A 72,089-nucleotide genomic window follows, 5' to 3' on the forward strand; every position below is an offset into this window, starting at 1 on the left:
AGACTTTCTATGGATAAGTATCCTAGATTGATTGTGTCTAAATGTGACATATAATTATCCCATGATGGGTCAAGTGAGTTGATGATAACACTTTTCATTGTTTGATCTGAAATCACCTCCCCCCTTAAATGCAGTTCAGCTCTTATTTTGTTTAAAGATATTAAGTGTTCACTTATGGAAACCCCTGGTTTTATCCTAGATGAAAAGAAATCTTTAGACATTCTTGTGGTAGTAGCTACACTGTCACTGTGAAATAAATTGAACATGCATTGAATAATTTCTGAAACAGTCAGATTTTGCTTAATGCTGTGATACATAGCAGGAGATACACTAGAAATTAATAAGAAAAATGCTCTATGGTGTAAACAGTCTAATTTTAGAGTCCAAGGTCTTTTTGGGGGACTAATGATAAAAAACAGTAAATTTTCTTTCATAAAGACAACCTGGAGCTGCTGATACCATTCTTGTAAATTAATGCCATCTATCCTCAGCTTTGGGAAGTCACTGGGCAAATTTCCGACATTATTGGGTCCATTACTTACAACCTGAGGTAGTCCGTGGTCTCGTAAATGCTGGAAATTACAAAATGGCGTGGGAATGCTCGCAACGAGCCTGCACGGTCTTCTCAGCAACTCATGTCTTCCTGGGCCGTCTGCGTAGTCTTGCGCATGCGCGTTGTCCATTTCGTCCCTGGAGTCGTCGTGAGAGGTTCTCCTCGTTGCGGCTCGCTCGTTCTGCTCCTCCTCAGACGAATCGGTCTCTGGCTCGATCTTGGGAGTCCTGACGATGGCGGCTGTTCTTTTTCTTCTTTTGAGAGCGTTGGTGCTTGCATCGGTCTGTGGCGTGGGGCGGTATCTGCAGGGCTCTCTGGGTTCAGGCGTCGGTGCTCTCGTTGTCAGGATGGGAGCGGGTAGATTTTGAGGCGTTGGCTTGCTCGCTTGCTTTCTAGTTGACTTTTTGGTAATTTTTAGTTTCGGCCCAAATGCAGCAAAAAGCGTTTTCATTGCTGATTTTATCTGAGTATCTGTTGAATCACCTTCACTTTCCGATTCTGATTCTTCTGAGGTGTTTGACTTTTCTTTTTCGTTTTCGTTGTCTAGTAATGTTTTTCGCGCCAGAAATTTTGAATCGAGTTTTCTGATTGGCTCTGCTTCGCTCACCCTGGAGGTCTGTTGAAACCAAGATGGCTGCCATTCAAAATTTTGCGCGGGATCACCGTTTTTCTTCTTCATAGTATTTTTTTCTGTAATCATATCACTCACTATTTTTGAATCTTTTGGTTTTTCAGTAGTGATGTGCTTCTCTCTCGCTGCTCCGCTGTTTTTCAGCATATCTTGGAGGTTCGCGATGAGGCTTTCATCATTCTTCTGGCTTTTTAATAGTTTTAATATCTCTGACCTGAGTTCGTTGTTTTCTATTTTGATTTCCTCTCGGTCATCATTTTCATTTATTATTTCTTCGTCTTCAGTGGTGTATTCTTCGGATTCTCTCGAAATCGCGTTTGTGGATTCATCGATTATTTCTTGATCCGTTTCCATTTCTTTGCTGTATGCCCTGGTGTTGGGCCTATCTCTCTTAGACATATTTAAATTTTTTATTGAGTCAATTAACCATCCTCTGCTACCAGCTTGTTGCAATATTTTCAGGATCAGACTCAATAAATCTAGTAAGAGTTAAAGGTTCAAATATATCTCCTTTTATTCACATTAGGCATTCTATATTCACTGAATATTCACAGATAGAAGCAAGGAATGGGTGCGTGCAGCTCCTTATATATACAATGGGTGGAGCTAGGTGTGGGAGTGGTAAAGTATGAATACATTAAGAAGTGAAGAATAAATTAACCCCTGATACCCCGTTCATATACTATTTACATATTAGAGAATAAGGCATTTACATGTGACACATCTTGTTCCAAATTCATGTTTTAAAGTAGATTAAACAGGACTGAATTTAGTTCATTTTTAGAGCTTCTAGTTTTACTTTCCTCTGCAACAGGGAGATACAAATAATTTTAAGTTCCATTTTATTTATGAATAGCAAAATCATTATCTATTCACTTCAACAAATGAGTTCTCATTTAGTCCTGTCTTTTTTTAGCTGTTCAACAGTAAAGGAACAAGCAGACAAGAAACATGGAAAAGATTAGCATGTGGTAGAGCAGTCATGAAGGCCTTGGAAAATATATATTTTACAAAGATCAGAACTGTAGAAGGCACAGTATTCTCTATGACATTCTATAGAAGCAAGGACTTTGAAGAAGTCTCTGTTCTGATGTAAACCACAGGTTAAGTTTAGTCCCCAGATGCTTATTAAAATTATCAAAACTTTGAAAACATCTCCCTGAAGAGGCAAGATGTTTAGAGCAAGATTAGAAATGTCCCTTGGAAAGTCAGCCAAGGCTCTCTTTAGACCTATCTTACCATCAACTGTTCAACTCGCCTCTAAGGATTATTAATCCCCATTGGATGGGACGGAAGGTGATAACCAAATACACAGATACTGTTGCAATATTTTCAGGATCAGACTCAATAAATTTAGTAAGAGTTAAAGGTTTAAATATATCTCCTTTTATTTACATTAGGCATTCTATATTCACTGAATATTCACAGATAGAAGCAAGGAAAAGGGTGCAAACAGCTCCTTATATATACAATGGGTGGAGCTAGATATGGGAGTGGTGAATTATGAATACATTAAGAAGTGAAGAATAAATTAACCCCTGATACCCCGTTCATATACTATTTACACATTAGAGAATAAGGCATTTACATCTGACAAATCCCCCTCTAAATGCCGATTCGTTATGCAACACCAATTACATTCAGATTCAGGACAATACAAAACATACAACTTAGAAGTTAAGTATTTATGCTACTTAGAAGGTAAAGGCTTTGTCAATATGTCAGCTAATTGTTCTGAAGTATCACAATGCACTGCTTTAATAAATCCATCCTGAGATAATTGTCTCACATGTTTAAATTTTATATCTATGTGTCTGGACCTTTGTCCAATGGCGTCAGATCTAGATATTTCAATAGCTGCTTTATTGTCTTCATGCATAAAAAAAGGCAAAGCAGGTTTTTTCCAAACATCTGAAATTAAATCATTAAACCATACAAGGTTATTTGCAGCTTTAGATAAACAAACGTATTCTGCTTCTGTCGTTGAAGTGGCCACTAGTTCTTGTTTACTAGTGTACCAGTAAACTGGACAGTCATTTAAGAGGAATATATAACCAGATGTACTTTTTCTACATGAGGTGTCTCCAGCCCAGTCCGCATCTGCGTAACATGTAAGCTTTGGTTCTTTATTATCGTTAGGTTCTAACATTAAACAAAAGTCTAGTGTATTTTTCAGATATCTTAATATTCTTTTAACAGCTTCCCAGTGGTACATTGTTGGCTTGCTGACATGTCTGGATAATAAATTGAGGGGTAAAGCGATATCTGGTCTTGTCCAATTAGATATATAAAGAAGTGAACCTATGACTGATCTATAAAATGTGTTATCTTTGAATTCAGGGGATGATTCATCAGCATTTCTTAGAAAGTCAGTCTGCATAGGAGTATCACAAGGTTTGGCATCACTTAGATTGCATTTGTTTAAGAGCTCTATGATCTTATCTCTCTGAGTAAGTTTGAATCCTCTTTTAGTCTTATTAATTTGAACACCAAGATATTTGTTTACTTTGCCTAAAGATTTCAATGAGAAATGTTCATTTAGCTTAGTTACAAAAGTTTCTCTTCTCTTTTTATGTTTTCCTATGTATAAAATGTCATCCACATAGATCAATACAAATTCTATGTAATCATCACCCTTTTTGACAAAGAAACAGTTATCAGCAGTGGTAGCATTGAAGTCCATGGTTTTAAGTACTTTTACTAAACAATCATACCATCGTTTACCAGATTGTTTTAACCCGTATAAACTCTTGTTTAACAACCAAGTCTCATTCTTGTTTGTGTATTGACTGTGAGGTGCTCTTACATATATTTCCTTATCTAGTTTTGCGTGTAGATACGCAGTCTGTATGTCATATTGGAATACATCGAGATTGAGTGCTGATGCTACCACTAGAGCTGTTTTGACACTCTCGGTTCTTACTGTGGGGGAATACGTGTCAGTATAGTCCTCCGGATATTTCTGTGCATAACCTTGTGCAACTAGTCTAGCTTTGTATAGGGTATTGCCTCCCTCTAAGTTCTTAATTTTATATATCCACCTGGTACCAATAATGGTTTTATCTTTTGGTGCAATTGCAGGTGTAAATACATTTAATCCTTGTAAGCTTTCCATCTCTTTTTTCATTGCTAATTCCCATTTTTCTTTTTCTTTACGAGGGAGTTTTAACACTTCCTCATATGTATTAGGTGTCGTTGACTCACCATCCATATGCATTATATAATCCTTGTATTTATTTGGCATCTGATTTCTGGTGTTTCTAATTGTTTTTTCAGGTTTACTATTGTTATCATGCAAATATCTTGCTTCCTTTTTTGTTAGTGTGTCTGTCTTTATTTTGTGTTGGCTATTTGTCCATGTTTTGGTTTTGTTTTTATATTTGTTGATATTTTGCTTTTCTATAGTCCCTTTCTCTTGAGATTTTGTATCTTTGTTGTTACTTGGAAATATTTCATTAAGATGTATTTTAGACCAGTTGGCCTGTTCATGGAACACAGCTGTTCTGGAGACTATAAATTTGTTATTATTATCAATGAATCTGTACCCTTTGGTGCCTGTCTCATATCCCATAAATCTGAGTCTTCTGGACACGTTTTCTCCCTTTCTTCTTAATTGCTTAGGTATGTGTACGTCTGCAGTGACTCCAAATATGTGCATGTGTGCCAATTTTGGTTTCCTATTATACATCACTTCATATGGTGTCTTATTTACAATGCTGGACCAGGTTCTATTCTGTGTGTAATTGGAATAATGTAAGGCTTCTGACCAGAATTGTTTGCTTAAGCCAGCATCTTCCAATGTGCATCTAATCATGGTTTGTAATGTTGAGTTCTTCCTCTCTGCAATTCCGTTCTGGAACGCAGAAAATGGACTAGATGTGTAATGTAACATTCCTTTGTCCTTTAACCATTGGGAGAATTCTTTAGACATGAATTCACATCCCCTATCTGTCATGATTTGTTTTATTTTGATATTGTGTTGTGTTTCTATGTGTTTATAAAATTCTTTAAATTTTTGAAAGGTTTCATCTTTGTGTTTTAATGTATAAACAAATCCATAGCGGCTATAATCGTCTACTATGGTCAAGAAGTAACGTTTTCTAAAAGTGATTGATGGAGTTAGTGGACCAACTAAGTCCATGTGTACTAAATCAAAAATTTTGTTGGTTGATCTAGTAGATTTTCTTGGCCTGGGGCTAGTTTTTAGTTTTGTAGATTTACATACTGAGCATTCCAAATAGTTTTCACAATTTTTTATTTTAACACCTTCTGCGTGTTCAGTCATTTTTTGTACTACAGGAAAACTGGCATGTCCTAACTTCCTATGTAAGATGTGAGCACACTCATCATGAATTGGCTTACCTATTTTTGGTTTTTTTTCATTGTGTGCATCTTTGTGATCATGAGATATTTTACATTCATCATTGTCACTGTTGCTAATGTTTCCATCATCTACTTCAATACGATCTTCCATATTTGAATCAATGTTGTGCAACCATTTTTCCTTTGTTATTAGATAAGGTAGGCCTCCTTTAATCATCACAGTGCCTATATCTATTTTATTTTTCTCCAAAGTCGCTTTTCCTTTAGAAAAAACAATGTTAATATCAGAATCTCTACTTAGTTTTATGGCACTTAGTATGTTATGAGGTATTTCAGGTATTAGCAATACCCCCTCTATTTTTCCTAGACCAGGCAAGGTTACATTCCCTCTACCTAATACTTGAACCTTTTCTTGGTTAGCTACCTTTATTACAAATTTATCTTCTACAAATGAAGACAATATATTTTTGTTATTAGTGGTGTGATTAGTTGCTCCAGAATCAATAAGCCAATTATTGTTCTCATTCTGCTGTATGTTAGTGTTGTCTTGTTTATTTAATCCATTCAGTGAACCAGATTTTCTATCCTTTGAATTATCTCTGCCCCCTCTATTCTCTTTGTAATTTGGTGGGCTTCTATATCTATGTCTATCCATGGAAGACTGTCTATAATTGTATTTGTTTCTATATTCTGACCTATGTCTTTCTTTTGAAATTTTGGGGCAATCTCTTCTATTGTGTTCCCTGGATCCACAGTTGTGACATTTAAATGTTTCATTATATTTTTCTTGGAAAGCTACTTTCCTATATGGTTTGTGTTCTATGTGATTGTTAGAACGATTCCTTCTTGAATTGTCTTCTGCTATTAATTTATTGGATAGACTTTCTATGGATAAATATCCTAGATTGATTGTGTCTAAATGTGACATATAATTGTCCCATGATGGATCAAGTGAGTTGATAATAACACTTTTCATTGTTTGGTCTGAAATCACCTCCCCCCTTAAATGCAGCTCAGCTCTTATTTTGTTTAAAGATATTAAGTGCTCACTTATGGAAACCCCTGGTTTTATCCTAGATGAAAAGAAATCTTTAGACATCCTTGTGGTGGTAGCTACACTGTCACTGTGAAACAAATTGAACATGCATTGAATAATTTCTGAAACAGTCAGATTTTGCTTAATGCTGTGATACATTGCAGGAGACACACTAGATATTAATAAGAAAAATGCTCTATGGTGTAAACAGTCTATTTTTAGAGTCCAAGGTCTTTTTGGGGGACTAGTGATAAAAAACAGTAAGTTTTCCTTCATAAAGACAACCTGGAGCTGCTGATACCATTCTTGCAAATTAATGCCATCTATCCTTAGCTTTGGGAAGTCACTGGGTAAATTTCCGACATTATTAGGTCCATTACTTACAACCTGAGGTAGTCCGTGGTCTCGTAAATGCAGAAAGTCACAAAACGGCGTGGGGATGCTCGCAACGAGCCTGCACGGTCTCCTCGTCAATTCATGTCTTCCCGGACCGTCTGCGTAGTCTTGCGCATGCGCGTTGTCCATTTCTTCCCTGGAGTCGTCGTGAGAGGTTCTCCTCGTTGCGGCTCGCTCGTTCTGCTCCTCCTCAGACGAATCGGTCTCTGGCTCGATTTTGGGAGTCCTAACGATGGCGACTGCTCTTCCTCTTCTTTTGAGGGCGTTGGTGCTTGCTTCGGTCTGTGGCGTGGGGCGGTATCGGCAGGGCTCTCTGGGTTCGGGCGTCGGCGCTCTCGTAGTCAGGATGGGAGCGGGCAGGTCTTGAGGCATTGGCTTGCTCGCTCGCTTCTTCGTTAGCTTTTTAGTAATTTTTAGTTTTGGCCCAAATGCAGCAAAAAGCGTTTTCATTGCTGATTTTATTTGATTGTTTGTTGAATCACCTTCACTTTCTGATTCTGATTCTTCTGAGGTGTTTGAATCTTCTTTTTCGTCTTCGTTGTCTGATAATGTTTTTCGCGCCAGAAATTTTGAATTGAGTTTTCTGATTGGCTCTGCTTCGCTCACCCTGGAGGTCTGTTGAAACCAAGATGGCTGCCATTCAAAATTTCGCGCGGGATCACCATTTTTCTTCTTCACAATAATTTTTTCTGCAGTCATATCACTCACTATTTTTGGGTCTTTTGATTTTTCATTAGTGATGCGCTTCTCTCTCGCTGCTCCGCTGTTCTTCAGCATATCTTGGAGGTTCGCGATGAGGCTTTCATCATTCTTCTGGCTCTTCAATAGTTTTAATATCTCTGACCTGAGTTCGTTATTCTCTATTTCGATTTCCTCCTGGTCATCATTTTCATCTATTATTTCTTCATCTTCAGTGGTGTATTCTTCGGATTCTTCTCTCTAGACATTTTTAAGTTTTTATTGAGTCAATTAACCATCCTCTGCTACCAGCTTGTTGCAATATTTTCAGGATCAGACTCAATAAATTTAGTAAGAGTTAAAGGTTTAAATATATCTCCTTTTATTTACATTAGGCATTCTATATTCACTGAATATTCACAGATAGAAGCAAGGAAAAGGGTGCAAACAGCTCCTTATATATACAATGGGTGGAGCTAGATATGGGAGTGGTGAATTATGAATACATTAAGAAGTGAAGAATAAATTAACCCCTGATACCCCGTTCATATACTATTTACACATTAGAGAATAAGGCATTTACATCTGACAGATACGTTCTTCATTAATATGCTCCTTTGGGTTCAGAATTGCTGAATATAGTTGAGTGAAATTAATATGGTTTCAATAGGTTGTCTCAGTAGCACATAACCCACAATAGATTATACACACACACACATACACACACACACACACACACACACACACACACACACACACAAACATGCCTTCATTATCATCATTAGTTATCATGACCTACATCATCATCTCTGATGAAATTTAATAAATCAACATAACAAATGACACGGTTAAATGAAAATTTCCAACAGATACAGGAGAGGGTACTAAATGAGATGGAGAAAATACTGTAAAGGCAGTACTGAAAACTGAGATTAAGAATTTTATAAAAAGCGATCAAAATAAGAGGAGTAATAAAATTAAAAGATAAGAAAATTTGAAAAAAAGATTGAAATCTCAAGGCTTGAAAAGTAAATAGAAGGAACAATAAATACTTTAAAATAGGCATACAAATAATGCAACCCGCCAAGCAGCTCTGTCCAGACCAATTGCATTTTTTGAAAACTCATACAATCCACTTTGCTAAATGCTAAATGCAGGTTGTCTGAGAAGCCATTTATTCCCAAAGGGACAAGCCCATCCCACTTGCACAAGTGGAAGATGCCTGCTAGAGAATAGAAACAGGCAGAGTCAAGGAGAAGAGCCTTTTCCGCTGTGGCCCCATCCCTGTGGCATATTCTACTACTGAAGGTAAAAACTGCCCCCTCCCTTTGGACCTTCCAGAAGGGTATCAAAACCTGGCTTTGTCAGCTGACCTGGGGCCCTGAGGGAGACGTTCACTGCTGAAGGTGACTGATGGGATAAGAAGGCCTCATCCCTATTCCAGTAGTGCTATTCAGATGGTTCTATCCGGTTCTGGCAAACCGGTAGCAGTGGCTGCGAGAGGCTCCGCCTATCTGCTCGGATGTCATCACATCCCATTTTTGACACTCTGCGCATGCACAGAGGTGGCGCGTGCACTCCTATTTGCGAACCGGTAGCAAAGGTAAGTGAATACCATCGCTGCCCTATTCCATTAATTAATGTTGCACTATCAGGAAGAAGCTGCCATCTAATTTTCCACAGCCACCTCCAAGCCTCACCAACACTGCCAGCTCCATCATTACTCCTAGCCACATAGGTAACTGTCAGCAGAGAAAACAAAGCAAGCATGGCATCATGTTTTGAACATTGAAAACTATTTCCTATCATGGAAAAATTTGCTTCTTGAAGATGACATTCATTCCTAGCTCAAGTAGATCAACCTTTTTGGGGAAGAAAAGCAGAAAGCTCTAAACTACATACATGTTCAAGGCTCCTATGTAAAAGTCCATCAGGACATTGAATTACCAATATTAAATAATATATTCCTGAATCATGTATTTTTTTATTCCACACATAATTTTGGGACACATGCCATGTAAGTTATAGAATATATTAATGTTCCCTATGAGAGATCCATTTGTGTTGATAGCTCACAACTGCTCACACACATGGTTTGAAAATATGAGGTTTGTCATCTTGCATTTAGTGTCTCAGTTGGAGATTGCAACTGTATACTTTTGTAATACAACAGAATTTTGGAATCTGAATGCACCTGATTCCTTTTCTTGACTTTCATTACCTGATTCAGAATCAAACTCATTGTTAGAGGAATATGCCTGTCAGATTGGTGATCTAGATACTGTATATTTGAATTTTAAGAAATTATCTTTAACAGAACCTTGCTTTACTGTTGGCAAGTTGCTTTGATCACAACACTTCAACATATGGGTCAAACCCCAATCAATGACCACAAGCAATCCCTGTTCCACTGCAATAATCTAAGAATATGCAGAATGAATGAACTGATATCCCAGAATTAGTATGTGCAAATTGCTAAAGCTGATGAAAACATCAAGATGTGGTGCAATCCAAACAGATTCTCCATCTTGAGTTTTATTGGCCAAATATGAACTCATATGTTGGATACTTTATCAAGAACTTAGCTGCTTGTGTGAAAGCTTACCCTTTACCCAATGATCAAACACTGTTGCCCTGTTCTACTATCATCTCATCCTTGGATCAAATTGAGAATTGTTTTTGTTAAACTGGAGAACCAATTTGCCCTAATGGCTAAGGAATTAGACTAGAATCTGGGAAACTGGGAATTCTAGTCCTACCTAGGCACAAAGCAATAGAAAGACTAGAGCTATACTTTATTATAGCTTTATTTTTTATGTGATTGAGAGTGTTTTAACAAACTGCATCACTGTTTGGTTTGGTGGCTGCAATGCTTCAGAGAGAAAGTCCATATAGAGAGTGGTAAGGACAACCAAGAAGATTATAGGAAGCTCGCTTCCTGTCATTCAGGATACTGCTTATAAGGAGCTGCGGTGGTGCAGTGGATACAGTGCAGTACTGCAAGCTACTTCTGCTGATCACCGGCTGCCAGCAGTTTGGCAGATCGAATCTCACCAGGCTCAAGGTTGACTCAGCCTTCCATCCTTTTGAGGTTGGTAAAATGAGGACCCAGATTGTTGAGGGCAATATGCTGACTCTGTAAACTGCTTAGAGAGGGCTGTAAAGCACTATGAAGCAGTATATAAGTCTAAGTGCTATTGCTATTGCTATAAGAGCTATGTGCTTCTAATACTGCTTATAAGAGCTAGACACCTAGCTCTTATATTATAATGGCCAGATTGTTAGAGACCCCACACACCCACTTCATGGTCTGTTTCTGTTGATCCCCTCTGGGAGGAGGTTTTGAAATATTTCTAGCAGGACTACCAGATTCTGTAACAGCTTTGTTCGCTATGCCATCCGTCTGGTAAACTCGTAAGATTTGTTTCTCTTACCATGTACATGTATACATCCAAACTAGACTGTGTTGTTTCTCTGTGTCATATAATATATGCGGGTATATGCATAATTTTGTATTTATTTATTTTGTTTATGTAGTGTATATTAGAGGTGGAGACCCTTTGAGAGCTGAATGCAATGAAATTTCATTTTAATGTATGCCAATTAGTGTACATTCAAAGTGACAGTAAAGTTATTCTAAGTCTAAGTCTAAGTTTATTGAGGTAGATAGGCTATAACAAAATTCTGCAAGACTGATTGTACTGCACCTTCCTTATTTATTTATTTATTTATTTATTTATTTATTTATTTATTTATTTATTTATTTATTTATTTATTTATTATATTTATATACCGCCCTTCTCCCGAAGGACTCAGGGCAGTGAACAGCCAGGATCAAATACATAAATATAAAAGTTAAAAACAATTTAAAACCAGATTAAATACTTTGGCCCACAATTAAAACATCCCATTAAAATCCAATTTAAAATTTAAAACCATTAAAATTAGGCTAGCCCGGCTTGCTGGAATAACAAAGTCTTCAGGGCACGGCGGAAGGTGCGCAAGTCCGGGATCCTCCGTACCTCCGGGGGCAGCTCATTCCAGAGGGCAGGAGTCCCCACTGAGAAGGCTCTCCCCCGGGGGGTTGCCAGTCGACATTGTCTGACTGACGGCACCCCGAGGAGCCCCGCCCTGTGGGAGCGTACTGGCCGGTGGGAGGCTGTCGGTTACAGAAGGTGGTCCCGTAAGTATCCAGGTCCTAAGCCATGGAGCGCTTTAAAGATGTTAATTAGCACCTTGAATCGCACCCAGAAGACCACTGGGAGCCAATGTAGCTCGCGCAGGAGAGGTGTTACATGGGAGCGCCCCGCTGCTCCCATAATCACCTGCGCGGCCGCATTTTGGACCAGCTGGAGCCTCCGGATACTCTTCAAGGGGAGCCCCATGTAGGGGTTCGTATATCCCAGTGAATCAAAATGTTTCTGAGCTGCTTCTGAATATTATCTTGTTTCCCAGGATTGAAAGAAAGTTTACCCCTCTTTGCCTAGGAAATTGTTCATGCATATTTCTGTCATGGTTCTCACTTACAACCCTGTCATGGTTACAACCTGGCTTTGATGGGTATCTGATGGGCTTGATGGTACCTTAGTCTGAATCCAAACCATGGTGGAAATTATTGCTATTATAGTAGTCTATTAAAATCACTATTGAAATTGCTATGAATTCAATGGGTTGCTATGATACAGGAATTGCAAGTGTCTCCTCTATATAATAAGGCAAAATAAAAGTTTGAATGATTTTGAGAAATAAACACACAACAATCTAGAAACTTTTCCCCCAGGGAAATATTTATTTAGCCATTCATTGCAGCATTATACCACACTTCTCCTTAGGCTGGAATACATAAAAATAATTTCATCTTATCAACATAACAAAACAGAAGGTGTTAGACTCACCCGAAAGCAATTTGTCCAAAGTTACTTGGTTAATTAAATGAACATGATATTAATTTTAATGTTTTTAATATATACACTATGAAATCGTAATCATTCTTATCAATCAGTACTTTAAAAAACACTGGGATTTAACAAATGACAGACCCGAAATGAAAATAGAGCATGCATAGTCACAATTCCTCTGATAACAATTGGAGCAAATCTTTTCAGCACAGAGAGCTTAAATGGATATTTCAGTAAAAAAACCAACTTCTATTATGAAACTTGTAAAAAGTCAACATTGCTAATATGACAAATATTATGGATGAGGAAGGAAACAACTTTCAGTTAAATCCAGCCTCACCCACCTGGTGTGAAAAATGAAAAGGTCCATTGCAAAATCTTTACAGTTTTTCTCTTCGCCCATGCCTTGAATGTAGCAAGATCTTAAATATCCACTGTTGTACTACCATTACATTGTTAAGAGGACATAAGTCTCCAGGTTATCAATATAAAGCATCAACCACGTTGAGTCTAACATGTTTCCAGTTAGACCACATTTGAGGTGAACTTTTCATTCTGACCTCCAATACATTTTTAAGTCCCATGACAGACATTGCATCTCTGAAACACTTTCACCAAGGCCCCTTTCACATCCTTGTTCCTGAGACTGTAAATCATGGGGTTGAACATGGGTGTGACAATGCTATAGAACAAGGAGACCATTTTATCCTGGTCTGGTGAATGGCTTGAGCCAGGTCTCATGTACATGAACATAGCACTTCCGTAAAACAATGCCACCACAGTCATGTGGGAGACACACGTAGAGAAAGCTTTACGCCGGCCTTGTGTGGAGTGAATCTTCAAGATCGTTATTAGAATGTGGACATATGTGATCAGTATAAAGGAGAAGGGACACAAAAGAATGAGGACAGCAATGACAAATACAATCATTTCATTGAGATGGGTGTCAGCACACACAAGTTTTAGCAGAACCAGGATGTCACAATAAAAGTGGTTAATGACATTTGGACCACAATAAGGCATTTGGAGAGTATTGACTACATGCACCATTGCAAGGAAGAAGCCAAAGAGCCAGGCTGCTAAAGCCAACTTGATGCAGACTTTCTGGTTCATAATGAGGGTGTAGCGCAGAGGGTAACATATGGCCACAAAGCGATCATAGGCCATGACTGCAAGGAGGACACACTCAGTAATGGCCAGGCCAAAGAAAAAGTAGATCTGAGCACCACAACCAGCAAATGAAATGGTCTTCTTTGGGATCCATAGGTTGGTTAGTAACTGAGGAATGATACTAGTTATGTACCAGATGTCTACAAAGGAGAGGTTACTTAAGAAGAAGTACATGGGGGTGTGGAGTTGAGAATCCAGCCAAATGAGCATCAGGATGACCACATTGCCCATTAATGTGATGCCGTAGACAATCACAAACATCCCAAAGAGAACAAAGCGTGTCTTTGGTCCACTGGTAAGACCCAAGAGGAAAAATTCTGCCACTGTTGTTTGATTTGCCATCTCTTCCTCCACTGCAGTGGAAGAAACAGCTTCCCCTGTAAAATAGAATGTTATCAAGTATATTAATCAATGAGAGATCCTATTAGAATTTACTGCATTTGTTCACTTATATTAAAGTCAAAGAAGTAACATTTATTCAACAACTCTGGTTTTCTTCATTCCTGCAAACATTCCTGGAATAATTCCTACCCAGCAGTATATTGTTACAAAATTTCAGGGTTTTCAGTTTTTGTCATTCTGTTTATTTATGTATTAAATTCATAAATTGTTTCCTTCATCACAATGAGCTCAGAGTGATATTGTGCAAGAATGTAATTCATATTACTAATAAAAATAAGGCATAAAATGAGGGCATAAGGCATAAAGTTTTAAAAGGAGATAGAGTGGGGCCAAAATAAAATGCACATGTAACAAAGTGATTATACAAATATCCAAATTATTATTAACCAAAATTAACAAGATCCTTAAAGGCAACTTGTAAGGGCCATGTGAATACATACAGCTGAAAGTATCACAGATAAACTGTGAAGTTCCTTCCAAGCAAGTATGATCAGAAAGTGTAGAGACATGGTGAAATTGTGGCCATTCCCACAATAGCAATTTTTGCCATTTTCGAGAATCATCCAACTATTGTGCCAATCTAAAAGTAATCAGGACTGGCCCTACATTACTTCAGTGATGTTGGGGTGATGAAGTGCTTTAATTTCCTAATGAGGAAGCAGCCTAAACTAATTTAATAATAAATTAGAATAACAATATAACTAATATTGCAATATTTTAATGCAAATGTAGTATTTTATATATTGTAAATAATATAAATAATAATAAATAAGAGAGGATATCTTATCAGGTATGACAAATTTTCAGTTGAAAGCTAGCAGAAATTTAGGATTCAATCTTGGCTTCAGGAGAATGCAATTCCGATACAACATCAAAGATAGCATTTCTTATTTTTGTGCTCGTCAAATGTGGTAGGAGCACAATTTGCAGAATTCTTAGTCAAAGTTCTCAATACATCAGCACTGGAAAGCAACTTTGCTTTTCATTAGAGCCCCATGATCTATCTTTAGAAATAACATGCAAAAACAGTGAGTGATTTGGCCTCCAGAAATTTGTTTACCTAAAGTTAAATCAAGCATTTAATTCATAAATACTTGTTTATTAAGTATTTAACTAATTCATACTTACTTGTTTACCTACTTGCTTACTTACTTTACTTATTTAAAATATTTATTATCACTATCATCATTTTCATATTGCTGTCATCAGTATCAGAAAATGCTTCCTTTTTTGAATGACTAACAAATTATGAATCAAAGCCCTTTGTGCATCAGCTTCAAACAACATTGGACCAGCATGAATGAAATACTCCCCAATCCATTGCAGACCTAAAATAGTTCCATTGTATAAGCATTACCACCACCCCCTCACCATTTTCCTACATAAAATAAATACAACTTGAATGTACAAGTGACAACACACTAATCAAACCTAGTGCTATTCTGTTCTGTTGAATTATAAGATTTACCATCTTCACTCAGCATGGTCAGGAGAAAAATGTTGTCCAACAGATCTGGGAAATATCAGAGAGGGAAGGAAATGCTAGTTTAGTACAGTTTTAGTAATGGCTTCTCATATTGCAAATTTTCAAATTATCAACCCCAGTCAGTCTTAGATTACAATAAGCAGTTGTAAACTGCTTTTTAAACTGCAGTTTAAAAAAAATTGCTTCCTCTATAGTTTTCAGCTATGAAAAAAAAATCAATAGTAGCTTTTTCTTTACTTACCCAGGTTAGTAATGATTAAAAGAAATGGATAAATTGATTCTGTTGTGGGTTATGTGCTACTGAGACCACCTGTTGCGACTATACATCTTTAATTCAACTATGTGCGGCATTTCTGACGCCAAAGGAGCCTATTACATATCTATGTATTCTGTTATCACCGTCTGTCCCACCCAATGGGGATTAAGACCAAATAATCTTCAGAGGTGAGTTGAATAGTGATGGTAAAATAGGTCCAAAGAGAGCCTTGGCTGACTTTCCAAGGGACATTTTCAATCTTGGAAACCTTGTGACTTCAGGGATGTATTTCCAAAATAAATTTTTGACAACCTTGCATTTTAATGAGCATTTGGGGACTAAAGTTAACCTGAAGTTTATATCATAACAGAGCCAAGCATCGAGACTGCACATCAAAAGTTGCTAAATTGCATTAAAGAGATGGCAATAGATAGCTCCTCTATGTAATGCATAGCTGGCACATGAGGGAGAAATTTAGGGAGAACTTTCTGCTGAAGCTCTGGGCTGGAGCATCTTTAAATATCAGAAGCTTACCAAAAAAAGTTATTTGGTCACATCCTTTTCAAAAGCCATAAACAGATGGACCCAAATTTGTGGAAGATCAGAAAAATAGTTGAAAACTAGTGACTGGTGAAAAAAAAAGTCTTCTTTTTGGAAGTGGAACTGCAAATCCTCTTAATGATGTCTACTGCTGTTGGCTCTATTCTTCCTGCCATGTTCATTTAGTGAAAAATAAATTATTACATACATCTTACTTTTGAAAATACTAATTTTGCCATAATTTTGTTATTTTTTTGACAATTTTTCTTCCAAAATGATTGGATCAGAATCAGAAATATTCCAAATAATAAGTCTTCATCCTTATATTTTAAGAAAAAAAAACATGAGTGGATGGGTAGGTCCAGTGTAGCACCTTTTTAGTGATATCTGATGAGAGATGTTTTATGCCGTCATCTTGAGATTAGAAACATCCTAGACAAACCTGAAGCAGAGTGACAGTGAGTGAGAATGAATGCTAAGGATATCCCTGACTCTCTAACTCCATCTGAGATCAGTAAATTGAGCAGTACTGAAGAGTTATTTCCGCTAAAAAAAAGATTCCCTAGGATGGATCAGTTGGTCACCTCTGTTCCAAATAGGATCACATAGATTTCTCTTTCTCCCTCCCTCCCTCCCTCCCCTCCCCCTCCCCCTCCCTTTCCCCCTCCAGGTGTGGTATTCACTTACCTTCCCTACCAGTTCACAAATGTTTGTGTCTGTGCTCGCACCACTCACATGTGCCATCTTCATGCATGGACAAGGCCTTCCACGCATGAACAGAGCCTCGAAAATGTGAAAAAATGGGACGTCATGACGTCCGCATGGGTGGGCGGGGCATCCTGCAATCGCCCTTACCAGTTCGCCCAATCCGGATAGAACCGGCTGAATACCACAACTCCCTCCCTCCCTCCCTCTCTCTTTCTCTCTCTCTCCCCCCTTACACTGTCTTAATTTTTCTCACTTCCTTATTATTTATTTATTTATTTATTTATTTATTTATTTATTTATTTATTTTGATTTATATATGGCTCTGGGTGGTGAAGAGAATTTAAATAGAAACTGCAATATAACAAATTACAAACATGCCGTGCTAAACATAACAATTCAAAACAAAAAGGGCATCTGAAACTAAAAAACAATACTGTATAAAATAATATTAACACTCCAAGGATGTGAGAGAGCCATGTGGGAATTGGTTGATTTTCTGTTTCATTCTTCTGCCCTGTGCACTTGGGGACATTGGTTATGATGTGATATATGATTTTGGACAGAATGTGGGGCACTTTCCAGCTTCTCCTACAATTGGGTCTGTTACATTACTTGCAGAGGTAGGATTCAGCCGGTTCTGACCGGTTCCGGTGAACCGGATGTTAATTTTACATCCAGTTCGGCAAACTGGTAGTTCCGATGACTGACTGGCCCCGCCCCACCCTGCCCTGCCCCTTCCAGGAATCCCCATGCAGTCCGTTTTGGATCCCAGGTAAGTGCAGGGGGCACATGGAGCCCGGGGAGGTGGAAAAAGCCACCTATTTTTGCTCCCAGGGGAATGCAGGAGGCCGAGTGCTTCCTTTCACACCCCCTGAGCACACCCACAATGGCCACACCCAGCCGGTCATTAGGGCAGAGAACCGGTTGTTAATTTATTTGAATCCCACCACTGATTAGTTGAATATAACTGGATTTAACATTTGGGGGGGGGGCATATGTTAAATTGGTTTTGGGCGTAATCTTCATGAGTTCCAAAATAGTCTAATGAAAATTGATTGTTTTTTTTTTAATCTCAAACCCATTAGAATTTCCTTGTTTAAAGATTGATTTGTTGAAGTTTTGTACATATCTAAAGTTAAGAATCTGATACTGTACAATACTAGGAAACTTTTGAGATTGGAATTATTTCTACATTTGTGTTACACCATTGTTTGTGGGGAGAGGGACACTTTTTAACCGGTAGTTAGTTTTGATAGGTTTTAGCTTTTGTATGTACAGTTTATTTTATAAGAGTTTTATGATCTACCTGCTGGTCAACAATAAATGAATCAGATCAGGAGGGCATTGTATTTGATTATCTTTGACCAATTTCAAGAAGATATTGCATTGGTTTCTCTAGATTTGCATAAGACTTTTGATCTAGTGGAATGGGCCTTTTGATTTGAAGTTCTTCTCCAAAGTCAAATTTTTGGAAGATTCATATTGGTTATAAAGTGCCTCTATATCACAATTGATGTTGTGGTTAGAATGAATTGCCATGCTATTGCCACAAGAACACTATTTTGGGAAAGCCAACAATTATAGTGCCCCTCTTTCTCCCTTTCTCCTTGCTGCAGAGATGACTATTTTGTTGAATGTATTATTAGACCTAAAATTTTAGACCTAAAGGGAGTTTTTTTTAAAAAATCAGCAATATCTAATAAATAAAAATTAAGTTGATGGAGCAACTTATTAAGAAGCTGTGGTGGTGCAGTCCTGATTGGCTCAAGCTTGACTCAGCCTTCCATCCTTCTGATGACCCAGATGTTGGGGGCAATAAACTGACATTGTAAACTGCTCAGATAGTTTTGCAGAGCTCTATGGAGTGATTATAAAAGTCTAAGTGCTATTGCTGTTGTGGCATTTGCTCTTTTTTAACTTATACAAATTCTAGTGTGAGGGTCAACTAAAACAACATTGGTATGCTAAACGATTCCAGTTTATGTACACCAAACGTTGCTTACACTATGCGGGCTGAATCCTAAATGTTCAAGTTTCAAATTTCTGGTTATAACAAGAAATTATGATATATTAGAGACTAAAATGACACTGGATCTTCACGCTTGGTAATCCTTCAGAGCATTCCCTTTAGCCACTCAAGGACTACCTGCAGTGAATTTGCTGAATTCCTCTTCCACCAATGCTCGTTCACATCATAGTATCTATCCTGAGGAAATGGGATCAATTAAGATTCTTTAGTGAAACCTCAGATAAGCAATCCTCTAAGTGGCAACATTGGTGGGTTGCTCCCAGTTTGGTCCGGTTCTATAGAACCGGTAGTAAAACCGGCGGGAGGCTCCGCCCACCCACCATGATGTCAACATGGATGATCTGCGTATGCGCTCCCGCTGTGAACCGGTAGTAAAGGTAAGTGGAACCCACCCCTGAGTGGCAAACACAGACTTCTGTTTCCTCTTAGCCAGGTGTCATTCATACATCCTTCCATACAGTGCTAGGTTTTCTCTCCATAGCCATACTAATGATGGTGCATACTAATGATGGTATATTTTAGAACTGAACAATTCTAAGAGAAGAGATATGAGAGGGAACCCCTGCTTTACATGGAAATGTTTCCTGAAGATGGATATATTGAATGTAATGTGAACGTACAATGTACTGAACAGAAAAAAGAAACTGGGTAAGAAACTTCTGAAAAAGACTCTGATGATCAATTATAGTTTGAGATGCTATTGATATCCAGTTTTTGTTCTATGTCAAAAATATTTACAAAAATATAATATAATCTTAATTGTATTTTATCATTAACACACACACACACACACACACACACATATAAACAGAAGCCACAGAATTCTTGTAGCTTGGTTTTGCCACCTTTTTGCTCCTTTGTTTTTACTGTAGTTCATTTTTTATTATTTTTTCTGTGGCTTTTACTTTGTGAACCACCTGGAATCTCAAATTCAATAAAAAATAATGAATAAATAAGGTTACAATGTTGACCGTGAAAAATCTACATGATCAGCATTCTGGAACACTTTATTACTTCACTGAGGGAACATTTCCTTATGTTCACATGGCTTAAGGTCAGTAAAAAAAAAAAAAGGCTAATATGACAATTAATTGTTTCTTTGTGCTTGGGTGTGGATTATTTGACAGGGACAATAAAGATTTCAAATATAGAGACTTATATTGAGCACAAATTCTAACTTAGTTATTTCTTAGAAAGTAAAGTATTGAAAATATGAGTCTAATAATTATTTTGAGAGGCAAGAATCTAAAGGGACCAGCACATATTTGTCAACAGTCTTTTCATCTTTGGATTTACATAATGATATGGTTGGGTCCCAATCCATTGATTCCTCCATTCTCCCAGGAACGTATGTTACGTATCCCTTATCACCTCGTAAACATTAGGCATCACTATTTCACTACTAAGTGAAGTGGGATTTATTTTTCAGCCCCGCTCGTTATAGCAAGGGAGCAGGAGACAAGATCTCTGAGGGAATATTTGTGCTTCAGATAAACGAGTTGGAAAAGATTTGGGCTTTGCCAGGTTTCTGCTGGTCTCTTTTAAGGAACACTTTGTGGATCATAGCAGGGCTACCAGTGAAGGGATAGTTTCAAGTTGCAGTAAGAGTAGTTTTCTGATGATGGTTCTTTCAGGCACATCTAGGAAGAAGTCTTCAGAAAGGGCTGAGCTACACATGACATGCAATTTTGGTAGTTGGATGAAGTTTGGAGACAGCATAGGGAGAGGTATAGGGAGCGTAGAATGGGCAGGTAAGACTAAATTGAGAGGAGACGAACCACAAAGGGAAGATGGGCATAAATTATCAAAAAGTTCTGCTAAGGTAGGTATTAGTTATTTGCAAGAATTCTAGAATAAAGAGTTGGAACATTCCATAGTAATAAATCAGTGCCTGAACCCTTATAGACTATCAAAATGTTACCTATAATATTTAGAGGAGACTAATTCAAGTTTTTGTTTCATGTTTAAACAATGATGCTGCGCTGATATATCTTTAGACAAAAGGATTGGCTGTTATGTTGGAATTATTAAGCAGAGAAAGAGCACTTGTTCATAATAATTGTCTATCTCTCATGGCACCAAAATCTATACTTTAAGTCTGGGTGTGCATACAATCCCCTCACATTTGGTTTCACAGAGTTTTAACATTGTAGAAGAAGCGTAGAAATTTCATTAGCCCATTTCTATAACAGGATATGGTCATGTTTGGTCATGTTTGTCCTTCCTCAACTTTAGTCTGAGATTAAGAGACCCAATCACTGTTCTGTCCCCTAACCATTTGGGGTTTGGGGGCAGATATCTTTTCTAGTTCTACCATATTTTTTTTGCTGGTAGAGACCAGATGTGTTTATAGCATATCAAGCATGGTCTTAACATAGATTTATGAAAGGGCATTATTATATTGACTGTTTGCCTATTAAGTATTTTTTTACAATAACTGTACACTCATTCCATTCATATATACGTGAAATTGGGGTACAGTATTTAAAGCCAATATTGTTGTCTGCTGGAGGAAAAAATGCGGTTACTGTATGCATTAAAATTACATATACTGATAAATGGTCTTAATTTTTATATGAACTGGTGATAATTCATGATTACTGAATCTATTTCACTGCAAGGGATTTTAATTAACCAGATTTATCACCAGTCCCCAAGCATTTATAGTTGTATTAAACAATTATCTACCTGAATATTATAACTTTTAGAGTATCATATACCTGTGAAAATTTAAAAAATTGTGACCAGCATCACATACTGTATCTCACATACTGTATCTCACAGACACGGTTGCTTTTTCTAATGGTCACCCCCATATGTATCTTTGGGTGGAAGAAGTATGGTACTGCCCAATACTGTGTGATCACTGCAGTTTTTGCAAAGGGAAAACTTTGCAGGTGTGCATATTCTCCCATAATCTCTATCATGCAGGTGTCATATATTGTAGGCTTCTTTCCCTTTTCAAATATTGAAATGAATGCTGAGAATATAAGAAAGCGAGAGTTTTTTTCCCCACATAATGGGATGCATTGGCGAAATTGTCTCAAGATGTTTGTGTAAGATTTATAAGCACAATAATTTTTTTTTTGTTCCTCATGTATATATATACAGGTCCTTGTCCAATGAATATATCTGATGAAACAAACAGACAAACAAAAAAGCATCATGATGAACCAAACATCTGTGACTGAATTCCTTCTGCTTGGTCTTTCCAAAGGCTTGAAGATCCGTCTTTTTTTGCTTGGTCTTTTTTCAATTGTCTATGTTCTGACTCTAGTGTGCAACACAATCATCCTGATGCTCATTTGGCTGGATGTGCGACTCCATACCCCCATGTATTTCTTCCTGGGCCAACTTGCCTGTGTGGACATCTGCTATACTTCCAGCACAGTCCCCCAGATGTTGGCTAACCTTCAAAACCCAAGACAAACCATCTCATTGGCTGCCTGTGCCATACAGATGCATATTTTCCTGGCATTGGCTATTACTGAGTGCATTTTACTTGCAGTAATGGCATATGATAGGTATGTAGCAATATGCCATCCACTGCATTATGTCATACTCATGAACAAGACAGTGTGCATGAAATTAGCCTTGATCTGCTGGACTACTGGTTTTTTATTGCCAGTGGTCCATACTGTTCTTACCTGGCAATTGCCATTCTGTGGTTCTAATTTGATTGATCATTTCTTTTGTGAAATGCCGGCTTTGCTGAAGCTAGCATGTGCCGATACCCAAATGGTTCAAATGGTTACTTCAGTGGGGTGCATTTTCACCTTACTTATTCCCATCTCCTTTATCTTGATGACTTATAGCCGCATTTTAGCAGCCATCTTGAAAATCCAAACTGAACAAGGACAGCGCAAAGCTTTCTCTACATGTGGTTCCCATATGACAGTTGTAGTGCTTTTCTATGGCAGTGCTATATTTATGTACATGAGACCAGAGTCCAGCCATTCCCCAGGCCAGGACAAAATAGTCTCTCTTTTCTATAGCATTGTCACCCCCATATTCAATCCCATGATATACTGTCTAAACAGCAAGACAATGAAAGATGCATTTCTAAAAATGCTGCAATGATGTAACTTTTGAATGATGATTAGATAAAAAGTGATTAGATAAAAATGATTAGATACTTTTTGAGCTTTAATACCATTACTCTAATAGCAGTCTCACTCTGGCAATGGAACAAATATAAGTTATAATAAACAATGGTCCGCATTATTATTACTATTGATCAGAACTGATTAAAAATAATCTATATGAGTTTTTACAGATTGATTGATTAAGTAATTCTTCATAAATGTCCACATTAGAGAAATTATGGGTGATTTTTGATTGAGCCCATTTCTCCCTTGAATAGCATCTGCATATGGAGCAAAATTTCCCTTTCCCTGCAGACCAACGTGACTATCCTCACTAGTTTTAAAGCATTGGGATGTCTTCTGAAAAACATTTTGGAAACGCACAGGATGCCTCTGTACCAGGTGGAGGAGAGCGACCAAGTCAGGTTAAGTCCACTGTGCAAGTAACAGCCTGCTCACAATGAGACACTATTGCAAAAACAATTCCTTTGTTTTTAAGTGATAAATGTTACATTAGGTAACTTCTTAGAGGAAGTGTTTCTTTAAATGCACTAAAGCAGGAAGTGTTTATGCAAAAATGCTCCCTGTTGTACATTTTTAATTGACGCAACAGGTTTTTTTTTGAAAATAGAAAATCTGTTTTCTGATCAAGAAGAAAACTTTTAATTAACTGAGTAATCAGTAATATTTCCACAAAGTACAATTTATGTGTTCTCCCTGGTTTGGATTCCAGACAAATCAATTTATCAATAAAGGACAATATTTGTAGCTCAAGGTTGAAGTCCAAAAACACCAGGGAATGTCTAGAAGCCTGCCACTATGACAAATCAGCCATCCATACAGACATTAACAACATCTATAGAGACTACCACCCAACCCAAAAGGGAACAAAAAGACCCAAGCACCTCTCCATCAACAATCAGCATATACTAACTCCAAAGTTAACATCAGATCAACAATCAAGTAAATATTACTCCAATCAAGAAACTGCCCATGCAAAGAGCTGCCATTGCAAAGAGCTGCCCCAAGTGAAGCCACATGCAGTAGTTCAACTGAATGATGCCAAAGCATGGATCACTCCTTTGTCCAGGAACAGCATATCCATTAAAATGGTCAAAAACTCTTTTAGGTTCAGCTTCCACCTACTCTTCCAGCAGAAGCCATAAACCTTCAGAGTAGATTTCAGGGAAAGTGTAAGCCCATCTAGAGCCATAGCTGGAATATCCATGTCTTCTGTACTGACAGTAACTTTGTCTTGCTACGATTCAGTCTCAGCTAGTTTCACCCCATCCAGTACCACATAGACTCTAGCAATTCTCTGCTGTAGTGTCTACTCAGCCTGGGATAGAAATGTTAAACTAGATATCATCAACATGTGGATACCAAATCCCTGACAGGTCATTATTCCAAAGTCTTTGTGCAGATGTTAAACGTGAGAGGGTCAATTTCTGGAAACCCAACTGGGTTTCTCAACTGCTCCTCCTGCAGCTAAATCATATAGATCTACCAGGAAGGATCAGATTAATTTATTTAGCCTATGGTTGGTCACACACAGTATTAAAACACTTCATTTTTACAGGTTAAAAACAATAAAAACAATAAAAAAGCAGTAAGAAAACCTAAAAGGAAAACAGAAATAACATTTCAAAGTTTAATGTCGAGTTTGGAGATCCAGTCAGTAGCTGCCGTTGTTATGCAGAGGAAGGATCAGAACTCCTGCAGAACAGTTTCTCCAATCTGCAACCCTCACAGGTGGCCCAAATGAATACCATGATTAATTGTATTAAATACTACAGAAAAATCTCAAATAAAAGAAAAGGTGTGCTGTACCCCTGAAAGTTTTGCTACAGGTCATCCACAAGAGCAACCAATCTGGTTTAAGTTTTTTGTGTTCAACTACAGTTTTTCCTCCTAAAGGACAGGTACTGATTAGCCAGTATTTCTTTAAATTCTAGACAGAAATATTGGAAATATGTTAGGGAACATTAGTATCTTTGGCTCCCAGTAGATTTAAAAACAGCCAACAAATTGTAGGTGTGTTTAAACTGGATTCAATGGTTTGGCAGATGGAAAGGTTGATTATATGAAGAGCACTCACAGTAGTCATATTTTGAGAGGATCCTTTGACTTCAGTAGTTCTCTGCTGTATATATGATGGTCCACACTAGTGTTTCTCAGCTTTAGCAACTTTAAGATGAGTGGATTTCAATTCCCAGAATTTCCTAGCCAGCATGGCTGGTTGAGGAATTCTGGGAGTTGAAGTACACTCAAAGTTGCTAAAACTGAGAAACACTGGTCTAGATCCAAGTGGAATTCTCCAGGGCACCACACAGCAATTTTTGTTATGAAAGCTGCACTGAACTTGAGGTCTCCTTCAGAAGAAGCATGTGTTTTGACACTGGAGCGCTAGTTCCTCCCAGAGCAACAGACATTTAAAACTGAACTGAAGAAATCTCTCTGCCCATAAATAAAAGCGGGAAGAAATACTGCATGCAATACAGGCAAAAAACAGAATAAACCTTTCCACAACATTACAACTAACAGGTGGGTGCATTTCACTACAGCCTTTGTATTTTTTAATTGAAAATCAGTACAATGGTTTGGCAAAAGTTTTAACAGATATACAGTATATATTTTAAGTATGAAATAGAATACAGTACCAACAGAAAAAAAGATAAATAGTGAATATACAGGAAAAAACATATACCTATGGTAGATATATCACATGGTGATTAAAATAAAATAAACATACCAAAAAAGAGAAAATAAATTAAGAAAAAAAAGATTTTTAAGATCCATATTATTATAGCCATTAATAAAAATATAAAATTAATACAGTCCTTATGTTTATAATTAAACCTATGCTATAGAGAAAGTTATTGCTTCACGTCTCATCTCTGGAGCACTGAGACTTTTCAAAAATAGACAACAGACTCAATCCTGGATCCATTCTTTAAAATTACAAAGGCAAATTTCTTTACATGAAGGTAAAAATATCTTCTTTGCCAAGCTGTAATTTCAATAGAGTCAAAACTCTTCATAAGATGAGAGATTCCATGCTTTAGCAATTCAGTTTGAGATTATATTAGGATCCTTCACTTTATTTCACCTCAAAATTATTCTAATGTGTATAATAATCTGAAACCAAACTGATTCTAGTTGGACAGGATCAATTCTTAAATTTCTTGGTATGCCAACAGGAAAAAATCTTATGTGTGATCCTTTTCAAACAAGCAGATAAATCCAGGCTTATCAACTGCATAAGAAATAAGATACAATAAAAGAATTGTTACCTCTATTTGGGATGGTTATTAGAAAAGATTTTACAACAAAGAAAATGAGAAAGCAGTTTGTTAAATATTATTTTCCATTATAAAATAAACAGGAACTGGAAAATGATCAAACAATATTTGAACAAAACTTTGCATGCAAAATTTATTGATCACAAAAAGTTTTTAATTATCCTCTTGAGCCAGGCTAAGATCCAATATTGGGACAAAATTCAAATATTATAATTCTAAATCTTTGGTCAAGACAGAAGTGCCTCTTCCATGCCAAGGTGCTAAGATGGCAAAAGGTATTTGACGTAGGCACAGAATTGTAAAAGGGCAAACTGACCCTAAACAGATACATCCTGTTGTTTAATGTTTATTACATCCCAAATGTCATGTATATCCTAGAGGAGAAATACTGCTTCCCTTACTGCCCTCTTTACTGCCCTTGAGGCGTCTCTGAGCCCCTTATCTCCTCTTTTATTATGTCTTGAGCTCCGGAGCTGAGAACCTGAACCTGTGGGAACAGGATTGTTATTACTTTCCTATAGATAGATGAAAGGGCAGCTTCTACGTGTGAAATGTCTCACTCTCTGTAATAATTCTGCCTTTAAACTGTATAAATATCTGGCCAAAAGCAGCCATCAATGTTCAGACCCTTTGCCCATTTTTGGACTGTTTGAACCATGCACAATAAACTGTTTCCTGCATTGAAGAGCTTGGCTTGGTTCCGTTTCATTTCCTACAACAGCTGGCGACTCCACCGGGACCAGGTACGAGACGATATTTCGCTGAGGGCCGTTCGACCCCTCGGGACCATCGGGAAGTCGCTCCTGAATATTCTCCAGGCGCCACGGGGATACATCTCCGGGAGACGGCAGCGATAGCCCTATGGGACCGACAGTGCTCTGATCGAGTCCAAGAACCCTGCAGTGCAGGAAAGGTGGTCTGAACAAATTCATGGCCAGGAATCTACGGAGTGGGAGCGTTTTTAAGTGAGTATATTGTAAAAGAATTGTACCTGCCTCATTTGAAGGCAGAAGGAGGGATTTGATCACTCCCTTGGACTCGGGGTAGGCTACCCTAACGAAGTCCGTTTCAGGTTGTGTGGGTGGTTAAGCTGTCGCATTTCTTGCTATGCACAAAAGGACTACCCAGAGGGCTGAAAAAAGTTATTTCTGACAGGTCCTCACACTTTTGACCGGTCTCCACACTTATGACTGGTCATCATTTACGCCCATTGTAGCATTCTTAACAACCATGTCACTCATTTCACAACTGCTTCTCTTCACCATGGTGATAAGATAGGGCAAAAACGTAAAATGTGAGGACAGTCGTAAGTTCGAGGACTGGTCAAAAGTGTGAGGACCAGTCAGAAATAACTTTTTCAGCCCTCTGAGTAGTCCATATGCACAAAAGGACTACCCAGAGGGCTGAAAAAAGTGATTTCTGACAGGTCCTCGCACTTTTGACCGGTCTTCGCACTTATGACTGGTCATCATTTATGCCCATTGTAGCATTCTTAACAACCATGTCACTCATTTCACAACTGCTTCTCTTCACCATGGTGACAAGATAGGGCAAAAACGTAAAACGTGAGGACAGTCGTAAGTTCGAGGACTGGTCAAAAGTGCAAGGACCAGTCAGAAATAACTTTTTCAGCCCTCTGAGTAGTCCATATGCATAAAAGGATACAGCAATAGAGAGGGATGAAGGAAGGGAAGGGAAATTAGAGTAGGAGTGAGGGTAAGAGAGGGAGGAAGAGAGGAGGACATTATTACCCTTCATCCTCATCTCTAATCTTAATCAAATTCAATTTTTCCCTTCTATTCTATATTATACCCCTTCCCATTGTCATCTATTTTTATATCCATCCTCACATTGGTTAATTATGTAATATTACAGTGTTTAATATAAATTCAACATTTTAATATAAATCAATTAGTTATATAACTACCTTTTTTGTATATTAATCAATATGAACATGAATATTCCAATTATTTCCATGCAATCCAATTTCTTACAAATCAATTAATTATATTTATCAATAATAATAAACCAAATAATTTCCCCCATATATTCCTCCAAACCACAACTTAACCATTTCTGCTTTCAACACAATATACAATTAATAGTATCTCAATTATTACAATTCCCTAGTTAAATAGAGCTTTTTTTCTTTTGTGTTTTAAAATCTTGAACTCTCCTCTTTTTCCCTAAATTTCCCATTGTTTGCGCCTACCTTTTTTGGTGAGTAAAAAGAAAATAAATCTGCCTGCCTAATTTTCCAATGTTGCAGCAACAGCAAAGCCAACAGCCTGCTTTACTTTCAGTTTCATTTTTCAGCATAGCTAGGGGAAAAAAAATCTGCTCCAGCAAGAAGCAGAGCCCTGAGCAAAACAGCTGAGAGCAAATCAGCTGAGAGTCGGGAGCCGATCTAATCAAGGGCTAATTAGTCTATGCTGAAGCTCCGTGGGCCAATAAAATTACAAAAAACACTGAACCGTTTGTTAAATTGCTGGTCGCCCGCCCCTCGCCCACCACTATTTATTGGCAATAAATAGTGGTGCGGAGGGGCGGGGCAAGGGGCGGGGCAGAACCGGCAGAATCCCACCACTGGCTATAGGGCGGCCCTTTGAAGCCCCGCGGCAAGAATTTAAACAGGTTTTTTTCCTCTAGCCATCAGCTGGGACTCAGGAGGCAGCAATAGATTGGGAGTGGGTGGGGTAAGTGAATGGCCGGCGATCCAACAGAGCAGAGAGTGAGGGTGAGTGAAGGCGTGGGGGGGGGGGCGAGAGAGGGCTTTGGTGACCCCTGTGAAATGGCCGTTCGACCCCCAAAGGGGTCGCGACCCCCAGGTTGAGAACCGCTGGTCTAACATTTTATTCCATAGTGAAGAAGAATGATTTAAGAATACAGAGTAAAAATACTTACATGCTTCTTGTCTTCCCCATTTTGTACATGAATGTCAAATATTCTAACTGAATTTAGGCAGCTAGAAAATTTAGTATGCAGACAGGAGGGAACATCTATGAAAAACTGCATAGCAAGCAGGCAACCTAAAAGAATGTTTAAAGCCATCATTTTCCTTTTTTAAAAAATAATGTTTTATTATTACACAATATGAGAATCACATAACATACAACATATAGATATCTCCTCTTTTTTAAACAGTGTTTCTTCGTGGTCTTCTTTCCATTTTATATTCTTCCCATCTCTCTCTTACTGTTTCATTTCCCCCCCGCCCTTGTCTTTTTTCCTTTGGTTACATTGTATTTTCCAACTCAGATAATCTTAATTTTATACATTTCTATACACTTGTTAAATACAAATTTTGTACTTTTTATTTATAGGCTTAATTTTATACATTTCTATATAATTGTTATATACATATTTTATATTTTTAACTTCTTCCCTGTAGTTATTGTTCTTTATTTCTGGACTCAAGCCATTCATACCATGAATGAGTGAAGAAGTGATAGAAAAGGTTTTCGAATGTGCTGAGAATGTGCAAGGGAATCAGGCTGATTCCACGGTTTCTGAATTACGTCAGAAAATAAAGGTGGACAAGGTATAAAGTCTTGTGCAGCTTTGGGTAATCTAAAAAGACCACCATGGAGATTAGACGGGTCTGGATCATGGGAAGCAAAAGACATTAAAGAAAAAGAAGAGACAGATTACTATATAATAAAGCCATCATTTTCATTTCTTCTGCAAAAAATAGTAATTGGGTTTCTATTCTCTCAATGAGTCAACATAAAATATCAATATAGGCAAAATCTTACAATTCTTACAGAATTACAGTTGATTTATTCTGCAATTATTATTTTTTTGCAAAGCCTTTTCTTGACAGTAGAAAAAGCAAAAGGAGAGGAATTTACAGAACAAAAAAAGTCAGTAATGAAAGTAAACTGGTCCAGAAAAATTGCTTTTTTGTACTAAAATGCTCAGAAAATGTTTAAGCCGTTACAATTTGTTTCAGATTTAAGCAATAACCAAATATATGTATGTATGTATTTTAGTAAATTCCCATGATTCCTAAAGAACAGCAAACCTCTCATGTACACTATTTTTCATGGTCCCTTGATGCATTGCTTTATTTTATTAGCAGACTTAAAGTTTTGATGAAATAAATGAGGCTACGTTATGTTTGCATTGAATATGCTCCTCCCACATTTTATTATCTTTATTTTGTTTCATTGTAACAATTTGTTTCTAATTCTTTCACTTGACTTTGCTTTGGATGACTAACATTTCTGCCGATTATGAAGAAACATTTGATTTTCTACTTGCTTATTAGTTTATGCCACCCAGAGTCACTCTATTGTAAGAAGGGCAGCCATATCAATATGACAAATACATAAATAACTACATAATTTATTCATATAAAATGGACAAACAACACTGCAGGAAAAAAATGGTGTTACATAGTGATAAATAAAGAAAAAAAGAAATGTATGTAGATCAAGAATATTTGATACATGTATTTAATCCTACTTTTATAGGGCTCATGGCATTTGAGCCGTGGTGGCGCAGTGGTTAGAACACAGTACTGCAGGCTTCTTCTGTTGACTGCTGGCTACCAGCAGTTTGGCAATTCAATTCTCATCAGCTCAAGGTTGACTCAGCCTTCCATCCTTCGGAGGTCAGTAAAATGAGGACCCAGATTGTTGGGGGCAATATGCTGACTCTGTAAACTGCTTAGAAAGGGCTGTAAAGCACTGTGAAGCGGTATATACTGTAAGTCTAAGTGTTATTGCTATTTCAGATATTAAGTCAATTTCTTTTTTTACAGAAGTGGAAGTGACTGATAGTCATTGCTCCAGACATACTGTAGTTGACAGAATTTCCCTCTTGTGCATGTAAAATGAGACCGGGGAGCTAAAATGGCAAATGAAACCTATGTGGTTGAATTCCATTTCCTTGGTCTTTCCAGAAGCCTGAAGATCCGCCTTTTATTGCTTGGACTTTTTTCAATTGTCTATGCTCTCACTCTGATGGGCAACACAATCATCTTAATGCTCATATGGTTAGATGCCCGGCTCCATACCCCAATGTATTTCTTCCTGAGCCATCTGGCTTGTGTGGACATCTGCTATACTTCCAGCACCGTCCCCCAGATGCTGATCAACCTTCAAAGCCCAGGACAAACCATCTCAGTGGTTGGGTGTGCCATGCAGATGTATATCTTTCTGGCCTTGGCCACAGCAGAGTGTTTTCTCCTGGCAGTGATGGCCTATGATAGATATGTGGCAATATGCCATCCACTGCACTACACAGTCCTCATGAACAAAAAAAATATGCATCTTTATGGCCATGACATGCTGGACTAGTGGCCTCGTCCTCCCAGTGGTCCATACCGTTCTCACTTGGCAATTGCCATTCTGTGGCCCTAACTTGATAGATCACTACTTTTGTGAAATGCCAGCTTTGCTGAAGCTGGCATGTGCTGATACCAGAGTTATTGAAAAGATTACTTCGGCAGGGTGCATTTTCACCTTGCTTATTCCTATCACTTTTATCACAACGACTTATATCCACATTCTAGCAGCCATCTTGAAAATTCAATCTGCAAAAGGGCAGCACAAAGCTTTCTCCACATGTGGTTCCCACATGGCAGTTGTGGTACTTTTCTATGGGAGCGCCATATTTATGTACATGAGACCTGAATCCAGTCATTCTTCAGACCAGGATAAAATGATTTCCCTGTTTTACAGCATTGTTATTCCCTTAAGCAATCCCATTATTTACAGTTTGAAGAATACGGATATGAAAACAGCCTTGGCTAAAATCCTGCAGTTCTGAAGGCTTTGTGGAGTGCCAAACAAACAAATAAGATGTCTTGTAGTGGTTTATAAACTCTGGGCTGTTTCTTCTTTAGGCCAACAACAGTTTATGGTTTCAGGCAGGATCTTTCTGCTATCTTTGATTGTTCCTGTTTTTATTTATTTATATTACTGATGATAAAGATGTGATCTGGAATCTTCTAGGAAATATCCTATTCAGATTTTTCTTTCTAGGATTAAGTGAGAATGTATTTTAAAATTTTGAAATTAACATTTTAGTTATTACTTTCATTAAATCAAAGATTGTTGTAGAAAAATATTGTAGTGCAGTAGCAACAGGAGTTGACATGTACAGATGTTACTTAAACAAATTGGATATTTTCTCAGATAACTATATAATGGTACTACTTTGTTCTGGTTTCTCAGGGCATGCCCTCACAGGATCTTTGCACCACTCCAAGATCACTTTTGCATCTGTTTGATCTTTATCATTGTAATCTGGCTTTAGCTACTGAGTTGATTTATTTCTACCTCAGACACAGTATGTTTGAAAGAAGAAGTACAATCTTTTGCTTGAAATGTTGTGCCTTGATGGGAGTCTGTGCAGAATTCTGTGGAATTCAATTTTTTTTACTACCAGATTTTGAAAAATAATCCTTTTTTCATGGGAAATGTCTGTATGTTTATATCTAAACAATTAATAAAATGACTTAAAGGTTGGACACCAGAGGGCAGTAGAAGGAAATAAATGATGGCTGCATTAAAGGAAATTTGGGGGGTGGGGGGTGGGGAATGTGGGGGTGGGGAATAGGCTAAAGGTGTCCGCTACTATAAAACTTGGAAAATGATCCAAGTTCCACTGAATAAAACTGAAATTAATTGGAATATGAATTTAAAAATAATAGCCTATGAGAAATAGATTTACATATGAAACTGGAAGGTTACAAATATTAAACCTGAAGAGTGTGGATAATTTCTCCTCAGTGGATTTTAAAAAAGGATTTGTTGAAATTGTCAAAGATTTCATAAGAAGTGACAGTGAGAATATGAACAGTGATATGGATAATTTTTCAGTGCTGGAATTACAAAAGAGACTTGATAAAGATGCCAATAACGAGAGAAGAGGTAAAAGAATACGAGAAAGCAGAAGTTTAGACTTCGCTTTTGTTGATTTAAGATGGAGTGGTAAAGCCTTAAAGATTTGATTGTGGAAAGTGTGTTTGAGATATAGGATGAAGAAGTGATTGGTTTTTTTTTTTTCATTTGAGAAAATGGTGGCAAGTTGTTGGTGTTGATTGTTCTTGCTGAGGAGGAAGAGATGGTTATTTTTTTCTTCCTTCCTTCTTCCTTTTTTCTTTTTATATATTTTTACTCTATGTAGACTGTATCAGTTTTATTTGTGTAATGTAATTTTTAATAAAATTATTGCAAAAAATAAGACGTTTTAATGAAACAAAACACAAAATCTTGGAAATTGTCATTGGTGCCTGAAATTCCGATCTGTAAGTAGAGTTTTTTTTGAATGCTTAAATCCTTTTCTTTTGCTCATCCATCTGTTGCTGCTTATGTCTAACATGCTTCCTAATATTTTCAATAGTTATTGTTATTTATTTAAATTTACTGGTTCCCAATTCCAATTGATTCTAGGTGGGATACAAAACTACAGAAAGCATAAGAATAGGCAAAAATGTTAAATCAAACACAGTCCAGACTAAATAATCTAATAGACAACAAAATCAACAAAACATGGCCTTCCTCATAAATTCTCATAGGTTACTTTACTTTGCTGTATTTTCAGATGGGCTAGTTGTAAGAGGTCTTGTAAGTACTTTTGCCATTCCGTGCCTAGGAAACAGAGGTGCAAACATTACAGAAAGTACTGGTGTTATGGTGTTTTTAGAAATTGCTCACCAACCACCAGTTGTTCACTTTCGATTGTTAAAAGTGAAACAACAGGGAAAAAAGAGAATTCATTTCTTAATGACATTTCATTTATGATTGTGGGATACTAACAATCCTGGATACCTGATGACCGGGAAATAAACTGTCCTCAACCTGGTACAATCTAAAAGATATATACTACGCACTCCCGTAATTCTCAAATCTAAAAAAATTGGAAAAGGACGAACTGCCGATCAGAAAGGTCGGCAGTTCGAATCTCTAGTACAGGTCTCCTGCGTGAGTAGGGGGTTGGACTAGATCAGGGGTGGGCAAATGTAGCTTTTTTGCAACCTGTGGACTTCAACTCCCAGAATTCCTGAGACAGCCAAGCTGGCTCAGGAATTCTGGGAGTTGAAGTCCACAGGTTGTAAAAGAGCCACATTTGCCCACCTCTGGACTAGATGACCTCCAAGGTCCCTTCCAAGTCTGTTACTGTTACCCGAAGGTTGCGCGCGCGCGTGCGTGTGTGTGCAGATACTTTTCGACTGTTGCACGCAGGCCCCCCCGTAAGTGTGGAAGGAACTGATGACTTCCTCCCGAGCAAAGCCAGTTGCCGTTGTTATTGTGGTTGCGGCTGCTGGTGCCGCCCAAGTGACATTTCCCCGCCTTCCTCCGCTTGCCGAGAGGGAACCCTGGAGTGGGTTGGGCTCCGAAAGCTGCACGTGACGACGTAAAGCGCGTCTTGGAAGAGGGGATGTTGCCTTCGTCCCTTCGCTTTGGAAGTATGTGGGCGCGCAGGTTTTCCCTCGTTAACGTGGCTTTCCGACGGAGCATGGCTACAGCGCCTGGGAGTTCGGAGGTCAGCAAGAAGAAGGTGGAGTGTTTCTACGATGTCGTATCCCCCTACTCCTGGCTTGGCTTTGAGGTAAGAGCGCTGGCAAAAGCCGTGTGAAAGCAGAGCCGCCTCCTCTTACCTTGGGTCTTCCAAATCAAGCAGAGTTTGGGAGCCTTACCCGTCGGGCTTCAGTCCGATTTCCTGCCGTATTAGGTGCGATTTGGAGTAGGATAACAGTAGCAATGGTAGTTTATTTAAAAATATGCTTTTAATAAGCGCAGTAAGACTTAGAAGAGTAAATCTGCAGTACAAAAAGAAATCAGCTTTGATTCCTGTACAGTGAATTGCACCTTCAGGTGACCAGAACTTTCTTGGTTTAAAGTCCCGTAAAGTCATGCGGTTTGCTAATGTGGAGATGCATGACAGCAACGGCCCTTTCTTGAAGTCCAGTTGCCTTTTGGGACAACCATGACCTGGATGATTGAGAAGCTCCATAGACGCAGGGTGATGACATTTTGCAAACGGGACCTCTTTACACTACCTGCATCTTGCAATAAGGAGTGCACCTCCTTCCTCCTTCTGTCAGCTGGGCCAGCCTCCAAGATACTGTCTGTTGTTGACCTCACCCCATTCCTAAGAGGTCTGGAAGGGGTGCGCATAAGTGCACCAGCGTGCCTACCGTCCCTCTCCTAATATTCCTTTTTACTAACTCTTTTCATGTATTCAAATTATGTTTATACTTTTACCTGTTATCTTATATATGCTTGACAAAATAAACTTATGATTATGATTTTAGTATTCTTCGTTTCACCATTTAGCTATTTTTCTTAACAGTTACCATCTTTTGATCCCTGGTTGTCTTGTTCCTCTCTCCAATAAGTTTGTACTCCTGAACTTTTGTGGGATTCCCCCAGCAGTAGGAAAAGCCTCTGTTGACCTTGACAAAAGTTTGCAACTTCTGGATAATGTTCAGTATACTAAAAAATCCTCATCTGGAAATAACTCCAGCCTAGAAAAAAAAGGGAAAGGGGTAGAAGGAAACTCCCCCCCCCAATTGTCAGCAATTATAACAAAGCTTCTAGGACTTTCTTAGTTTCAACTTTGACCCACTTTTCTGTGACTGCTGAAAACATTGCAACAGTTGTCCTGTCTGCACTATGTATATGGATTGTGGTATGTTGGGAATCCGAGTGAAATATTAAACTAAGCTGTGTAGCAATAAGTCAGATAAGCCTGACTTCAGTTTGAATTATTGGATTTTGGAACTATTTGTAAATATGGAGTGTGTTACCTTGAGTTGGATGAAAGCAAATCCTGATATATATGAATATTTCAAAATACTTTTGTCAAGTGGGAAATGGATCATATCACATATGGATTCATTATATACAGTTATGGTATATATCCGTGATGGCGAACCTATGGCACACGTGCCACAGGTGGCACGCGGAGCCATATTAGTGGGCACGCCAGCTCAGCTCTGGGGCGCATGCACACGCCGGCCAGCTGATTTTCGGGCCTTCTGGGGCCACCAGAAGTAGGGAAACAGGCTGTTTCCTGCCTCTGGAGGGCCTGGGGGCGGGGTGGGGAAGGCCCTTTTTTCTTTCTTACCTGGCTCCAGATCCTCTCTGTGTATCTGCGAAGGGCAAAAACAGCCTTTCCCACTCCCTTGGAGGCCCTACGGAGTTCCCGATTCCCGGTGGGACAGGAAGTGACATTTTTTCCTGTCCCCAGCCTCCAGAGACTCCTAGAGGGGCTCCTAGAGACTCCTAGAGAAGTTCTGGAGGCTGGGGACAGCAAAAAATGTCACTTCCTGTCCCACCGAGAGTTGGGAAATGGGCCCTTTCAGCCTCCTTAGGGCCTCCAAGGGAGTGGGAAAGGCTGTTTTCGCCCTTCCCAGATACACAGAGAGGATCTGGAGCCAGGTAAGAAAGAAAAACGGGCCTACCAGGCCATCATGTGCCAGGAGCGGGGGGGGAGGGGGTTGCGCATGCATGCGCATGGGCACGTGCGGGCGTAAGACCCTCCCCCGGCCCCCCCTCTCCTGGCACGCGATGGCAAAAAGGTTAGCCATCACTGGTATATATATTTGGTCTGTAAGAATCCAAGTCTAGATGTTTAGGGGTTTCAGAATCTTTTTGTTGCCATCTAGTGGTGATCCCTATTTTTGCAGTCCCTATATGCTGTGTACAAGTATTCCAATCTTGAATGTTTATACAATATGGCTTCCACTACCAGGGTATCTTAAAGCATTATTTCCAAACTTTATCAATTTTACCTGGGAAATATATTAATTCCTGCTGTGAAAGAACTGGTTTCAGGGCCGGATTTTCCTATAGGCTAACTAGGCTTCAGCCTAGGGCCTCAAGATCAAGAGGGGCCTACACAGTGGTGGGATTCTGGGGGTTCTAGGGGGTTCGGCCGAGCCCTTTGTTAAATTGCTGGCTCGCCCGCCCCTCGCCTCCCACCCGCGCGGCGCCAGCCTACCGTAGCCAGGGCTGGGCAATTGTGGCTCTTTTACAACCTGTGGACTTCAACTTCCAGAATTCCTGAGACAGCTTGGAGGAATTCTGGGAGTTGAAGGCCACAGGTTGTAAAAGAGCCACAATTGCCCACCCCTTCCCTAGCCTGAGTTCCGCTGCCTGGGATCCACGTGGGCTGCCACGTGGTTCCCCACCGGCTCCGGATGGAGAAAGCAGCTTCCAGCCTTCGCTTACCCTGCCCACTCCCCATCTATTGCTGCCTCCGATGGCTAGAGGAAAAAAAAACTTCAAATTCTTGCCGCAGGGCTTCAAAGGGCCGCCCTAGAGCCAGTGCTGCAGCCGAACCCTTTGTTAAATTGCTGGCTTGCCCCGCCCCTCCGCACCACTATTTATTGCCAATCAATAGTGGTGGGCGAGGGGCGGGGGAGCCAGCAATTTAACAAAGGGTTCGGTGTTTTTTTTGTAATTTTATTGGCCCCCGGAGCTTCAGCATAGGCTAATTAGCCCTTGCTTAGATCGGCTCCCGACCCCCAGCTGATTTGCTCTCAGCTGTTTTGCTCACGGATCTGCTATACTGAAAAACGAAAGAGAAAGTAAAGCAGGCTGTTGGCTTTGCACGTTGGAAAATTAGGCAGGCAGATTTCTTTTTCCTCACCAAAAAAGGTAGGTGCAAACAACAGGAAATTTAGGGAAAAAGAGGAGATTTTAAAACACAAAAGAAAAAAAGCTCTATTTAACTAGGGAATTGTAATAATTGAGATACTATTAATTGTATATTGTGTTGAAAGCAGAAATGGTTAAGTTGTGGTTTGGAGGAATATATGGGGGAAATTATTTGGTTTATTATTATTGGTAAATATAATTAATTGTAAGAAATTGGATTGCATGGAAATAATTGGAATATTCATGTTCATATTGATTAATATACAAAAAAAGGTAGTTATATAACTAATTGATTTATATTAAAATGTTGAATTCATATTAAACAACTAATATTACATAATTAACCAATGTGAGGATGGATATAAAAATAGATGACAATGGGAAGGGGTATAATATAGAATAGAAGGGAAAAATTGAATTTGATTAAGATTAGAGATGAGGATGAGGGTAATATTGGTTTTTTTACAAAAATAGATGAGGAATAAATATGGCAAAAAGGAAATATAGAATTTGTAAATTTAATTGAAATGACTAAACACTGTTTAAATTTGTGAACCGGCCAAATACTCTGTTCAAAGAAAATACATTGTATGTTTGTATGTGTGTTTCTAATTATTGTTATTTATTCATATTTGTTCTCTTTTATTCTTTAAAGTTTAACAATTCATTCTTTATCTTAATATCTTTATATTTGTTTGGGGTTGGCTTTCTTCCCTTTCATCTTTTTTATTGTACAGCAATCTTTCTCCTCAAACCTACCACCTCTCTTTTCTTTCCTTCTTACTTTCTCTTCCTCCCCCTCTTCTTCTCCTCCCTACTTCCTCTTCCTTTCTCCTTCTCCTCCTCTCTTCCTCCCTCTCTCTCCTACTCTAATTTCCCTTCCCTTTCTTCATCCCTCTCTATTGCTGTATCCTTTTATGCATATGGACTACTCAGAGGGCTGAAAAAGTTATTTCTGACTGGTCCTTGCACTTTTGACCAGTCCTCGAACTTACGACTGTCCTCACATTTTACATTTTTGCCCTATCTTGTCACCATGGTGAAGAGAAGCAGTTGTGAAATGAGTGACATGGTTGTTAAGAAAGCTGCACGGGCATAAATGTGAGGATGGTCATAAGTGTGAGGACCGGTCAAAAGTGCGAGGCCCAGTCAGAAATGACTTTTTTCAGCCCTCTGAAAAAAGTCTATGCACATAGCCACGCCCACCCGGTCACATGACGAGCTACCCACGCCTACACAGTCACGTGACCAGCTAGCCACGCCCACCCAGTCACATGATTGCCAAGCCACACCCCCAACTAAGCCACGCCCACAGAACCTGTTGTTAAAAAATTGAATCCCACCACTGGTGAAAGGGCCTCATAAGTGGAATAGCCTAGGGCCTCTTTCAATCTAAATCCGGGCCTGACTGGTTTGCAAGTAAACCAAATGGATAACTTCGTTTATTAGGAAAAGAAAGCTATGTTTACTGTGATGTTTTGATTTCCTTATTTTGCTAATATAGATTTTTTTCATTCTTTTTTTTCCTGCAAAGAATGTTTAATATTTTGGATGGTTTGATGTCCGTGGGTTATGATGCATAGTATTACTTAAATTATCAAAGTACTTTATTCCCATTTCAAATTACAGTTAAAGATAGTCCCCAACTTAAGGCTGATTGCTTAGTGACCAATCAAAGTTATGACAGACTCCCCCCTCCAGGTACTAAAATAATAAAGATGGGCTTTAAAAAAAAAAATAGCCACAGTTTGTGTTTAGTTCCTGTGATACTTTACTTTTCCTGGATTTATATCCTAATAAACTTACACCTGATTTTCAGTGAACATATTATGATCTTCTACGATAGTGTAGCCTATGAAGGTTCATGCCAAATGATAAACTTGTTTGCTTCTGGCATCTTGTCTTTAAATAGATGCATGTGGAACCATTGTGGTGTAGTGGTTATAGTATTGGATTAGGGGCAGGGAAGCCCAGCTTCTACTCCCCCCACGCTATGGAAATACTGGGTGACCTTAGGCTAGTCGCTTCTTCTCAGATCAGCCTACTTCACAGAAATATTGTGGGGAAAAATAGGAGGAAAGAATGCCGTGTATGCCACTCTATGCTCCTGAAGGAAAAATGGATATATTTGTGATAGCTCTCTTTTCCTATTGTGGAGCACACCGATTCTTTTACCGTCTAATCTTACAGATGTTGCTTTACATTTTCCGATTTCTAGTTCTCAATACAGGTAATCCTCGATTTACATCCATTCATTTAGTGATTGCTTGAAATTATACAATGGCACTGAAAATAGTGACTTGTGAGAGTTTTTCTCAATTAAGATCATCCCCATGGTTACATGATCAAAATGCAGATACTTGGCCATTGGCTCATATTTATGATGGTTGCAATGTTCTGGTGTCGTGATCACTTTTTGCAACCTTCTGACAAGCAAAAGTCAACATTCACTTAATAATCCTGTTGCTAATTTAACAACTGCAGTGATTAATTTAAAAACTGTGGCAAGAAAGGTCATAAAATACGGCAAAGCTCAAAATGTCTCACTTTTAGGGTTCAATTGATCATAAATTGAAGACCATCTGTAATAATATTAATAATCCCTGTAATCTCTGTAGATTATTTGCAGGTACCGTACCATCTGGAATCTAGATCTGCATTTGCGGCCAGTTTTGTTTGCAGGGATAATGAAGGCAACTGGTAAGTAAGTATTTGATTGTTTAACTGACCTTAGATGAAGATTAGACATACTCCTGTAGCAACTATAGAGTTGCATAGAGTTGCAAAACTCTAGATCGGTGATGGTGAACGTATGGCATGCGGAGCCATATTGGTGGGCACATGAGCTCAGCTCCGGCGTGCCAGCTGATTTTCTGGCCTTCTGGGCCCACCGGAAGTCAGGAAACAAGCTGTTTCTGGCCTCCGGAGGGCCTCTAGGGGGGTTGGGAAGGCCTCCCCAGGTTCCAGAGCCTTTCTAGGAGCCTGGAGAGGGCAAAAATGGCCTTCCCCACCCCCCGAAGCCCTCCAGAGGCTGGAAACGGCCCGTTTGCTGACTTTCAATCAGTCTTATTAATATTTTGGTCCATTTTTAAAGAACTCTTCAAGTAATTCAAAATTTATACTGGATTGGCCATTTTAAACCATTTAAACATTGATAAATGCACTTTCCGTTTTTTTCTTTATGTGTGGTTCTTTAGTCCCCTCTAGTGTTCATTTGCAACATTCAAAGAATCTCCGTTCCTAATATAGATTTAATTCTGTTCTCACTGGTGTATTATTTAATTGTATACTTTTTTTCCAAATTGTGCAAATGTTTCAAATTTATTTATTTATTTGGAAAATTTATTGATTGATTCCGCTGGTTTCCTATTCTGTTTCTAACTTTCCTAATCCTTTTTCCTTTTTGTCAATATATTGCTTTTAAACTCTTAAAATCTCTATTTAAAAATCCTTATATCAAAGAGAAAAAAAAGTAGAACACCAGGTGTCAAATTAAACTTGTCATTTTTGAATGTCTCTGTTGTCCATGAGATCATTAAATTGATAATTTCCAAAGGTAATTAGAAATGAGTGCAGCTGGATTATTTTCCTATTTAAAGGCTTTGCTGGGTTGAGAGCAAGGTCTCAGCTGATGCTCAATCCTGTTGGGAATTGCCACTGTCTAGTATGATTTGTTCGCAGTTAACTGTGTACTTGGCTGTTCAGTAACAACTAATTTTGGTTGAATTTCTTAAAGTAAAAAAACCCAAACAAAATAAATAATTTCTTCTCTCCATGGTAATAAATACAGAAATAAAACACAAACACAAAATTAAAGGTTTACTATTGAAATTATATTTTGTGAATTGCAATCTTTTGCAACAGGGAACCAGCCTCCAGCAATGCTTTCCAAGAAAGGAGAGTATATACCAAAGGATGTCAGTCGAATGGCAAAGTATTGCCAAGTGCCAGTGAATTTCCCGAAGGATTTCGTAAACTCTGTGATAGTGAAAGGTAATGAAAGAGATTGTTTTCTCCAAATTGGTGCCAGTTAGGCATTTTGGAAATGATGGTTTCCGCCCATATGGAGGACATCAGGAAGTCAAATATGTCCTTTTAAAATTAAGGGTATGTTTGTCCCCCCTATAGCATTTATACAGCTTTTCTAGTGCACCTTTGTCTCTATTGTTCACAGGAAGTCTGCCTGCCATGCGTTTCATCACTGCTGTGGATATAGCAGAACCTCAGTTTCTGGAGCCTGTTTCTAGAGAATTCTGGATGCGCATTTGGTCCAGGGTAAGTATTGAGGTTCTCCACACATATGCATCTTTCTTGGCATTTCTCTATCCTTTCAGATGATCACTTAGGCAAGAAAGTTGAAATCATCTTAATGAGACATGCATGCATGTCAGTCAACTAAGTGAAATACAGAATACATGGGGGCCTACAGAAATTTAAATATTCTTTTTTGTTATTTACTTTTTTTTTTTATTAAAAAGTTTTACAAAAAGTTTACATATTTCCACCCCCCACTTCCCTACCCCAGCCTCCCCCCTCCCCCCCTCCTCTTCCCAGAACAAATTACAGGGTATAACCTTCAACAATCATGATCAATCCTAGTCTAAATAATTATAACATTCCACATCTCTTGTTCCTTCAATTCCCTAATTACCCGCCTAACTTGATTACTTAAAGACACACCAAATATCTATATAGTCATTCATAACCTATCTGCAATTTCTTATTCCGGTACTTGTTTTGAATATAATCTATCCATCTTCTCCAGTCTCTTAAATATCTTTCATTTGAATGATCCTTCAAGTACGCCGAAATTTTTGCCATTTCCGCTAGGTTTGTAACTTTCATTGTCCACTCTTGGATTGTAGGTAAATCTTGCTTCTTCCAATATTGTGCCACCAACAGTCTTGCTGCAGTTATTAAATTCAAAATCAATTTAGTCTCTATAACTGTACAATCCGTAACTATACCCAGCAGAAACAGCTGTGGTGTAAATTTCAACCTCTTTTTAAGAATATTTTGTAAAATCCACCAAATTTTTATCCAAAACGCTTTAACCTTTTTACATGTCCACCAAATGTGAAAATAAGTGGCATCCTCACAATTACATCTCCAACATTTTGGTTGTACATTCGGTTACATACGAGATAACTTTTTTGGGTCTAGATGCCATCTATAAAACATTTTATAAAAGTTCTCCCTTAAATTTTGCGCTTTAGTAAATTTCACATTTGTCACCCATATTTTTTCCCAAGTTTCCATCATTATTGGCTGTTCAAAGTTCTGCGCCCATTTTATCATACAGTCCTTAACTAACTCTGTTTCCGAGTCCATCTCTATCAATATATTATACAATCTTTTTATGTGCATTGGGCTTTGGTCTCTAATTTGTTTAATTAAATTTTCATCACTTTGTATAACACCAGTTTTCTGGTCTTTTCTCCATCTGGCTTGTAATTGTACATATTGAAACCAACTTAGAAATTTAAATATTCTTTAAGACCCAATTAAATGAATAGGGTAGCCTGGAATTTCAGCTATATCTTATTTTCCTCTTCATTCTCTCCCTATTCCCCAGGTACATTAAATTAGGGAAATTGGACCTATTTGTCCAGTTTGATTTAGACAAAGGCCATTGTTGTCCTTCATAGTTTTTGTTTAGTTTCGTTTTCTTACCCTCACTATTTCCCTGGCCCATCTTATCCACAAGCTTTATTAATCAGTTGCCATATTTTTTGTTTTTCCAGGATGAAGACATAGTTCAACCAGAAAGTATATTGGCAGTAAGTTTCTGCTTCTCTTCATGTTCTTCTCTTGCTCTTCTCCTTCAGGGTGTTTAGATGCAAAAGGGCTGGTCTGTGCTTCTGGCTGGATAATTCTGAAATAAATTTAAATTGGAGAGTGTTTAGATGCCTGCTGACTTAAGTGTGGAACTCTTGTAGCACTATCCATGCAGAAGGGGACTTGTGTGGCTTTGTTCTCAACCTCAGTCATGAATTCTTTGAAGGATGTAGACATCTTTTATTCTTTTAAAATTAGCAAATTGGGAGAAAATAAGTTTGTCAGTAGTGTGATCACTGGGTGTGATGCATGGAAATGCAGTTTTCCTAGGACTTAGACTATTAAAGCCCATATAATCTGTAGTTTAGTTTTTAAAAGAATTGTATGCTACTTAATTTATATGAAATATTATCTCAAAGAGCCTGTAGTACAGTGGACTAAAGCACTGTTATTAACATCTGGTGCTTGCAATTACTGCAAGTTCAAATCTCATCAGGCTCAATGTTGACTCAGCCTTCCATCCTTTCAAAAGTAGGTGAAATGAGGACCCAGATTGTGGGGGCAATAAGCTGACTTTGTATAAATATACAAAAGTATGAAGGCTATTGCTTAACGCATTGTAAGCCGCCCTGAGTCTCCGGAGAAGGGCGGATATAAATTAAAGCAAAAAAAAAAAAGTCAGTAAATACTCTGCAGTTGATTTATTCATTCCTAGAATCTTTAGGCAGAAAAATTTCAGCCTAAGACTCTGGAAATCCCAGAGAGAGAAGGAAAATTTTACCAGAGAGACTAATAATAATAATCCAGAAGAAATCTGGTAGTAATTTTATAACTAATAAAGTTTAAGAAAGGGCATAAACTTCCATACGCAATAGGTTATTTCATCATACTTCATCATGAATTGCAGCTCACAAAAGCTGAGACCCTTTCATAACATTTGCTGCTCAGAGAAGGTGCTACCAGACTCCTTGTGATTGTGGACTGCTGTAGGTTATCGTCTTACTGTTGGAGTAAAAAAAGAAGTCTTATGTGAAAAAAGAGAATCCATTGTCTAAAGAGAATTTAAGTATTTTAGTATCTAAGAATAGAAGTTAAATCAGTACCAGCAAACAAAAAAGAAGGTGTTGAAGAATTGGAGTTGGGCCACAGTTTAGTATGCTCCTGGCCATTTTGTTTCCAGTTCAGTTAAGTGTCAGTATTAGGTATTTTTGCAAACCGTTTCTTTCCTTTATAATATCCTGTTTCCCCCAAAACAAGACATCCCCTGATAATAAGTCCAATCAGGCTTTTGAACTCATGGCAATAAGGCCAAGCACTTATTTCAGGGTTCAAAAAAATATAAGACAGGGTCATGGTATCTCAGGTGGTATATGTGTCTCTCAACATGAAAAGCTGCCTGAGGTTTTATCCAGTCAACTTTACACTGCCCAGAGTCCCTGGGAGATTGGCAGTTAAGAAATATGTAGTATAAATAAATAAATAAACTTGGCTGCATCTTCTAGGATATTTGGTTTTCCCACCCCCTCAGGCTGCAGAGAAAGCAGGGTTGTCCTCAGACAAAAGCCAGGAGCTTCTGAAAATGAGCACCTCATCTGAGGTGAAGAATCGCCTGAAAGAGACAACGGACGAAGTCCTGAAGTTTGGGGTAAGGGGCCAATATTTTATGAAATATATCTTCCAGTCACAGTCTGCTTTCAAAAAGATGTAGGGTCTTGGGAAGCTGAATTCTTTAATGCTCTGATGAGCAACTTTGTTGGCTAATGAAGTCACCTTAGAAGACCTGTATCCCCTCAAAACCCTCTGGCTTGTTTTTCCTGCATATTTGTAATTATTATCCATAGCTAGCCTTGAAATATTGCTGTCAAATTCATGAAGAGCAGGGCAGATGGGCAGCCTTATAACAATATAATGTAGCAGAGCAGCAAGGTAACTGCCTATTACTTCCATCTAGTGAGCTATTTTATAAAACTATTCCACATATAGATCAGTTTGAATTGATGTGTAATAATGCGTAAGATCTGTTTATGAGGACTGATGCATACTTGTGTGCCAACATTGCTGCAGTGAAAAGCAGTGAGAATAATCCACATTATAGCCAATGGGAGATAAGTAGGGTTTGCTTAGGAGCAACCATACATGTGCTTCTTAATCTCACTTAAGGTTTATAGTTTAAGATAAAATGCACCAGCACCTACCGAAGTATAGATAGTTGGATGGCTGGCAGAACTGTGAAAAACAGTGATATTCAGAACACTCAAAAAGTTGACAAAAAAGGCAAAGACTTCCTAAAGTTGGGAGATTTTGCAAGTGTGGCAATTGATCTATCTTTCCTTTTATGGCTTTTGATCTGTTTTCTACTTATCCAGGCAAGCAGGTGACTTTTGATGGTATTTGAACATATTTCCCTACAAAATAGCATTGGTGTGGTGGCACAGGTGAATTGGACCCATTTCCCAGTTCTTGGATTGGGGGGCGGGGGGAAGCAATAATGTGCGTTTTTTAAACTTTAAAAACCGTCCTTGGGAAATGGAGATTAAACGTGCAGCCACCTAATACAGAAGCTAATTGACACATTGCAACTCTTCTGGTTTTCATCTGTTACCCTGAACTAGTTAGATGAAGCAGAATTTTCTACTTATATCTTATGCTGGGTTTTCCCAAATAGGCATTTGGAGTGCCATGTTTTGTTATCCAGACTGACGGACAACCCCAGCTTTTCTTTGGTTCAGATCGTGTAGAACTACTAGGAAATGTTTTGGGTGAGTGTTATGAATATTTTTGTTGTGAATTATTTTCTTTAGGTTCCATCATGGACCAAACATTACAAAAGATGATTTTGTTTGCTTGTAACTTCCATAAAAAATGAAAAAAAGGAAAATCTTGAATGTCTTGGGTTTGGGGGGAAATATTTTGCTGCTATTATCATTTAACAATATGGAAGTTGTTTGCCTTTATCTTCTGGCTTTTGTTTTTGTTTTATGTTACAGTGTTGCCCCCAAAATCCATTTAGCTTTCTCAAAACACTCAAGTTGACATCATCCAGCTGGGTTCCCTGTTGCTTCAAACAGCTTGCTATTACCCTACTCTATCTCTGAGGACCTTAAACAGGGGTCCCCAAATCCCCGGGTCATGGCCTGTTTTAAACTGGGCCACACAAGCAATGGGCTAGCGTTCACGTGTGCGAAGCTCCACTCACATGAGCAATGGGCACTTGAGTAGAGGACGCTTGTACTTGTGTGCGAAGCTCCACTTGCACAAGTGGAGGGTGCTTGCATGTGAAGCTCCATTCATGCAAATGAAGCTTTGTGTACAAGCACTTTCCGCTTTTGCAAGTGGAGCTTTACACGCTTTACATTTGTGCAAGTGAAGTGTGTGCACCTGGCGCTCACATCAACGGAACTCTGCGTGCACATGCGCCTGCCACTCACGCCCACCCCATGCTGGGCCAGGCCACCAAGATGGAAAGGTTGGGAACTGCTGCCTTAGGAGGCCTATATAAGTGTTGTGTTTACTGAGTACTAGAAAGAAAAAGGAGAGAAATATGTCTTAAGAATTTATAAAGAGATGTCAAATATCCTCATAATTTAAACATTGTGTAAGTAGGGTGTAACTTACCCTTTGTATAATCCTACTTTTGTTCTAAAGCTCATGAAAGAGGAAGAAAGAAGTTTTTTCCTGACTATTGATGCTTTTATCCAAGTTCCTTTTAGGTTTTCGGAATTACTTTAGATAGCAGAAGTAAGAGAGCAAAGGAGTCTGAATGAAACTCATTGGGAAAAACCTGGAACAGATACAGCACAGAGCAATTTCTTTGCTAAACTGCCAACTTCTTTTAGAGGGGAAACATTTTTTTTGGTTTTTTTATAATTTGATTGACCTAGTAGGGTTTTTTAAAGTGAAAATGTTAAGGTTATCCTCCTGTGCATTTTAATCTGGAAGTACTGTTTGAAACTGAAGAGTTTTGAGTTGTCAAAAGCAGTCTAAAATTGGGTGAGATCACCCAGAGTTTCAACTAGTCAGCAAGTAATGCTTTGGAGATACTAGAAGAAAGCTGCTGTAACATAGTGGCTAGAAACATCCTCTGGCCAATGCATTTCAATTTCATCACAAAATTTTCCAGCTGAGAATATCAAACAGACTCAGTATAACCATTAATATGGATCTAAGCCTCATTGATTTATTACTGAAACAGAAGCACTCAGTAAGTGAGCAAGCACTACTCTGGACTGAGATTCCTCAAATAGTGGCTTGTAGGCAGTTATGCATTGAATAAATGTAATACCTGGCGATGTGGACTGGATTAGACTGACTTCTGAACTGAAAACAGGCTCTTTGGGAGGGTGTCTTTATAAGATGGGAAGAATCCCTGCAATTGTGTTCTGAATTGAACTGAATCATAACCTTTTTATATAACCAGCACACCGGAGTATTCCAGACGTTGATCTGCATAAATGGGATTTGTATATGTTTTACACTTTTACATTTGGATGTCTTTCTGTCATGCCACAAATCAAATATGAGAGGATAACAGAAGTAGTAAAATGTGCTGCAAACTATTTCTTTCAATTCTGGAAGAGTTTTCAGGACCTTTGATAAAAGTTCTGGGGTCTGGTATACAGTGCAGTATTTTGGGCTGCACAATAAATATTTCTCAGATAATTAGAGGATCATCTATCTTTGTTTCTTCATACTGTATTTTAGGGTTAGAGTAGAGTAGGTACAAATCATACTTTGGACTCAAGTCTTGAATACAGTTGGACAGCCTGGAGTATTGAGTCAAACTGGATCTTGTGAGGTAATAAAGCAAACGCAATAATGTTTTTGTACTAATAATTAGAGGTGTGTGAAATATTTCAAGCTCAAAACATTTTAAATACATTTCAGTATTGCCACAAGTGTTTGCTAAATGGCCCTTGGGACAGGGTTAGAATACTTTAGTCAGATGAGGGCAATTGTTTCAGATCTGAAAGTTTGAAGTGTAGGAGGAGATGTAATTAAATTTATCCTCATTTGTGGTTGAACCTATTTTCTGAATTTGATTTTTTTGTTTGGTATTGATTTTCTTCACAGGAGAAAAGTGGCTGGGGCCAGTTCCCACATCATCTAAGCTCTAGTTCTCAGGAGCAATGAGAAAAGTAAGCAACCTAGTAAAATTATAAACCTTCCTACATATCCTTCCTACTTTTACTAGATGACTGGCATTGGAACTGGCTTAATATAAAAGATCATAATAATTGTCTTCAAATACCATGTGGCTGCCAAGATTGAAGGTCTCAGAGCAGAGAGCTGTTATATACCCCTTCTTGCAGTCACCGAGTACCAGGATCTAGATGGCTCCTAAAGGTAATGAATTGTCATGGAAAGGTCCAGGAGATCAGTTCCTGGTAGAATAACATCTGGTTACCTGCGATTGATGATTCCCTCAAAAGATGAAACCGGTCACCTGGTGGTCAAGGTAACTGACAATTCCCATGCGTTAGGAGTCTCCAGTATTCAGGTTGCTTGTCTGCAAGAATTATTTTCTCTGTCTTTCACCCTTTACCTCAGCCACCTCAGCAATGAGCTATAATAAGTCTAGTTGAGAAAAGCACCTGTCTGTAAAATTATTAGTAGGTTACTTTTCACCATCATTACCATCATTCACCATCATTTATATAATACTGCATTTTACCTCCTCTCCTTTAGCAACAACATTGTTCCAGAAACTTTGTCATTAAGGGAAATAGTTTCTAAATAGGTCTGCATTAGAAGGAGAGAGAGAGATGCTGTGAAAATTACTGGTTGCTGCCTTCTTATTCAGATGAAGTTTTATGCAATTAGGGTAGTGTTACTTTCACTCCAGTGTGCATTGTTCTTAGGCACAAGAAATTTGATCATATGTGTGTGCATTTGGTCAGAAAATGAATTTTTGTTACCAGTTATTACTGTTGTATATGCAAATGGTCACTAACCAAGGTAATTGCTAACTGAGTAGTGATTGTATATCCTATCTTTTATCTATGAGCACTGATCGACTCATGATGTTCCCTACCTGTTTTCTATGTTTCAGTGAAGAAATCATAGGTTGTCATCAAACTGGAATAGAAATACTGCCCTAGAAACAGCCATTTATTTGAATGTGTTAAGATGTATGTCAGTGTTGTGTTATACATGTTTATGGGTACTAATATACTCATTATATGATAACTTGATTGGAAAGACAAGTTGTGAGGGAGGGAATGTCCATTATAGCACAAATTCCAGCACTCATACTGATTTATATCATTTATGTGAAAGGGGCAAGAGATAGTTTGAGGGATGGGCTGAATGAATTCCCACTTGCTCATGAGGAGGGTTTATGAAAACATCTTGGCTCACTGCACCATTCAAGGAAGTTAAGAGATTTTCTGATTCAAATACAATTGAGAATAATCTTTGATTGAATACAGGAGAATTTTAAATTAGATATTTCACAAAAACAAAAGGTTGCTAAGATCTTTGTGCCTTCTATTCACACTGTGCTTACTTTACTCAGATTTTCTTGTAATAGCTATTGTCTTCTTTTTTGACTGTTAGGAATGTTTTAAAGAAAGTGCTTTTTCCTCCAAATTAAACATTCAGTTTGAATCTTAGATTGTGGGGAAGTCAGAGCTAGGAATCTTGGCTAGGATCCTCTTAGATATTGTAAACCTTTAGCTTATAAACATGTTTCAACTGGCTACTGAATAAACTCATTTTCTGAGTCAAGACAATTCAATCATAATAAACTAATAGAATTGGCTGGAGTTCTATATCACACACAAGCTAAGTAGGATTAACATGCCCGTTCAGCCTTTAAAATACAATGCAAACTCTTGTTTATTACTTCTCTAAAGTTAGAGATTGTCAGCCTCCGCTTTTCTATTGCTTGCTTGCTACGGCTGCCATTGAAAGGGGGGGAGGGGGGAGCTGTCTGGATAGTTGGGAGGGGGGAAGTGAGCTGGTGGAGTGAATTGGAGAAAGTTTTCCTCAGCGTTTCTCTGCAGCTGGGAGGTGTGCTGATCACCAGTCAAGGTCAACCGTCCTGGCATACCAGAAGGATGGAGCCATCAGAAGCTGCACCCCACATGATCCCTTGGGGGGATGTGGATTGGATAATCCTGACTGGACCATTGGGGGGAGGGTTTTAAGGATGCTTTCTATATGTGATTTTTGTGCCTATTGCCTAAGACCTTGCTTTTCTTTGGTTGCATTCAGTTCATACTCAGTAAAAGTACCTTTCTCTATGAAAATGGAGTCGGGGTTTTTCTTTCTTGAGTACTGCAAGGAGGCATACCTGACAGATCTTCAAAGCTGCAGATGAATTGTACATTATGAGTTGCTTTGGGGCAATTGGGCCATTCCAAAAGTGTTGGAATGCTTTACCAGAATACACAGGATGAGACATCTTGTGTGTAAGATCCTCCTTCTGCCCCTGGTAATTATGTTGCTTATATTTATTGCTAAAGGAAGGCTCCCTTAGCTTTTTTTCCCCCTAGTCTCAAATTGCAGGACTCCTACATCATACAAAACAGGTGTGGTGGCTCAGTGGCTTAAAAGACTCTGGAGAAGGTCTATACTCCAGCAGTTTGAACCCAACCCCCTCCCCCCAAGTGAGCTCCTATCACTTATCTCAGTTTCCGCCAATCTAGCAGTTTGAAAGCATGTAAATGCAAGTAGATAAATAGGTACCACTTCAGTGCAAAGGTAACAGCGTCCCTTGTTTTGCTGCATGCATCCCCATGAAAAGAATAGTGCGGTATTCAAGCTGGAGCTTAAAAGTATTTATCAGCATGGCAAGCTCCTGATGTAGACCGAAAATAGACAAGCTTTCCAGTGAACTGAAATGGCAAAAGACACTTTCCACCAGAAGCTAGGATAGACACAGAATTAGGGCAAGACTTTTAAAGTGACTGAAACATATCACTCTAGATAGGCAAATTCCATATAATACCAGTACTCACTCACTCTGTCTGTCTTCTTCTTCTTCCCAGCTAATCATAGCCTCCAAACGTCTAGGATAAAGACAACTGTTCCCAAGTTCTGAGTTAAAATATGTATCCCTTAAAGTTATAGACCATCTCAGTCAAGAGGTTCATCTAGCATTGAATAGTACTATAGGATTGATAGTATTAACTATTTACTAGATAACTATTAATACTATAGTATTGGAGAATGCTAGCACAATAGTATTGATGATGACCTTTTGACATCTGTGGAAGCTTACAGCCGAATTTCCAGAAATGAAAAAGGGTGTTAGGTGTGCTTCTTTCAAAGTCCAGGAAAGAATGAGCCAAACTCCATATTTTATAGAGTAATGTACTTTTACTGGAAGATGAAATGAACGCAACCAAAGGAAAGCTGTGGGAGCGCACGGGTCGATGGGAGGTTGTCGGAAGCAGCAGGCGGTCTCAAAGATAGCTAGGCCCTATGTCATGGAGTGCTTTAAAGGTGATAACCAACACCTTGAAGCGCACCCGGAAGACCACCGGGAGCCAGTGCAGCTTGCGCAGGAGTGGTGTTACATGGGAGCGCCATGCTGCTCCCGTCACTACCTGTGCTGCTGCGTTCTGGACCAGTTGGAGCCTCCGGGTGCTCTTCAAGGGGAGCCCCATGTAGAGAGCATTGCAGTAGTCAAGGTGAGAGGTGACGAGGGCGTGAGTGACTGTGCACAGGGAATCCCGATCAAGAAAGGGCCACAACTGGCGAATCAGGCGAACCTGACAAAAGGTCCCCTGGTTACAGCTGTCAGATGTTCCTCCAAGGACAGCTGCATATCCAGGAGGACTCCCAGATTGCGAGCCCTTTCTGTGGGGGCCAAAGACTCGCCCCCAATAGTCAGTGATGGAGTCAACTGACTATATCGGGATGCCGGGAGCCACAGCCACTCAGTCTTGGAAGAGTTGAGTTTGAGCCTGTTCCTCCCCATCCAGATCCGCACAGCCTCCAGGCAGTGGGACATCACTTCAAGGGCATCGTTGGGGTGGCCTGGGGTGGAGATGTACAGCTGGGTGTCATCAGCGTACTGGTGGTATCTCACCCCAAAGCCATGGATGATCTCGCCCAGCGGCTTCACATAAATGTTGAACAGAAGGGGCGAGAGGACCGATCCCTGCGGCACTCCACAAATGAGAGGCCTCGAGGTCGACCTCTGCCCCCCTGCCAACACAAACTGCGACTGGTCGGAGAGAAAGGAGGAGAACCACCGCAACACGGTGCCTCCCATCCCCAACTCTTCCAGCTGGTGCAGCATGATACCATGGTCGATGGTATCAAAAGCCGCTGAGAGATCTAACAGGACCAGAACCTGTTAGATCAACCCCTGTCCCGAGCCCTCCAGAGATCATCAACCAACACGACCAATGCCGTTTCCGTGCTGTGCCCAGACCTGAAACACAACTGGAACGGATCTAGATAGGATGTTTCCTCCAGGAATTGTGGAAACTGTCGTGCGACCACACTCTCAACAACCTTCGCCATAAAGCGAAGGTTGGAGACAGGATGATAGTTAGCCAATATTGCCGGATCCAGGGACAGCTTCTTGAGGAGAGGCCTTACCACCGCTTCTTTCAAGGCAGCAGGGAAGTGACCCTCACTCAACGAAGCGTTAATAACACCCTGGAGCCAGCCTCGTGTAACCTCCCAGGAAGCCAGTACCAACCAGGAGGGACACGGGTCCAGTAAACATGTGGCCGCACTAAGTCTCCCCAAAATCCTGTCCACATCATCGGGAGTCACAGCATCAAACTCCTCCCAGATAACATTCTCAAGACTATTGCTCGTCACCCTGCCCTGATCTACCCAGTCAGAGTCCAAATCCCCCCGAATCTGAGCGATTTTGTCATACAGGTATTGTTCGAAATCCTCCGCCCTGCCTTCCAAGGGATCCTCCCACACTCCCGGATGGAGCAGGGAGCGGGTCACCCTAAACAGGGCGGCCGGACAATTCCCTGATGAAGCAATAGAGGCGGAAAAGTAATTAAACTTTGCCGTCTTTATCGCCACTAGGTAGGCCTTAATATGCGACCTTACCAGTGTTCGATCAGAATCAGCGAGACTGGCCCTCCAATCGCTCTCCAGGCGTCTTCCGGCGCTTCATTTCCCTCAGCTCCTCAGTAAACCAAGAAGCCACCCGGGATCGGCACCGAGTCAGAGGCCGCAAAGGCACGACTCGGTCCAGGACCCCACCAGCTGCCCGATCCCAGGCGGCTACCAGTTCCTCGGCCGAGTCGTGTGCTAGATCCTCAGGAAATGGCCCAAGCTCCATCTGGAATCTTATCAGGATCCATCAGGCGCCTGGGGCGGATCCATCTAATTGGGTCAGCCTCCCTGCGGCGGGGGGCAGCGGTTCGAAGATCCAGGCGAAGGTGTGAGTGGTCAGTCCATGACAAGGGTTCCATGTCTATATCCCCTATAACAAGACCACTCAACCACGGGCCAGAGACAAAAATCAAGTCCAGAGTGTGACCTCCCCTGTGAGTAGGGCCATGAACTAACTGGGTCAGGTCCATGGCCGTCATGGAAACCATGAACTCCCGAGCCACCTCAGACGTTTCACCAACGGATGGCAAGTTGAAATCACCCATGACTAAAAGCCTGGGTGTATCTACTGCCACCTTGGCTATCACGTCGAGTAGCTCAGGTAGGGCTGTTGCCACGCGGCAGGGAGCCAGGTACATAGGGCAACAAGCCCATCTGAACCCCACAACCCCACCTCACAAGGAGGGACTCACATCCGGCTATCTGAGGCACAGCGGTCTCCCTCGGACCCAGATCCTCGTTAATAATAACCGCCACCCCCCCCGCCCCTCCCCTGGGCCCTCGGCTGATGGAATGCCCTGAAGCCTGGTGGGCACATTTCAACCAGAGGGACACCACCCTCCGGGCCCAGCCAGGTCTCCATAATACCCACCAGGTCCGCTCCTCCCTCTTGTATAAGATCGTGAATGAGGGGGGCCTTGTTAATCACGGACCTGGCGTTGCATAGCATCAGCCGAAGGCCCAGATCCTGAGTATCTAAGCCACCTGGTATCCGAGTGGAGCCTTGGGGACCGGGGCAAGCAATTGCTCTCAGACAGCAAGTGCGAGCCCCCAACACATGATATGGTCCCCTGCTCCTGCCATATCTGCCCCTCCCATCTACTGTACTGATGGTACAACCCTCATAGGTATCGTCCCCCATCCCTTTCCCAATCCCTCGTCCAGCACCCCCCGGATCGTTATCCTGTGCCGGGCTCGGCTCTGACCCTGGTGAATTTCCCCCCCATCCCCCATAGTCGTCTTCCCAATTTCTCTAAAAAGATTATTACAAACCCCCCTCCCAGAACCCCTTAAGATCTTAAAAAATTTCCCTAGAAAACCCCACAAATTCTTCCTTGTTCCATGCCATCTCTCCGGACTCCAAAGTCCGTCATCGAGATAGGCCCTCGGTAATGTGGAGGGCCAAGCCTGCGAGAGGGGAGAATCTCGCAGGACGAGGAGTTCCGACACCGAATACATATAATCATCAGGGGAGACAAAATCCAAGGGTAGGGGACCACCGATGTTACAAAGATAGGGAAAATTCCAGTCTATGGTCAAGCCACCAAGCTCCATTGTCCTCTCACGGCAATGGCAAAGGAGGTGCGTGTCATTCGACCCCGGAAGTTTCCAGGGCAGCCGTCCTCTTACCTAGGCCGACCCATAGGAATTTAGATGGAAAACCCGAGCATGAGTTTTTCCTTTTGTTCTTGCAGCCACACCGCCTCTCTCTTATGTGGTCTGGAACTGGTTACTCCCTGGGGGGGGTGTCCCTCCCCAGTGCGGCAGCCTTCCTACTCCTTTCGACCATCTGGTTTTCTCAGTCTCCTCTCTGAGCCGGAGTTTTCTCAACCATTCGGCAGTTTCTTCCTCTGTTTGAAATGAAGGCATCATAGAGCCCGATGCTCCCATTTGTGCTTCTTCAGCTTCCTGATCTGACATGATCTGGATCACAATCCCCTCGGTGGTTATCCGGGATGACTGGAGTGAGTTTCAGCTTAATGTCAGGTGTACTTCCTTCAAAGTCCAGGAAAGAATGAGCCAAACTCCATATTTTATAGAGTAATGTACTTTTACTGGAATATGAAATGAACGCAACCAAGGAAAAACTGAAACTAAAGCAATAGGTGCGAAAGTTGCATATAGAAAGCATCCCCTCCCACTGTCCATCATCAATCACCCAATCCAAAGGTCTCCCAGAGGTCAGGTGGAAGCACGTCTGGCATCGTCATCAATCAGGAACACGATGACGGTTGACCCGATAGCCACTTTGGTGATTAGGTTTCGTTTCTTCAAAATCCACCAGCTTGCTTCCCTCTCCCACGCTCTTCCCTCCCCCGTTTCTTATGGCAGCCAAAGCAGAAAGTCGGAAGCTGACAAAGGGTTTTTTATTCCTCTTCCTCTGAGTCCATTTTTTTTTTAAAACAGGAAGAAACCCACAGGAGGGTTTTCCCTAAAACACCTGCCAAAATGTAAAAGCGTAATTTAAATAACTTGCCATTGTGTTGAAAGTTAACTTAAGCCCAGTGCTAGCAAAGAAGGGACTATCCTATTGTCTGTTTCCAGAAAAAGTTAATCTACTAGAGTTGGTCAATGGGCTGTGCCAAAAATGTTCTTCTGCAACGCACCACTTTTTATTATGAATCTGTATTATCAGCTCCCTGCCTCATGGGGTTTTCTCCCCTCCCCTCTCTCTCCATCACCAATCCCTTGGCTGGATTCTGGCATTTAAAACTCCTTTTTCTGCCCAGTCCAGAAAAGAAGACAATGTTGAGACAGCTCATCACCTCTTAACCCTCAGCTCTCGTGATGCTGCACTTAGAACCTCTTCCCCAGATATATACACAAACTCAGCATCTTTGATTTTCAGGCAAGCCAAAAGAGAGAATTCCTGGCAGAAGACAAAGCAAGTGGGGAACAGTGGGACAGCAAGCAAAGGAAAATTTACCCACCCCCAACTCTCCTTTGTGGATCAGCCTCTCCAAAGATGCTTTTTACTGTCATTGGAGTTTTAATGTATCCGCTTTGAGTGTCATCTCTATCTTGTTCTAAGAATAAATCAAAACCAGACTGCTATGACTTTTCCATGTTTTTTTTTAAAAAAACCATTGCACTGTTGACAGTTCATCATCGTGGCATGCGAAAAAGCACTGATTTTTTTTTAAACCCAGTAATTAAATCTCAGGAGATACAAGGCACAAGGTAAACCACAAAAGGAGCGGCTGGACAAACAATGCGATACAGGAATCGTGGCAGCGGGGGGGAATAAAGAGACATTCTGTTCTTGAATGTGCTACATACCATAATTGCATGGAAGCGAGGAAAGGTTTGATCTGGAAATGAGAGAGGGTGGCTACTGGCAGTTCACTACTTCAGCATCACAGCACACAATTCCTAAAAACAAAATATTCCCTTCACGAGAGGGAACAATGGGCTCATTCCATCAGGGATGATCGTACAAAGTTGGCTCTGGGGTGGCTTTAAAGCCTGGATCCAAGGCAAAAATCCCTATCTGATCAATCTACCTGTCATGACACACACACTCTCTCTCTATTTGCCTAGAAATCCTGTTCAGCTACATAAAATTTGAAACGATGGAATGATTTAATAGTCTACTGGAAAATCATTGGCATCCTTCTCTCTTCCTTCTTGCATGCATCTCACTTGTCCTTGATCACCTCCCAAAGATCTTTCCTCTCTCTCCCCCTGCGCTCTCTGTACCTGCAAGGCTACAGTAAACAGAGACCAACCTCATGCCTTTTCCTTGTGATGATGCTCTTGTCTTGGTGGCTTCTCCAGTGGAGGGCATCTGGGGGTGGTGGTGATGTCTCTCCTCCAGATGAGAAAGGTATCCTCTTCCTCCTCCTGCTTCTCCACTCTGATCAGAGAAGGTTGGCTTTGGCTTGCTGGCAGCTGCCTTTTCCTGATAGTTGGGATTAAACTGGTTCCTTTCCAGATCAATCTAGCAACTTGTCCTGTTCTCGCCCTCCCTGGCTCTCCCCGCCCATACAAGGGGCTGGGATGAAAGAAAAGTTTCTTGAGCTGCAGTGGCAAGCAGCAGCAGCGTCTCAATTCACTAGTTAGTAGATGAAGATAGAAACAATTGGTAAAACCAACAGAAAATACCAAGGATATAATTGCTCTACAATATGTTCTGCTTAAATCTGAGGATTTATGAGTTACTAAACTACAGTGCCTAATTTTAAACAGTACATGCATCAATAACTGTGCATCAAACCTGCTTCATCTTTAGCTCCAGTTTATGGCCACTGATGTATCATATTTTTTATGAGTTTAGGGGCAACAATTGGCTGTGAAATAAATCTGTGAAATGATCTCTCTTTCTTAATCAGGAGAGAAAAAGAGGCCAAGAAAATAGAGGGTGATGACTAAATGAATGGGAGGTGCAAGATGTACAATGCAAAAATTACAGGAGAATGGGCAAGCATTGATGGGGTGCATTGCTGTCTGTGAATGGATGGAAAGAGAATTTAATCATGTTGTGTTTATGTGGCTAATGCCATGTTCTCTTTTGGCTTTAACTCACACATTATTTATTTATTTGATTCAGTTTCAGGGCCACCCAACACCAAACTGACTCATAAAAGTGTAATTTATTACTCTGGCAGTTAAAGATGCTTCCTGACCCTGCCCTGGAGTTATCTTTTTAAAATATCTCATGGAAGTTGCTTGTTATATACTTCTTCATTACAACCATACCAAAATAAGAGCGCAAAAAGGAATAAACAGCAGACAGAATGAGGTACATAAGGACATACATCATGTATCCTTCCCAAGCACAACACTCCAAACTCTTGACTTTTAGTCACACTCAAGGTTTTTTCCCCCTCCATTTGATACATAATTGAGTGAAATTCTGGATTTCTTAACTGGATTAATCCTAATCTCCCTCCCTCCCTCTGGATTTGAATAATTATGGGTTGGGTTCTAGCCACGGGTGCACGATTTTTGTTAAGTCAGAATAGCTTTTCAAGGAATTATGGAGGTTGCACCGCAAAAAGGGGCATGACCAGGGGTGAAATATACTTACCTTCCCTACCGGTTCAGAAGTGCACATGCCGCGTGCATTACATGCGTGCGTGGACCTCTGCGCATGTGCAGAAGGTAAAAATTAGGTTACTTCCTGTTTTGAGCATATCCAGACACATACTTAAGGATCATATATACAGACTGCCAGAGGTGTCAATTATAAGGTCAAAAAAGTCAAAATGGCAGCCACAACTATAAGAGCAAATTGGATTGGTAAGCAATGGATTATTAAGCAAGGTATTCACATGACTGGACCTGATTTTATCACTCTTTTACCATGATCATTAAGCAAAACACCAGAGTCATTAAGCAAATTCAATTTCCCAAATGAACTTTACTTGGAAGCTGACTGGGAAGGTCACAAGCCACGATCATGTAAATGCAGGACTCTGCAACGGTCATAAAGGCAGGCTGTTTGACAAGCACCCAAATTGTGATCACATGACCATAAGGTGGTACAATACTTGGACCTTTGAGGATAAGTCTTAAGTAATTTGTTCTGAGGCCATAATAATTTCAAATTGTCGTTAAACAGTAATAAGTCAAGGATTACCTGAAAAGAAGCATGTGAGTGAAAACATACCAACACACACACCAAGGACTTCTATGCATGGGGGCGCCAAATCAAGCCCCAGAGAAGTGGCCTCAGGTTGGGTTTGTGTGGAGGGGGTAAGGAAGATAACCTGAAGGGATCAAGGGGACTGTCTCTGACCTCTTGGTAATGGGATGTGCCCCTATACCCGTGATGGCGAACCTGTGGCATGCGTGCCAAAGGTGGCATGCGAGCCATCACCCTAGTTCAGCTCTGCCATGTGCGCCTCCTGCTGGCCAGCTGGTGTTCAGGTCTCTGCCATGCATGCGTGGGGGAGGGCAGAGCAAATGTGCGAGGCGGTGTGTGCACATGTGTGGGGGGCATGGGGAGGTACGCATACATGGAGAGTGGGGCACATACATGGCATGTGTGCATGCGCGGGGACGCATTGCATTTTGGGGGCTCGGGTGCACGCTTTGGCACTCGGTCCGGAAAAGGTTAGCCATCACTGCCCTATACTATAGATATCAGTCCTGTAGGGTAGACCAGACTAAGAAGCCATTGCCATATAAGTCTGAAACTACTTTTAGTGAACAGCTATAGTAACGGAATCTTGCAACTCTACAAATGCTCCTGGCCCTCTTTGTGTGTATAGAGGTGTGGCTTGTCTGAGATGCTTTCTCAAATTAGTTCCTTGGAAACGACGCGAGTCCTATTTTTATGTCATCTATAGTATATACTGCCTTTGTTAGATTATGACCAGCTGGGCTTCCTTGCACAAATAAAACCAATCCCGGACTGTTTTCAGGTCTCACACCTATAATGAAACTGAGGAGGTAGAACTTTCAGTCTGGTGAACTGGATGTTTCTGGAATTGGGCAGAAAATATGTTCTACTGCTGGGCAGGAAACAGCTGCCTCAGGTGATGGATATCAAAGAGCTGGGAACCTTGAAATAAAGGCTTTGGGTCAGCCAAGCAGTATCTGTATATGGAAAGTGGGTGGGGCTTGACTTTTCCCTTGTCTCAAGCAGTAAAATTATAATGGACAGCAGCTTTGAGGGCTGTATGCTATAGTGTGATTCAGATGATTTACTGCAAAGCACAGCAAAGATGGGCATATCGGTCTCCCATTTGTTCATATTCAGTTGAATCAGGTGGCTGAGAGAAGATGTGACTTCTCATCGATCCTCAATTTTTCTCTCTCCAGTTATTGACAGAAATGAACCTGGCAACTGGACAATTTATTTATTCATTTATTTATTTATTAAATTTATATACCGCCCTATTCCTGAGGGACTCAGGGCGGTGAACAGCAAACGATAAAAATACATGTAATGCAAACGTTAAAAAAAAAAAACCCAATTAACATATACTAAACACTCTGGTCCTAGATAATTCAAGACATCCCAGTTTAAAATAAAATCAAAAACAATATAAAGGGAAAGTTAAAGTTAAACAGGAATGTTTTGAGGGCATGGCGGAAAGTGCGCAGATCCGGAATCTTCTATATCTCTGGGGGGAGCTCGTTCCAGATGGTGGATGCCCTCACAGAAAAGGCTGTCCCCCTGGGGGCCGCCAGTCGACACTGTTTGGCTGACAGCACCCTGAGAAGCCCCTCTCTATGGGAGCGTACTGGGCGGTGAGAGGCTATTGGTGGCAGAAGGCGGTCTCATAAGTACCCCGGTCCTAAGCCATGGAGCGCTCTAAAGGTGGTAACTAAGACCTTGAAGCGCACCCGGAAGACCACAGGGAGCCAGTGCAGCTCGCGCAGGAGGGGAGCCACATGGGAGCGCCATGCTGCTCCCATAACTACCCGCGCGGCCGCATTCTGGACCAGCTGGAGCCTCCGGGTGCTCCTCAAGGGGAGCCCCATGTAGAGAGCATTACAGTAGTCCAGGCGTGAAGTGACGAGGGCATGAGTGACCGTATTTAACGAGTCCTGATCCAGAAAGGGACGCAACTGGCGAATCAGGCGAACCTGATAAAAAGACCTCCCGGCCACAGCCATCAAGTGTTCTTCTAAATACAGCCGTGAGTCCAAGAGGACGCCTAAGTTGCGAACCCTCTCCGTTGGGGGGCAATGACTCATCCCCAAAAGTCAGTGATGGCACCAACTGACTATATCGGGATGTTGGAAACCACAGCCACTCGGTCTTGGATAGGTTGAGCCTGAGTCTGTTCCTCCCCATCCAGATCCGTACAGCCTCCAGGCACTGGGACATCACTTTAAGGGCATCATTGGGGTGGTCCGGGGTGGAGATGTATAGCTGAGTATCATCAGCATACTGATGATACTTCACCCCAAAACCACAGATGATCTCACCCAGCGGCTTCACATAAATGTTGAACAGAAGGGGTGAGAGAACCGACCCCTGTGGCACCCCACATACAAGGGGCCTCGGGGTTGACCTCTGCCCCCCTGTCAACACAGACTGCGACCGACCAGAGAGAAAGGAGGAGAACCACTGCAACACGGTGCCCCCCACCCCTAACTCTTCCAACCGGTGCAGCATGATACCATGGTCGATGGTATCAAAAGCTGCTGAGAGGTCTAATAGGACCAGGACAGAGGAGCAACCCCTGTCCCGGGCCCTCCAGAGATCATCTACCAATGCGACCAATGCCGTTTCCGTGCTGTATCCAGGCCTGAAGCCCGACTGGAACGGATCTAGATAAGCCGATTCATCCAAGTACTGAGGAAGCTGTCGCGCTACCACACTCTCAACAACCTTCGCAACGAAGCGAAGGTTGGAGACTGGACGGTAATTAGCCAACACTGCTGGGTCCAGGGAAGGCTTCTTGAGGAGAGGCTTCACCAACACCTCTTTCAAGGCGGCGGGGAAGGCACCCTCTCTCAAGGAAGCATTTATAATCCCCTGGAGCCAGCCTCGTGTACCTCCCGAGAGGCCAGCACCAGCCAGGAGGGACATGGGTCCAATAAACATGTGGCCGCGCTCAGTCTGCCCAGTATCTTGTCCACGTTTTCTGGAGTCACAGAATCAAACTCTTCCCAGGTAATATTCTCAAGACTTGCCTCCATCCTCCCTCCCGAATCTACCCAGTCAGAGTCCAAATTTTCCCGAATCTGAGCGATTTTGTCATACAGATATTGTACAAAGTCCTCGGCTCTACCCTCCAATTGGACAACGAAAGCCACAAATTGTTGTAGACAAAGAAAAAGCAGTGGAATACCTTCATTTATGGATATATATCCTCCCTATGGTAACAAAAAAAAAAAAAAAATGATATGGGGAAAAACAGCCTTGGATATACTGATTTTTAAAATGTCTGCCTTGCCCCAAAGAAGACTCTCTGACTGTTCATGTTCCTTTTCATTTTAATAATCTAAGTTGCAGCATGATTGCTGCTGAATTTTTTTTCTTTCAGCAGAGACCAAAGTCAAAAGTCAAAAAGTTGCTTTCCCATAGCTGTTCAATACAAGCTGTGATTACATCACATGCATTGCATCACCATGCAATTTAGATAAATCACATCTTCAGTATGACATCATTATGACTTCATGAGGCCTGAGACACCGCTTAATCCCATATTGCTCTCTCTGAATCTTCTCTTCACTCTGGTGACACGAACAACTTGCATAGCACTGACAAAAAAACCCAAAGACCATGTTTCCATGAGAACTATATTCCAATTATATGTAACCAAATTCCCTATTTTTTTAAACAAATACTATTAACAAATACTAAGAGCCCACTGTTAGTTCATATTGTTCTTCACAGTTGTGGATTCACTGTGGTGGATTCTTATTTATTTCACTTTTTTGGGGAGAATGGGTTACTCAGATTGCTTTGCTCTAACTTTCCTTGCAGGTCAGTTCTACTGGGCTTTTCTTCCTATTTTTCACCAAAACAGGAATTTGTGCAATAAATTTTATTGATCATCTATTTTATTCACAGTATTGATGTATTACTTGCCATTTTAAAACGGCAGTGGAGCAGAATGAAACAATAAATGAAGTGTGTCTGGAGGTCTCAGGATTTGTGTGTGTGTGTGTGGTCCTGGACTTTCTTTAAAAATCACTTCTTGGGTTTTAAATGCAAATTTATCACCTGGGTGAACAGGGCAGCCTAGAGAAACTCAGACCTCCTTGGCAGAATAAACTGCCCCCTCACCCAAGTCCAATTGAGTCCTTGCGAAATTACCGAACAATGAAATGTTCAGATTTATTCCCATCAATCAGCCTGGGCAGGACAAACAGACCTGACCACAACTGATAGCAGTGATAGAATTTCTGTACCTCTAACAGCTCCATGCCAGACAGGTGAGATTTTCCCTGGCTATTTTATTCCTTGCTAGGTCAGTAAACAAATGATGGTGATCTTAACTGTTGACCGTTTTGTCCTATATCTTGCTTGACAGTCTTGCCTGGTATGATTGCAATCTCCTGGCCCTTTTCTGCCACCTGTAAAAGGGAGGATGGGAAGAAATACATTTTCTGCTCCAGGGTATAACTACAAGCTGCAGTAAAGAACACAATGTTCCTAGAAAGGGGGGCGGGGGTGAGGGCAGAGGCAGGGGTGGGGGACTAGCAGGTAAACAATGCTATTGCTTCAGAGTAAGTGAGGAAGGAAGGGAGGGAGGGAGGGGTGAGGGAAGGAAGGAAGGAAAGAAGGGAAAGAGGAAGGAGAAAAGGAGGGAAGGAAGGAAAGATTGAAGGAAGAGAGAGAGAGAGGGAAGGAAGGGAAGGAGGGAAGGAAGAGAGGGAGGGAGGGAGGGAGGAAGACCATTGGAGGCAAATCCTTACAGAAGGGAAAACTTCAGGCAATTGCCTATTTTTTTTTCTACTGTCCATGCTCAGGAGTTACACACTTTGCAGTGCCTGTGTCCCCATTCTGAGTTAGAATGCAGAGGACAGTCCTTTCTTGAAGCAAGGGAGAGGGCTTCATCGTTCAATATCACCCATAAACAGTGAGCTGTTGGAGACCTACACGAGAAGGCGGATATTACAGCTAATTATATGCTTCTCACTATAGTGAAATTGATTGTATTTCTATTTATATTGCATTTCTCAATGTTCACTGAGGGCAGCAATACATCAGCACATGCAGATCATGTACAGATTCAATCTTTCTTTGGCCCTCTTTTTGAAAGTATGCTTCCTCCTTGAGGGGATCACTGAGGATCTGGCTGGCTTTGCCTGGGCTGGAAAGCTAAATAAGACCAGGCATGATTGGAGAGATGAGAAAACTGGGAAGTTAAACAACCACCCCAGAAAGTGGCAATGGCAAAACATTGTTGTCCAAAGCAGCCAGAAAAGTACATGGATGTATCCATGCAATCCTCAGGAATCAAACCCAAGGACAGTTTTTGTTCCATTGTTTGCCCTTTGGATTTGGTAGGAAGTCTAAACTGTCCATGTTGTCACAACATTGTGATATTGACTGCTTCAACCGTTCGTGAACCATGCCCCTTCTCTGAGAATGAATCTGAGCAGCTGCTCCTACTTTTTTGACCAGCAGCTTCTAATGTGTCAGAAAGAGGGTTGACTCTGCACAAAGATGACAGGGAGGATTTTTTCTTACTGATGCAGTTTCATTGGTCTCCTGCTTCCAAGTGTTTGTGGGAAAACAGGACTTTGAGAATGACTTATGAATTTTCCTCCCTTTCTCAAATATCTATTCATTCAGCCATTTCTGTGTCCAACTGTCCAAGAATTCAGAAACATGTAAAATGTTAAGAAAATGAACCTGGAGCTCTTGGACAAGCCCTGCCAATGTGCAGGCGATTGGAGAGAATATGCTACAAAAGGTTCAAAAACAAGGAGTAAGCATATACAAGTTCTGCTAACACATAAAGATTGTGGAAATTCCATGGCCTGGAACGGTGTAGGTCTCTCTGAACGATCACATAACTGGGGCACAACAATACTGAATTGACATCAAGCGATGAGGTCATGTGGGAATGCTCCAAAATGTGTATTGGTGAGATCCCAGTGCTATGGCAAACCCAGGAAAGGAGTATAATTGTAATGATGCCATTTGCTTATGACAATTTCTACCTATGTTTCCTTCAAGGAACTCAGAGGAACACGCACAAGCTTAAATCACAATGTATCTATGAGTGATAGCTATGCTTCATTAGCCCCATTTGCTTGGATTTATAAGTGTTAATGGTATAGCATGCACCCAAGTCCCATTTCTAATGTTTCTGTACAGCAGGGTTTCCCAATCTTGGCAACTTTAAGATGCCTGGACTTCAACTCCCAGAATTCTGGAGATTGAAGTCCGCTCATCTTAAAGTTGCCAAGGTTGGAAAACCCTGCTGTAGAGGCGCACTTGACCTCTAGCTTTGATTCTAGGCAAATGTCCAGCATTTTAGTTAAGTTCACCTGCATGACTGGAAACTCTCGTAAGACAATACTCTCCAGGGTGAAAAGAGGCTTTGATTTCACTTGCCAACTCTATTCAGACTTCAGTGCTGATCAGCTGCAGAAATATTGGGGATAGTCTCATGCCTTCTTCAGCCCATTTTTTGGCACCAGTGCATATATGAAACTCACTGTTAATCTAGGATCTAAAGGCGGTTTGCCACTGCTTTTGTTCAATCGCCCAATATCCCAATCACTTTAACATTGCAACTCATTGTTTACATTGACTGTGGTTTAGACTTGCTGTATTTGCTGTCCTGGGAGAGCTCTTTCCCACTGTATGTCATCATTGCATTCCTCTGTATACTATTTAATTGCATTTGGACAGTTGCAACATTTCCTTTCAGAGTTACCCAAAAAGAAAGAAGGAAGGAAGGAAGGAAGGAAGGAAGGAAGGAAGGAAGGAAGGAAGGAAGGAGGGAGGGAAGACTAAAAGCATAAATAAAAATGGTTTTGCTGGTCTATGAAATTGGAACGACCCCCTCCCCATATAGTGAAAACTACTGAGGATTGATCTTGCTGCTGCTTATTTGTTCATTCAGATTTCATTGCCTCAGATGAGGTGGGTTCTCTTGTTCTACAAGTTATGCTGTAATAAATGTGTCCTAAGACTTCTTAATTTTGCTGCAATACTTTAGAGCAGTCCCTCTAAAACTGGCTGGTTGCCTGTGGTTAAATTGATTCTTTTTTTTTATTGAAAAAGTTTTACAAATATCAATTTTTCCCCCATTTCGCCCCCCTTCCCTCCCTAACCCCCCCAAACCCTCCCCTCTCCCCATGACTTCCCCAAGGTGAAATCCATCCACATTATATTATATCATACTTTACCACCCCTCTATTCTCCCCCCTGTGCACTATACATTTCTACATAACAATAAGCTATTTTGCCCCCTATAAACTATACATTTCTACACAACATTTAACTAAAGGCTATCTGGTACTTCCTAGTTTGGTATTTATTCTGCACATAATCTATCCATTTCTTCCATTCCCCTACATAAATCTCTTGAGTCTGATCTTTTAAGTATGCTGATATCTTCGCCATTTCTGCAAAACTGGCCATCTTCAAAGTCCATTCTTGAATTGTAGGCATATCATCCCTTTTCCAATATTGACCAATCAGTAACCTAGCTGCTGTCACCATATACAATATCAATTTTGTTTCACCCACTGAAAAACCCTTAACTATACCCAGTAAAAACAATTGAGGAGAAAATTGAATTTCTTTCTTCAAGACATTTTGCATAACCCACCAAAAAATTTATGATAATATGTAGCATCTAAGCAATCACATCTCCAACATTTCGGTTGAACATTAGGATACATGCATGACAATTTCTTAGGATCTAAATTCCACTTATAAAACATTTTATAAAAATTTTCCCTCAAATTCTGCGACTGTGTGAATTTAACATTCTGAACCCATATTTTTTCCCAAGTTTCCATCATACTGGTTCTCCAAAATTTTGCGCCCATTTTATCATACAATCTTTAACCAATTCATTTTCTGAATCTCTTTCTAACAAAACATTATAAACCCTCTTAATATGCATTGGGCCTTTCTCTTTTATCTGTCTAACCAATTCTTCTTCATGCAACATTAAACCAGTTTTTTGATCTTCTCTCCATCTCAATTGAAGTTGATTATACTGTAACCAAGTTAAATTAATCCCTTCTTCCAACAGTGTGTTCAATGTCTTTAGTTGCCATCTGCCCCCATCATTAAAAAGTACTTCTTTGTATAAAACCCCCCCGAGTGACTTTATATTTATATTCCATATAATGTGACCAAGATCCAACCACAATGGTATTTTATAATCCCATTTGAGTCGGTGCTTCTTCCATACTCTCATCAAGGAGCTTCTAAATATATGGCTATTGAATACTTTATCCACCTTGTTTTCATAAAATAAATATGCATGCTAACCAAATTCAAGATCATAACTTTCAATATTCAATATTCCAGTCTTTGTCCTTCCAAACCAGTCACTTGCTTGTGTAAACGCTGCAGCTTCATAATACAATCGCAGGTTTGGAAGTTTAAGACCACCCCTTTCACAAACATCTTGCATAATTTTCAATTTAACTCTTGGCTTTTTCTCATTCCAAACAAACTTATTCACTCCTTTTTGCCATTCCATCAAGTGTTTATCACTTTTAAGCACCGGAATCATTTGAAACAAAAATAAAAATCTAGGTAGAACATTCATTTTAACTGCTGCTATTCTTCCAAGTAGAGACAGCTGCAGTTTTTTCCAGGTTTCCATATCCTTTTGTACCTTTCGCCACAACACCTCATAATTATTTTGAAACAGTTTTATATTTGAATCTGCAACTTGAACTCCTAGATATCTCACCTTTGATACTATTTCAAAGCCTGCCTTCCTTTCCAGTTCCTTCTTTTGATCAACTGTCATATTTTTAACTATCATCTTGGTTTTTTTCTGATTCAGTCTAAATCCTGATACCATACCATATTCTTCTATAATATCTTTCATCTGAATTATTGATTCCATCGGCTGTGTTAGGGTAACAACCAGATCATCTGCAAATGCCCTTGTTCTGTAATCCTCTGCCTTATCATTATTCCCTTCAAAGTACTCGAGTCCCGTATTGTATTCAACAAGACTTCTAAAGTTAGAATAAACAACAACGGGGATAACAGACAACCTTGTCTTGTGCCTTTTTCTATACTAAAATTTGTAGTTAAACTTCCATTAATAATAATTTGTGCTGTTTGTTCTTGATAAATTGTTGAAACCGCCTGTACAAACTGATCCCCAAAATCCATCTTTTTTAAAGTCTTTAATAGAAAGTTCCAATTCACTCGATCAAAGGCCTTCTTCGCATCCAAAAACACCAGCACTGCAGAGATCTGTTTATTCTTCTCAAGATATTCCAATAAGTCTATAATTTGCCTCACATTATCATTCATATATCTGCCTTCTATAAATCCTGCTTGATCATGATGAATCACCTCTTGAATAACTGGCATTAATCTGTTGGCTAATACTTTCACACAAATTTTATAATCCGTATTCAGGAGAGATATGGTTAAAATGTGGTTAAATTGATTCTTAATTTGTGCAATACTGCACAAAGTACCATATTTTCCGGCGTATAAGACGACTGGGCGTATAAGACGACCCCGAATTTTCCTGTTAAAATATAGGGTTTGGGTTATACTCGCCATATAAGACTACCCCTCTTCCAACGCACACCAAATAAAAATTAAAAAACATCAACTGGCTCACCCACAATGTAAAAACAGCTGTGCTAGACCTAAAATGGCCCCTGAAACAAGCAGGAACCTCACACAGCCACAAAAAGCCCAAAAAAATAACTTTCACACTTTACACACACACAACACAACACAACTGGCTCACCCACAATGTAAAAGCAGCTGTGTTAGACCTAAAATAGCCCCTGCAACAAGCAGGAACCTCACACAGCCACAAAAAGCCCAAAAACCCAACTTTCACACTTTACACACACAAAATTCCACATACAGCTTTGTGAGATTTTGTGTGTTTGTGTAGTTAGAGTAAAACACTACAAAAACACACTAAATCTCAGAAAGCTGCACAAATATTATTTTATTTTATTTTATTTTTATTTTTATATGAAAGCTAAATTTAAAACTTCCTAAACTTTAAATGGCTAGGTCTAAAAAAGACAAACTAAAAAAAAACCCAATTAACTATTTTTTTTTAAGATCCCAAAGAGGAAAAAAACTTACCCAATAGAACAGGGGTCGCCAACCTTGGCAACTTTAAGATTTGTAGACTTCAACTCCCAGAATTCATCAGCCAGCTTTGTTTTGCTGGCTGAGGAATTCTGGGAGTTGAAATCCACAACTCCCTGCCTGCTTGATTGCAGGCAGGGAGTTGCTTGCTGATGGAATGGATTCAGGCAAGCGAAGCAAGGCAAGCGTTGGGACTAGCAGCTAAGGTAAGCAAGCTGGAGGGGGAAAACTTTTTTCCTTCTCCATGGCTCTGGCGATCCCAGCTGAGTTGCCTGATTAGCAGATCGTCAGAGCTTGGATCGCCAGAGCCATTTAAGGCTTGTCAGAGCCTTTCGGGCTGGTCTGCCTGGTTACAGGAGAACGACACCCGGCGTATAAGATGACCCCCGATTTTTGAGAAGATTTTCATGTGTTAAAAAGTCGTCTCATACGCCGGAAAATACGGTATATCCTGTTTCCCCCAAAATAAGACATCCCCTGATAATAAGCCCAATAGGGCTTTTGAGCACATGGCAATAAGGCCAAGCGCTTATTTCAGGGTTCAAAAAAATATAAGACAGGATCTTATTTTTGGAGAAACACCAGTGGTGGGTTTCTCCCTGTTCACAATGGTTCGCAGGAACCGGTAGTAAAAATTTGTAGTAGTTCAGAGAACTGTTAATAACATTGGCTGGCCACGTCCACGAACCGGTCCCCGGCCCAGTCGCCGCTCGCTTACCCCGCCCATCACATCAGAGGCTTTTTTTTTTTAACTTTTAAAAGCATTTTTTCTATAACCTCTTTGGTCAAAAAAATGCTTTTAAAAGTAAAAAAAAAAAAGCCTCTGATGATCGTGCGGCTCAGCTAGGATCATCAGAGGCTTCTGAAAGCATTTTTTTCTGCAACCTCTTCGGCTGAAGAGGTTGTGGGGAAAAAAATGCCTTTAAAAGCCTCTGGCGATCCCAGCTGAGTTGCCTGATTATCAGAGGCTCCTGAGAGCATTTTTTTTCTGCAACCTCTTAAGGTTCTGGAAAAAATGCTTTTAAAAGTAAAAAAAAAAAAAGTTGGCCACGCCCACCCAGTCACATTACCCCACCACCAAGCCACCCCCACAAAATAAGCCATGCCCACAGAACCAGTAGTAAAAAGTTTTAGAACCCACCTCTGGGAAACACGGTATCTTTCTGGCATAGTCAGCTTCATAGTCATCTTCATAGTCACGGCACAGTCATCTTCATTATTTTTTATTCATCAGATTTATATAGTCTCCCATTTCCCAAATTTTACTCTGAGTGTTGTAGAATAATAGTCAGTTAAAAACAATTAGACAGAAATAGAAATAAAAATAGAATAGAAAAACCAAAAGTGCATGAGAGTGGACTAGAGTCCTGCATGCAAGATAAGCATTTCACAGGTTCCCCATTTCTCTGGAATCCTAATGCTTGCTGAAATAAACAGGTTTTCAGAGATTTCCTTAATTTGTCTTCTGTTTTATAAGCAAAACTAAAATATCAACAGTTGCTTGTTTTGGAAAGCCAATCAGATGCCATGAGTACAATGCAAAAGGAAGAAGGGGAGACTGGATTTCAATTCCCTTCTAGCCATTAGGGCAGCTCGTTCATCATTCAGTCAATGCCTGTGGTGAGAATAAAATTATGAGTGGTACCATGATCTTCTTGGAAGAAAAGTGAGATATTCATATTCTAAAAAGTATTGAACCTAAGAATATATAATGATTACATACAGGGAAGGACATTCTTCTTCTTCCAAACAGCTTCAGTAGTGTTTTGTTTTATATTCTTTTAATTCTATCATAAAATTTAGGAAAATATTTTGTGAGCAACCACTTAAATAGCATAAAGTCTTAGCATCCACATTTCATATGTTAAAAACTCTGCATTATTATTTGTATATGAATAACACTGGATGTAGACATTTTGGAGAAGACATGTGCCTTATTAACTTGTATTCATAGAGGTTTGAGTGAGGGTTAGACTTCCTTCCTTCCTCCCTCCCTCCCTCCCTCCCTCCCTCCCTCCCTCCCTCCCTTCCTTCCTTCCTTCCTTCCTTCCTTCCTTCCACCTAATGGTGCTTCAAGGGAAGCTAACATACAAAAATAAGATCCTGGAGTATCTTATACAGAAAATGTATTGAAACGCTTGGGAGAAGGAGAGCTGAATGAGGTGCCATTATAAAGAAAGCACCAACCTACATTCTTCATGATGGAAGAATTTGGAAGAGGGTATCCTATGATAATCTCAGTGACAGGCACTGATTGGTGTGGGAGATTTTGTGTAATATAAGCATCAGTTCTGCTTTTAAAGTAGTGGTGAGAATTATTTCTAGTTGCTGATTGAAAAAATATAGGCTCAAAATGGCAACAGCACCTCCTAGTGAGAATTAATGAAGTTAATGATAAAATGTATATTGAATTCCAAGTGTTGTGGCATATTAAAGACAACAATTTTTTTAATGGATAACCATCCATG

The 72,089-nt window shown here is 40.0% G+C and overlaps 3 protein-coding genes and 1 pseudogene across 5 annotated transcripts; 3 read left to right on the top strand and 1 right to left on the bottom strand.

Annotated features, from left to right (window-relative positions):
• Nucleotides 1–13,088: 13,088 nt before the first annotated feature.
• LOC139311041 (olfactory receptor 2A12-like) lies at nt 13,089–21,097 on the bottom strand. Its single transcript, XM_070935369.1, has 2 exons — nt 21,077–21,097; nt 13,089–14,027 (listed from the first exon to the last, which is right to left on the bottom strand). Exon 2 carries the CDS (start codon nt 14,025–14,027, stop codon nt 13,089–13,091), a length of 939 nt encoding a protein of 312 aa, XP_070791470.1. The 5' UTR covers nt 21,077–21,097.
• Nucleotides 21,098–22,271: 1,174 nt separating this feature from the next.
• Nucleotides 22,272–23,186, top strand: LOC139311042 (olfactory receptor 2A5-like). Its single transcript, XM_070935370.1, has one exon. It carries the CDS (start codon nt 22,272–22,274, stop codon nt 23,184–23,186), a length of 915 nt encoding a protein of 304 aa, XP_070791471.1.
• Nucleotides 23,187–31,349: 8,163 nt separating this feature from the next.
• On the top strand, nt 31,350–32,268 carry LOC139311043 (olfactory receptor 2A5-like; annotated as a pseudogene).
• Nucleotides 32,269–34,857: 2,589 nt separating this feature from the next.
• On the top strand, nt 34,858–56,981 carry LOC139313078 (glutathione S-transferase kappa 1-like). Of its 3 annotated transcripts, none has more exons than XM_070938439.1 (9): nt 34,858–35,055; nt 40,730–40,811; nt 41,976–42,104; nt 42,286–42,386; nt 43,856–43,891; nt 45,418–45,534; nt 46,555–46,648; nt 48,960–49,024; nt 56,657–56,981. In XM_070938439.1, the coding sequence occupies exons 1-8, from the start codon at nt 34,885–34,887 to the stop codon at nt 49,001–49,003; spliced, it is 774 nt and encodes a 257-aa protein (XP_070794540.1). In that variant the 5' UTR covers nt 34,858–34,884; the 3' UTR covers nt 49,004–49,024; nt 56,657–56,981. The 3 variants fall into 3 exon arrangements, with proteins under 3 accessions (XP_070794540.1, XP_070794541.1, XP_070794539.1); XM_070938440.1 differs by having other exon boundaries at nt 56,662–56,981; XM_070938438.1 differs by having other exon boundaries at nt 34,860–35,055; nt 56,776–56,981.
• Nucleotides 56,982–72,089: the final 15,108 nt, after the last annotated feature.

The sequence above is a fragment of the Pituophis catenifer genome, unplaced genomic scaffold (assembly GCF_029215685.1).
Source record: "Pituophis catenifer annectens isolate HBS135680 unplaced genomic scaffold, rPitCat1.0.hap2 SCAF_2, whole genome shotgun sequence".
NCBI lineage: Eukaryota > Metazoa > Chordata > Lepidosauria > Squamata > Colubridae > Pituophis > Pituophis catenifer.

Bases quoted from the DNA above. Each gene is read 5' to 3' on its own strand.
- LOC139311041 (XM_070935369.1), bottom strand. From the start codon at position 14,027: ATGGCAAATCAAACAACAGTGGCAGAATTTTTCCTCTTGGGTCTTACC.
- LOC139311042 (XM_070935370.1), top strand. From the start codon at position 22,272: ATGATGAACCAAACATCTGTGACTGAATTCCTTCTGCTTGGTCTTTCC.
- LOC139313078 (XM_070938439.1), top strand. From the start codon at position 34,885: ATGTTGCCTTCGTCCCTTCGCTTTGGAAGTATGTGGGCGCGCAGGTTT. The intron at 42,387-43,855 runs GTAAGTATTGAG...TTGTTTTTCCAG, and splicing joins GGATGCGCATTTGGTCCAGG to GATGAAGACATAGTTCAACC. The intron at 46,649-48,959 runs GTGAGTGTTATG...TTTTCTTCACAG, and splicing joins ACTACTAGGAAATGTTTTGG to GAGAAAAGTGGCTGGGGCCA.